This window comes from Alosa alosa, chromosome 14 (genome assembly GCF_017589495.1).
Source record: "Alosa alosa isolate M-15738 ecotype Scorff River chromosome 14, AALO_Geno_1.1, whole genome shotgun sequence".
Taxonomy (NCBI): Eukaryota; Metazoa; Chordata; class Actinopteri; order Clupeiformes; family Clupeidae; genus Alosa; species Alosa alosa.
In genome coordinates, this window is record NC_063202.1 from 31,184,977 (window position 1) to 31,256,026 (window position 71,050).

A 71,050-nucleotide genomic window follows, 5' to 3' on the forward strand; every position below is an offset into this window, starting at 1 on the left:
CCAGCGCAACTGACTTTGTATACTCGCGCTTTTGTCTTTCCTATTTTGCAGTCAGCGCATATTGGAATTTTCCTCCACAGGTACATAATGTACCACGGGCGTTTCAGCTTAAAAGAGGGCTGTTCGGTATAAACGGTCCCTGTTGATATTTTGCAGTTTCAGAAAAAAATTCCGCCACAGACCAGGAACCTCCTGGTCTAAAGTCAGTGGCGCAAATTCAGATGCTATTTTAAGGACGCATGCATGGCCACAGGCTTGCAGGAATGAATGCTATGCACACCGATCTACAGACACCCTGTGCACAGATGGAAACATTCAAAGCCTTGATAATACTTGTCCGTTTCCCGGTTTTGTTCGTGCATTGGTCAACTAAAATTTAGTGCATTGGTCAACAACAAAATTGAAGATTATGTGCTAAGTTTTGTTAACCAGCAACCATAGACAGTAAAAGAAAGCAGCCTTGGCTACAATGTTTTTCTGTAGTTGCTTAAATTGAAGATTATGTGCTGTTAACCAGCAACCATTCATTGTTATTCATTCTCCTACAAAAGTTGTGCGTGCATTAAGTTGATGATAACGTGTTTACAAACTCTACTTTACATAAAATATTGTAAATAGCCTACTGTCATGCAGTTAATGGGATACTGTGCAGAGTTGGAAAGTTAGGTCAACTTTAATATGCCAGTTCAACCTTATAGGTAAGCTTAGAACGCCATCTTTTCTTTAGTTTTCATGAGTTTATAAAATAAAAATTATCTTGGGTAATACTACTTAGAAAGTTCGTTTTGTTGAGCTATTGTTTATACCTAGTTATTGAAGACTTAAATGCTGAGTCATTTTGAGAAAAAGCACTTTTATTTTCGTTATTTTCGAGTGTAATGTGGCCACTAATACAGTGCTAAGCTATGTGTTACTGTGCTAGTTAGTTAGTGTTTTGGTATTCGTTAGCACTTGAATGTAATATGGGGATTCATTAACATGTGAATGTACAACTGAAGTGCATTAGGATTTTTTCATACTGGTTATAAATGAGAGTATATGCCATCAACCTTATAGATGCTGTCTATGAAGCCCAGTAAAAACGGTCTGCCACAATCGAACCCTTCTGTGTCCGTGTCTCCCTTCCTACCGGATGCACCCTCACGTTCACGATAATAACACAACGCAGAGTAGCAGTGGAGGTGCTGGAAGCCGGCGGCGTGCGCGGATGGAGAGCTAGAGGGCTACATCTTTGGTGCCGTGACCCGGATTGTGGCACTTCAAGACCCAAGCGGGCGAAAATTCTACAGCCAGGCCTGTGTTTTGAATGCTGAACTGTATCACCTTAAATGAGCGGACTGACATTCTCAACCAGATTTGTGATTCTGGGTATTACATTCATCATCGTCACTATATCCTTTACAGACTGTTTTGAATTTTGATTGTTTGACTGTTGCTATTGGAGGAATTTTCAATGATGTCAAATGTATTTGACTGTTAGTTAAGTGATATTAGGGAATATTTTTGAATAATAAGGTTTTGGTGATTTATGTGATTATTGTGCATCTAATTGATGTCTAGAGAAATACTCAGGTCGAAATTTAAGTTTGAACTGACATCCTTTTCAGTTATGTTTTTTTGCTAAACTGCATAATTCACTATACTGATTGCATTGAAGTACATGCTTTAAAACATTTAATATCTTACAGCTTGATATATACTCATAACCCACATATTACATTACACTGTCATTTAATTTACATGTCACATAGCAAACATAGCAAAATGTCACAGAGCTATGCAGACTCTCCCCTAAAGTTGCGGTGGCGCTCCGCTGGGGCGTCCAGCCTCCAACCACCCGCAGGGCCTGCAGAAGGCGACACCCTACCGCCCCTGGAACGACATACGCCACCACCCGCAATGCATGCCCCCGATGCTGACCAGTACTACACTCCAGCCCATGCAGCAAGACAGCCAGGCTCTCTGAGCTTCAGGGCAAGTACCACCACTTCGCTTTGACACTAGCCCAGACCTAAAACAAGGCTACCAGGCAAACAGGTTGGTGGACACCTCTGTTCCCAAACACGGTGGACATGGGCCTGTAGCTACCCTGCCTCAACAGAGCTCCCCACAACATGTCTTTATAGGAATGCCAGCTGTCCAGCAGCCTGCCATGACTTACCCAGTTACCACCCCCTATCCATCCCAGCCTTTTAGGCCTAGTCCCCAGGTCTATTCAAGCTATACACATTCCACCCCTGTCCCCCACATGCCCATACCAAATTTTCAGACACCACCAGCGGCAAACTTTACAAGTAGGCCCGCTGTTGCTGGGCAGACCCCCCAAGTGCATTTTTCTGATGACCCATTTCCCAGTGCTCAGGATCCAGGCTATAGTGGAGCCACATCAGTGCCTTTATCGGTTGCCAATGGAGTACCCCATACTACCGCAGACAGCCCTCACGTAGCGTTTCCTGATCCAGTTCCTGAATCACTGCATCCACAGACCTCAGTTCCAGGTCCTCACCTGAACAGGTATGCGGGTGTTCTTTCTCAAGCAGTCCCTCCACCCACCTCTTCTAGCCTGCATATGTACACCCACCCATGTGTGGCACAATCTCGGACTCCTGTTCGAGCCAGCCCAAGCCTTCCAATGACAGCCTATGGTGGTTTCATGCAAACTCATCAGGTAAAAAATGTTCAGGTCTTCACTGGAAATCCAGACTGTAAGATACTGGTGGAGGACTGGATTCGTGACATGCAGTACCTTCTCGAGGCTATAGAGCTCCCCACACACCTTCGTTTTTCCACGGTGGTGCGACACCTAAGTGGTGAAGCCAGAAAGCTGATCCTTAATCTACCTCCCCATGACCAGACCCCAGAGAAAGCATTCGAGGAATTAAGGTCAGAGTACAGCGACACACGGGGCTCCTTAGACCCATTAGCAGACTTTTACGAGCGGAGCCAGAATTCAGGAGAGTCCGCCTGCTCTTACGCTATAGCACTGGAGGCGAAATTGAGAGCGGTGGAGGAGAAACAAAGGGGAGGTAAGCCTTTCCTTGATCGAGATGGCAAACTTACCCGGCAGTTCATGAGGGGTCTTACCGATGAAGACGTGTATATGCGAATCGCACCAATGACACCCAGACTCTTGAGCTTCCGCGAGCTGCAGGCTGAACTACGAAACCTAGCTAGGGAAAACAAAAAGTTCCAGCCCCAAAACAAAGTGAAAAAAACATATGCACAGGTACATGTAACCTCAGAGGGTGGTGGAAATGTGAAAACAGAGAAGGCAAAGCACACATCTGAATTATCAGAGCTGACTGAGATGGTCAAGAGATTAGCCCTCAATCAGGAGGAACAAATGGCCAAGTTATCCCACCTAGAGTTGAGAATCACTGCTCCACCACTTATCTCCTCACCAACGGTCCAGCCATCACCGGGAAAGGCAAACCAGAGCTTTACCTGTTACCGGTGTGGAAAGTTAGGACACACAGCCCGAGTTTGCAGAGCACTGCTTCCAGTTCCCAGCCCAGCCGAAGCCTCCCAGACCCCAGCTGAGAGGCACACACCCCCTTCCGCTCAACCTTTAAACGCTTAAAGCCCATGGTAGCTGGGGCAACCATGGGCATGCAGCAAGGGCCCCACCCACCGGTAAATCAGATTAACACTGATGGAGATGAAACACCCCTAGTGGGTCCCAGGAATGAAGGAGTGGTGGAAGTCAATGGCAAGGAGTGCAGAGCTCTCATTGATTCTGGCTCCCAGATAACTAGTGTCACTCACAGCTACTGGCGAGGCCACCCTGTCCTGCACAAGCAGAAACTACGCTCTTCTAAAATACCCATTGAGGGTGCGGCAGGTCAGACCGTGCCCTATCACGGTGTCCTGCACGTGGACCTGAAAGTTCTTGGGAAAGAGTATAAGGCTGTGCCTACCTTCGTCGTTCCTGATTCTGACTATCGCTCCTCAGTCCCCCTGCTGGTGGGAACCAATGTCATTCGAGCCTCCCATTGCCATCTTCGAGAAGCATATGGCCAGCAGTTTCTGCATCAGGTCAAAAAGAATCATCCTGAATGGTATACGGTTTTACTGAAGGTGGGGAGCGCTGAGCAAAGTGAAATGCATGACGTTGTGGGTCCTGCTGTTTACACCGGCCGTAAGATACATATCCCTGGTGGAAAAGAGATGGATTTAAGGTGTAAAATTAAAGCTGGCCCTCGAAGGAAGACCTACACCGCCCTGATAGAAGGCCATGCCTCCTTGCAGCTCCCCCAGGATCTCTTGGTCGCCAAAGTCCTTGTGGATGTAAAAAGGGGCTGCACTCCAGTCAGGGTGATGAATCTTTCCCAACGTGGCATTACAATTAAACCACAGACATGTCTGGCCAATGCTGTTCTCGTTAACAATGTGGTGGAGTTCTCTGCCAAAAAGCAGGGTGAAGCAGGGAAGAAAGAGGCATGTCTCAGTCTGGACCAAGTGGTGGCTAGTTGTAGTGTTGACCTAAGTGCAGCGGCAGTGGAAGACGAGAACCAGCGTGCTCTTCTCAAGGAGCTGCTGGACAAGAACGCATGTGTGTTCTCTCAGACTCCCCTGGATTATGGTCACACAACAACCATACAGCATGAGATTCCTCTGGTCGACTCGAGGCCCTTTCGACTGCCATATCGCAAGATAGCCCCATCCCAGTGGCAAGACGTGAGGCAGTTGTTGACAGAGATGGAGGCAGCAGGAGTCATCCGCCCTAGTAAGAGTCCGTATGCCTCTCCAGTGGTCGTTGTGACCAAGAAAGATGGGTCACTAAGACTCTGCATTGACTACAGGAAACTGAACTCCTGCAGCACCAGAGATCGTTTCCCCTGCCGAGAATAGAGGAGGCACTAGAGGCTTTAGGGCAAGCAAAGTACTTCTCCACCCTCGACCTTACGTCTGGTTATTGGCAGGTGGAAGTCGCGGAACATGACAAGCACAATACAGCATTCAGTACCCCCATGGGGCTGTTTGAGGCCAACAGAATGCCTTTTGGGTTGCAGAATGCGCCCTCCACCTTTCAAAGGCTTATGACCTGCTGTTTTGGGGACTTGAATTTCACCCATCTCCTTATTTATCTGGACGATATCATTATTTTCTCTAAGTCCTTTAATGAACATTTAGAAAGGCTGCAACTGGTGTTTGACAGGCTTCGGGAACATGGCTTGAAGCTGAAGCCCTCCAAGTGCCAACTTGTGAGGAAGGAAGTCCAGTACTTGGGTCACTTGGTGTCTGCAGAGGGGATCAGGACGGACCCAGAGAAGATCAGCAGGGTTAAGGACTGGGTGAGGCCCACTAATCGGAAGGAAGTCCTTCAGTTTTTAGGATTCGCGGGCTATTATAGGCGGTATGTGAAAGGCTACTCCAGTATGGCTGCCCCTTTATACCGTCTTACCTCGGGTGACCCTAGAAAGAAGAAAAGAGGGGCCCAGAAAAGCCCAGGCCCTGACCAACTCTTTTTATGGACGACTGAATGCGAGGAGGCCTTTCAGTCGTTAAAAGAAAAGTTGGTAGATGCACCAGTGCTAGGCTATCCAGACTACAGTTTGCCTTTCTTGCTGCAGACCGATGCGTCAGGAGAGGGGCTCGGCGCTGTGTTGGCACAGATCCAAGGAGGAATGGAAAGGGTTATTGCATACGCCAGCAGAGGCTTGAGCCCACCTGAGACGAGGTATCCTGCACACAAGCTTGAGTTCCTCGCTCTCAAGTGGGCCGCCTGCGACAAGTTCCATGACCATCTCTATGGACGCAAGTTCTCTGTTCTGACGGACAATAATCCCTTAAAGTATGTGATGACCACAGCCAAACTCGACGCCACTGGCCAGCGGTGGGTTTCTCATCTGTCCATATTTGACTTTGACATCCAGTATCGGAGGGGACAGGACAATTCCAACGCCGATGCACTCTCACGCATGTCCAATCAGGAGGTGTCGGAGGCCCTACAAACCTGCCCTCAGCAAGTCAGAGAGAGTGGACAGATACAGGATGAGACGCAAACCACTCAGGAAGCCGAGGAGGCCTCAGGGGAGAGCACGGCTGTCATGGAGGAGTCTGAAAGTGGCCAGCTGCTGGTGACCAGCGACCCATATGGAGATGTGGGGATGGAGGCACTGCCTGCTATGACCACACAGGAGATTCGGGCAGGGCAAAAGGAAGACCCAGTCATCAGCCCCATCTTACACTACAGGAGCAGGAACCAAAAGCCGAGCCGTAGTGAGAGGATGGAAGTGGGCGTGAATGGGGGCCTTCTTTTAAAAGAGTGGAGGAGGTTAGTGGTGAGGAAAGGCATCATATACCGCCGTGTCAGAGACTGTCATAGAGGGTTGGTGGAGCAGTTAATACTGCCCGAGAGGTTTCGTGCAGCCATCAAAACAGCTCTCCATGACGATTCAGGGCATTTAGGATTTGAGCGAACACTGCAGCTGATAAGAGAGAGATTTTACTGGCCAAGAATGTTTCAGGAGATCAAAGCCTGGTGCGAACAGTGTGAGAGATGCTGCCTTAGAAAGACCCCCACAACCAATGTCAGGGCTCCCCTTGTCAGTATCCATACCAGTGCCCCCATGGAACTGGTTTGTGTGGACTTTTTGTCACTAGAAAAGTCAAAAGGTGGTATAGAGAATGTGCTCATTGTTACTGACCACTTTTCTCATTACGCACAGGCCTACCCCACCAAGGACCAAAAGGCGGGCACAGTGGCTCGGGTACTGTGGAAGAATTTCTTCTGTCGGTTTGGCTTCCCTGCCAAATTACATGCCGATCAAGGACGCAATTTTGAGAGTGCGATTGTAAAGGAATTGTGTAAGTGCATTGGCATCACTAAAACACACACAACGCCCTACCACCCCCAGGGTAACGGGACCACCGAAAGGTTCAACCGTACCCTGATGAACATGCTGGGAACACTACAGCCGCACTTGAAGCCCCGGTGGCATGAGCATGTTGATGCCATGACACATGCCTATAACTGCTCACGACATGACTCCACGGGATACAGCCCATACTACCTAATGTTCGGTAGACACCCCAGGCTCCCAGTGGACCTAGTCTTTGGGTTCCCTACCACCAGCGAGGCATGTGAATACAGTGAGTATGTTTAGACTTTGCATGACTCTCTGTCGCAGGCCTATGCCCTGGCTAATCAGACGTCTCAGCAGGCGAAGGAACAACAGAAAAAGTATTACGACCGAAAGGCCAGGAGTGAAGACTTTAGTGCGGGAGATAGAGTCTTAGTTAAAGTTTGTCATGTGGAGGGGAGGCAGAAACTGGGAGATCGATGGGAGGCACGCCCGTATGTAGTGGTGAAGAAGCAACCCAGTTTGCCTGTGTATGTTGTGCGACCAGAGGACGGAGGAGCAGAGAGAGTGGTTCACCGGAACCTCCTTACTCAGTGCATGTTTCTTCCGGTCGAGCAAGAGGCTGGAGTTGCCATGGAAGAGAGCCAGTCAGATAGCAAGATGGGTGAAGCAGATATTGAGTTGGGCACAGAAGAGGAAACCGAGGGTGAGAGTACCGAGGACATGGTGGAAAGAGTTATGCCTGAAACAGTAAATGGAGAAGAGGAACACGTGGGTACAGAGGAGGCTGGTGTGGGGACAGAAGACATGAATGGAAGAGAGGAAGTGCTTGTGACTGTTGGTGGTCCCACCTCCACTCAAGGGACTGACACTCAAAGGAGGAACCCAAGAAGGAATCGTCATCCCCCCGTAAAACTCACCTTCGAGTCCCATGTCATGGAGCTAGAAAATGACCAACAAAAGATAGAAAGAGGGAGAAAGTTGTGGCTTAGGGCCAAAGCAAAAAGAGCTGCAGGACATTTGTAGAGCCATAATGAATGCACCTTGATAACAGTCATCTGCACACACTTCATATCACACATGCATTCACAACATGTTTATTGTTTTCATTTTCTTAGATAATGCTGTAAAGGTGTTTTTAGGTAGATCTGATGGCTGGGACGCCATCAATTAAAGAAGGGGTGGATGTAAGGCAGTGTATGTGTAGCGCCACTAGGTGTCACTGCAGGACTATGTATTATTTATATTTTCGTTAGTTTAACTCTGATTGTTCCTTTTGATACACCGTAGGGTTGATGCGTGTTTAGCTTAGAACGCCATCTTTTCTTTAGTATTAACGTTTTTCATGTGACGTATTCTAGGTTCTATAGCTTTGTTTACATCCAGCTGGTAGGCAAGTTGAACCCATTGAACATCGTTGTCTGCAGCTGCCTCTCAGTAGGCTACATCTCTGTATTTCAGCAATGTCAACATTTCAGGCATCAATAAAGGTGATGATGAAACGTTATCCCATTGTTCAATATTTGATAGCCTGTCACAGGAACGTTGTTTCGCTAAAATCGCCCTGATTTGGTGCATTGATCTGTATCGATAACGTTATGGGAGAACCTGCATGTAGCCTAATGGTAGCCTAACTTTTTTTCTCTGTTCAAAACTCGGTTTACACAAAGACAATAGCCTTTCTTAGAAGCTGTGAAATTTGACCAGAAAGGAACATGTCTTCTGAGCCTTCTGAAAGCTGACACAAAATCAAACAATATTTGATCATTTAACTTCAACTGAACAGCGACAGGTCTTGGTAGGCAGTACAGCAGACGTTAAAACGGTAGCCTACTGTTATAGCCAGAGTCAGTCAGCATCATGTAACATTAATGGCGTTAGTCATGAATCCAGTAACATATTATATCATATAACAGCGATGGCTTATTCGAAGACGATCTGCATGGATATATAACCACCCAGAAAAACTCAGAATGTGAGTGATAAAGTTCATTAATTGTATGAAACTTTTTATTAGTTACCCATTGCAGCATCGCCTATATTAGGCTGTTATGCTAGCTCAGCCTTTAAATATGTTGTTATTTTGGTCATGTGGACTTGATTAAATGGATAAAGATAATTCATAAACTGCTTATTTCTTACATGACTGAAGCAGTAGCTTAGGTTCAACAGTGGTGTTTGAGGTTGCTGTGTTAAGTTGTTGTGTGTGATCGCTAAACAATTAGGATCAAATCAATTTATTTTGACATACGGGAGTTAGCCTGACCTGGAACGTTAGCCAAGCCTATTCTGTTTTCATTTATTAGCATTTGTTGTGATTATATAATCAAATGACACTCATGATAACTTGAAATAGAAGGACAGAAGATAGGTGATTGATGTCCACAAGCACGAATTTCACAAGACAAATTAGAACAAACTGTTCCGGTAAAAATAGTCTTGCCATGTTTAAAATGCTGCACTTTTTCCCTTCATAGCCTATCTCTGGCAATTCATTTTTGGATGACTGTAGATAGTAGTATTTTAGCCTACGTCTTCGTAGACAGTAGGCTACACCATTAGGCTATCTTGAGAATAAAAGACTTCACAGCTGCTAACGATTATCCTCCACAACCACGAGGATAGGTAGGCTAAACGGTCGTTCGTTGCCTTTTTGCTTCTTATTGTAAAACCAACTGTTAGGGCCTACACAAGTGGTCGGCATCCCGGTCAATATTTGATATTAAAATTTCAATTTTGAAGCTATTTGTAACTATGTGTAGCCTATGCAACCGACTGTTGTAGGCTTGCCTACCACTCTCTGCAGTGCCTTGCCTACCATTCTTGCCTACCACTCTAGTTGTAAACAAACGGTCACATGACATTATGACGTAGGTGCAAAACCTTAATATGCCATCAACCTTATAGGTAAGTCACGTTATTTTCATGAGTTTATAAAATAGAAATTATCTTGGGTAATACTACTTAGAAAGTTCGTTTTGTTGAGCTATTGTTTATACCTAGTTATTGAAGACTTAAATGCTGAGTCATTTTGAGAAAAAGCACTTTTTTTCTTATTTTCGAGTGTAATGTGGCCACTAATACAGTGCTAAGCTATGTGTTACTGTGCTAGTTAGTTAGTGTTTTGGTATTCGTTAGCACTTGAATGTAATATGGGGATTCATTAACATGTGAATGTACAACTGAAGTGCATTAGGATTTTTTCATACTGGTTATAAATGAGAGTATATGCCATCAACCTTATAGATGCTGTCTATGAAGCCCAGTAAAGTACGGTCTGCCACAATCCCGAACCCTTCTGTGTCCGTGTCTCCCTTCCTACCGGATGCACCCTCACGTTCACGATAATAACACAACGCAGAGTAGCAGTGGAGGTGCTGGAAGCCGGCGGCGTGCGCGGATGGAGAGCTAGAGGGCTACTATTACATTGCAAAAATATCACCATGCATTCATAACCTCGTGATTCAGTGAGAGTGATCCCAAAACATCGTAAAGTGACATTTCTGTATTACATTTTGTCAAGAGGAAACATCTATAGCAAACTGTTCCCAACTGACTATAGCGCTGTGAACCGTTCCTGGCTGCGCCTGACAAATCCGCCATCATAATAGCAATCCGCTACGGAACAAGCGTGCCTGTTGTTAAAGGGAATGTGAGATGACGCTCTGATTGGTTTATTGCACGTTACGCCCAAACCACACCCATGAGTAATGTAGCTACAGACCACCCCATTTTAGATTTGCGTCGAGAGTTTGAGATTTGCTCAAACTGAAACTATATTTCAATTCATACAGGTGGGTGTTCTGGCATTTCAATGCTTTCAGCCGAATTAAAAATGTTCATGAGCTACATGACTGAAAAGAAAATATTCATTTTCACAAGCAATATATTGAACTTAATTATGCATTGCATGCCTCTATAGAATATACTTTTATTCAGAGTTCAAGAGGGTTTAAGACACTACTTGATAGGGCGGAAGTGGAAGGCAAAAGGTTTACTGCTACTGTGCAGTGTGTAATGTGCCAGCTCAGAATTTACTGTTATGACAATGTTGTCATGAGCCATCTGAAGGTGACTGACATAATTATGGTCATATAACTAGTTCAGGTCCAATTTAATTATATATATATTTCATGCTCATAGAAATGTTAATTAGAGTAAATTACAGGTAGAATATTTTGTGGGCCAATTGTCTTTGTGTTCCCTAAGAACATCCAAAAAATACAGTGTGGTGAGATAGTAGTCAATTAGTCACATCCACACCATGAATGCCTGATATTTGTGAAAGAGTGAAGTATGAAGTAAAAGAAAAAGAAAATGCTTCAACAGTAGGATTCTGTCTGGTGGTGTCAAACTATAAATGAAGTTGTTTCTCTTCTCCCCAGCTCTCTGAATGGTCTCTCTGCAGCCAGTCCCAGCTGCAGGTGTGCTGACTTTCATTACAGCCAGATTGGACAGGTATGTGTGTGCAGCCACTTTCATTAATATGAGATTGGTTTCTCAGACGCACGTCTCACACACACACACACACACACACACACACACAGCATGGCTGAAGGTGGAAATGCATGTCTGTGGCTGTCCTAAAGATGTGACACGCTTTTCCATCTCAATTTCCCATGTGAAATAGAATCAGCTGCAGATCAACAAACACCTCTGTAGGCACAGAATGTCAGTCAGAGGAGAAAGCCAAAGCCACCCTGAACTAGGAGCTAGACAGAGAACGGCCCAAGCTTTGCATTAAACTCCCTAAAGTGAGTCTGCAGGGCATCCAGGCCACAGAAGAGTGGTGGAACCACTTTAGCAATGCCTGCATGCACAGGATGAGATCAGATAGTGTTTTTACAGAACTCAGATGCAGAGATGGATTTAGAATAGATTGAAGCCATTTTCTACAGCTATGAATATTTATGATTCCACATATTTAGACTGTACTTAATTATTTAGTGTAAGACATACAATTAGGATTGCTGTCCATCAGAGTCCTCCCGGGTGAACTGGGTGACATCAAATGTTTTTTTGGTCTTGGGTCATGTTGGGTCTCTCTCCATCTGAATGCAAATTAAAGTAATAACAAGACTTAAACACTTTTACATCCATACAATGAATTGGAAGCTTGTTGCAAGGCCATTCAAAACATGTTAAAAAGTAATCCATTATCTAACTATAGCAATAATTTAAACAGACAAAGTAATGTATTATTAATAGCCAAACAACTAAGAAAATGGCAAAAAAAAATTGTGTGTGTGTGTGTGTGTGTGTGTGTGTGTGCGTGCATGCGTGCGTGTTTTGTGTTTGTGTGTGTAGGGGAGCATTACAATAAACTGATGCTCAGATAGCTGCTGTGCTGGATCTTTCTATCGATCATGGAGTAAGATTTAAGCCCCAGGAGATCAAAAACAGTTGGAGGAAAAGTCTTAGTCTTTTTTTTTTCAAACGGACCCTCCACTGGGTTGATTAAGTGTCAATGGAGAATGAGGAAGATGAGAGTTGACGAGACGACAGAGATGTCAGAACAGAGACAGAGAGACAGGGAGCTAGACAATAAGATAAAGTCTGCTTCTCTCCAATCTCTCCATGAGGCTAGAGATGGCTAAAGGATACTTTCCTCCTATCTCATAACTATCAGTCATGTCTGACAGATGACCCAAAACCGAGTGCTTGTGGGACTAAAATGTCATCAACCTGCTGCCTTGAATCACAGACTTTATCCTTCATCTTTAAATCTGCAAGCCCCAGGCAAACAGATCAACTCCCTAGTGACACCCCCTTTCTTTTGGCACAAAGTGGGCATCTGCTTTCAGAAATGGCCCCCTGCAATCACAAAGTGCATTATCTGTATTTATCCCTTGAAAGCTTTCCATGACTTCTGCATGAAAAAAAAAATCATAGGCTACTTAAAAAGGATCAATCAAGGAGCTTATGGGATTGTGAGGAACACAAACATTTTGTGCCTTATCAGATTTTTGTATGCCTGTCATTCCGACCAGGCAGGCTGTTCCATCACTGGAACTTGGTGAAATGAGAAAGTCTTTATACACAACTAAATGAAACACAGGAACAACAATGCCTGATGCATCCAATCCACATATTAGGCCCATGCTAATTTAGAACAAACTGCTATCACAACAAACATGATTATTTCCAAACTAACCAATTAAAACAAATTGGTCACTTTGGAGAACCTTTCTTATTTTATGATTACTCAAATTGAAATTCATTTACAATTCACCTACTGTAACAAACCTCATCTGTATCCCCATCCCATGTCCTTCTTACAATGCTGTCTATAGTGGTAGTCCACAATCAGACAGTAAGATGGTCAGTTTTACAGCAGGATTTAAAGGTTGATCAGTTCTTTAGGCTAGGTGCCACATTATAGCCACATTAATTAAATGTTGAGGCCTATTTCAATAGTATGGATCTTTCTAGAATATCATCACTGATATTTGTCCTTGCGAAGTGAAAACATTGCACACATTAGGCTATCTGTCAATCACATTCAGGCCTTTGTGAAGTAATTCTTCTAATCCAGAAATTCAGAATCCAACAGCAGCTCGCTTAAAAGGGAAAGAGTAACAGGACCAGTGGTGGAATGTAACGAAGTACAAATACTTCGTTACTGTACTTCAGTAAATTTTCCACGTATTTGTACTTTACTTAAGTAAAATTTATAGTGCATACTTTTGACTTTTACTTCGTTACATTTTACAGCAATTATCTGTACTTTTACTCCGCTACATTTCTACAACACCATCGCTCCTTTTTAAGATACATTTTATAATCAGTTTTTTTTTTCTCTCTGACAAACACGTTTGTTTTACCGGGGGGTTGCTACCAAAGATTTTGGAGCGCTACGTGCATTCTTAGAAACATAAGCTTCTAGTCTATACCAGGCAAAGCGTGAGCTTGTAGCCATCTGCATTCGGTAGGCTATATTCACCAGACCCATGGCTACACTGTACATGCAACTGTGTGCTGTGCCTTTCTCTGTCTGTTATCTGCAGCGTTAGGGCCTCCTCTCCGATGAGATTGCTATCCGCGGATCAGCGAAGTTACAGGCTATGCCCATGCTTCTGTCACACGTCTGATCATTTGCGGCACAAATGAATGGTAGACTATTAATGAACCGGTGGCCGGAAAAAACGTAACATTTTCCAGATTAGGAAATATTCCTTAATTGTGTGTGATTAAATAAAGATGCATAGCCTACAATTGGGGGGTAGTAACGTGAGCGCCCATTCAATGTCTATGCGTCTGCGCAAGTGAAACTGAACTTAATCATAAAGACACCTTTCTCAGCAACTTTTCTGTTCAATCAGCATAATTTGGCATTACGATCCACCCGACGTTTCCCTTGTCTACCCCGTTAAACTTCAGGCTCTCGTGTTTTGCTGAATGATATTACTCAGATCACCCTAGTAGATAACCAGAATTACAGTCTCTAGAATTGTAGGTCAGAATGTAAACTGGGCCACAGATGGTAAGCACATGCATTAACTTAAAACTATCTAGTCGAGTATAACCTAAAACTAGCTTAATTAAAATGCCACAGCCCATACTGATTTTTCCTTTTAGAATATAGATATTAAGAGAATAAATCATTATGCAAATACTTTTACTTTTAATACTTAAAGTACATTTAAAACCAGGTACTTTTTACTTTTACTTATGTAGGGTTGTCATTGTGGTACTTTTACTTTTACTAAAGTAAATATTTCTCTGTGTATTTGTACTTTTACTTAAGTACTGAGTTTCAGTACTTCCTCCACCACTGAACAGGACGCAGTTGAGCCTAAATACTTTTGGGGGACATATAGCTTAAAGATCACATTGTCCAAGAATCCAATAGTTTTTTTTTGTTTTTGTTTTTTTGACAGGAAGAATGCAATAGTTTTTTTTGTTTGACAGGAAACTCTTGCTGCTGACACTTCAAGGTCAACTCCAGTGGAGACAACTCATTGAAAACACTGTTGGAAAAATCCAACCACTGACTCATCAATTAGACGTGTTTACACAGTGCACAGTAGGCCTGCAGTCCTATTTCAAGATAAAAGACCCAAAAACTCCAAAACTGCTGTTTTGGAGTTAACTGCGGTTCATATGCAGGAAATGCAACACTTTGGACATGAAAAAATCTTCATTGCACAAAAAAAACATTGGACACGAAAATATTATTGCAGACTGTAGCCACATTATAGGCTACGTCACAAAAACTGCAGTTTTGTTGTCCCGTAACTGCAGTTTTTAATTGTGGGGGTGGATCTGGAGGACATAATGCACACTAAGATTTTAGCATGTCTAACACAAAAATAAAATATAATATGCCATGTGCATGCACATTAGCCTACCTTCTAAACATGAATCCCATTATATTTTGTCTTGTTCAATTAACCAGTGTTGTAACCTAAACTTAATCACTGAATTGTGTGAAGCTAATTTATCTACATTCTGTAGTGAAGCTCGTGCCTCCACAGATAGTTTATTCAAGGAGGGATATGGACATCTGTTTTGCGACGGCTCAGAGTACCTCTAGTGGTGAGGCAGTAAATGGTAAATACGTTTAGTTTATCACACAGGAAGTATTTCTAGAGTCCCAGGAAGCGAATATTATTCTCACGGAAGTACATTCGCTGTTGCTTGATTTCGTGTGTGTTTTTCCCTGGTTTTTCCCCCCAAAATACATCTACCATGCTTAGGGAATAAGGAAGTAAATCGTTAGCAAAATGTCTAAACTTTATTTGGACAAATGTATTCGTCTTTATGAACGTTACCAACAATATGTCACTCAGAACCCTGCCGCCACTGCAAAACTGGAAAGTACAGTTCGAACACTGTCCTACCTGATTGCTGGTTAGTGAGAAGAAAGAAGTTTTGAAGTGAAAGTAACATTACGTTTCTGTTTACATTTACTTGTTGGCTTTGCGGATTTGTCTTTACAAAGAATGCTTTATTAGAGGACTACTTTATACCAGTGTATAATGGAAATATTTGCTCACAACTTGAAGCATCTTCAAGCAGTGTGGCCTAGCAAGAATGGGAAATAATTCAGTTTAGGGTTCAAAGTGTAGAGTTCTGGGTTCAGGAATGAATGATCTGTTTTTAAATCGGACTTTGTCATTGCAGGACGGTTTGCAGACTCACATGAGCTATCGGAGTTGGGTAAGATCACGATTTTCTGAATTGCATATTTGTCACATATAATGATGTAAGCTGGGGTATACTTGCATGTTATAATTCAAAGTTAGCCTAATTAATGCCACCCTATTTATTTTCCTGATCTTTCCAGTGTACTCAGCATCCAACCTGTTAGTTCTACTGAATGATGGAATTCTTAGAAAGGGACTCTGCCGAAATTTGCCTATGGTGAGTTAGTTGAAGTTAAACACTGCTAGTCTTATTACCTTGCTAATTTTAGGATATTACAAGTAATGTACAGTAGGACCCATATTTGGTGGTTTGGAAATAGATCAAATAAACACTCAATCTCATTCAGTCTAAGTGTGGAAACTTGTGAATTCTTTAAATTGCAGTGGTTACCAAAGTGGCACTGGCTGTTTTATATATTGAAACAGTTTCCATGATTCATCTTTATATTATATTATGTGATTCAAAGTAGTGAAATAAAGTATCAAGCCTAGTGAAGCATTAGGAAACAACATGTGAACTCTTTTTTCATATTTAATTTTACTATAGATGTTTGCCTAACAAATTTATCATACGGCTTCAGTCCCTGTCTCAGCAAAGGCTTCTGACGTGGCTATCAGTACTTGAGTATGTAGAGGTCTTCACTGAGATGGGGGCGTCCAAACTGTGGGGAGAAGGGGGCCGCTGGCTGGTCATTGTTCTCATTCAAATTGCCAAGTAAGGACACTTTGCAATGAAAGCAATACATCACAACAGTGTTTGTCTGTTGTGTAAAGCTAGGCCTACATATCTATTAATGTGTTCATGTCTGGTTTTACCTCCCTGTATTTCAGGTCTGTCTTACGCGTCCTGTTGTTGTTCTGGTATAAATCAGGAATACAGACGTCACCCCCTATTATTCCCTTGGACAGAGATTCAGACTTGTGCAAAAGAGGTCAGTAGGCTAACAGGATTATGTTTTTTGACTTAATTGGCTGCTATCTTTGAAAATACATTGTACTGCTACAGTGACAAATGTCATTAACATCCATTCATAGAAGAAGATAAAGAGGACTGCAGTAATGATCAATTCCACGTGGGTCAGCGGACTGGGAGGGTGATCCGAACACTAAGTACGAGTAAGACCTCACTCCCATTGAGTTTAACTACAGCATGAATTCCTTTTCCTTCACCAAAACATGTACACCTTCAGTTATTTCACTGCATCACTTTTCTCTGCCATTTAGTTTCTGGTGAAAAAAAAGTAATTGTTCCCTTTGCCTTCCCTACTCATCCCCTCAGCCCCGCCTATGCATGCTTGTGTATGGGGAGCTCCACAGAAAGAGTGGATGAACAACCAGGTGTCAGAGGACCTGCAGCCCAGTCCCACCCCTCTGGGTCTACAGGAGACTATAGCAGAGGCCCTGTACATCGGACGGCCACTAGTGCACTGTATCCTAACATAACTACCCAAGCAACTATCTGCTATCAATGAAAGTTGCTGTCTTGCTTCCCTTTGTGGCTGAGAGTGTGTTTTGGTCTTATGTGTCCTCTGTGTGTGATGTGTTGTGAGATTCTTGTTTGTCCTTAATGCTGTCTGTCTCAGTGCTTTGCCTGGGAGCATGCGGCAGACGCTCATGGAAACCATGGGTCGTCTCTGGAATTCTAGAAATAACCAGGTGAGGTACATTATTTGTCTGTTTTCCCCCCTGCATATCCTTTCTACCACTGGTTTTGTGCTAATGGCTGCACTGTCTGTACAGTTGTAGTTTATTAAATGAGATGAAGACATTAAACCGGAGGGAGCGGGCAGAGCTGAGAAGGAGAGCTTTTCTCCTGCTCTACTACCTACTGCGCTCACCATTCTATGACAAATACTCAGAGTAAGTACACATGTTGCACATCATAGATCATTTGTAAAATTGCCTGTGTTATTATATAGTTTCTTTCCCTTGTTCTGTAGACATGTCATGTAAATGCAAAAAGCTCTGTATACGTTGTATTATTATTACGAGTCCAACCAGGGAAGCTGCTGCATCCGTATTGTATTTATTCTTATTGTTGTTGTTCTTCTTAGTAAAAGTAGTAGTAGTAGTAGTGTATGATGAGCATTCTGTTATTTTACAGGACAAAGGTTTTATTTTTGCTGAGATTTCTGACAGATAATATTCCCGGAGTGGGCCTGATTGCACGTAAGTAAGACATAGCTCTGCAGAGATGTCACAGTTCCATGTGTACAGCTGCTTCTTAACTGTGTCTTGTTTTTCTTCCAAACAGGGCCTCTGATGGAATACCTCCCTGTTTGGCAGAAGATCTACTTCTACAACTGGGGCTGAAGTAGTGAAGATGAAGGCTCACTCGCATGTGGCCTGGGAATGCCCTGAGCAGATTGCTGCTGAGACACACAAGGTCTCGATCACCACACAGTACCTGTGCCAGATCATCGTTGATTTCATTCTCTGTGGACTCTCCAATGAGTGTAGGATGTAGGCGTTGGCTTTTTGAAAGCCCCTGTGTGGTGATAATTAAAGCATACACATTATTCTTTTATGTGTTTGTTTGGTCACATAGGGTGATAACATTTGCTTCTGATTTAATTTGTAATTAATGTTTTTTTTTAAAACTGTTAAACCAGTGCAAAATGTGAATGTATTTTGTAATTGTCCTGCAAGAGATTTATCTAGAAGAAATCACAATAATGGACAATGGATTAAAAATTCTGAATCATTACACAATAAAATAGCTCATTCTTACAAAATCTTGTCATTTTTAGTTAGCCTAGCTAATTATGTTCACCCTCCCTGGACTAATTTGGTTCACAACATCTCAGAAGTACCAAAATATGTATTTATTTGTATTGCTCTGAATGATGACCCCAGTATTCCACATGTATTCTTGCTTGTTCTCCCATGTAAATATGAAATAAATAGCCAAGCACTATCACAACGTGGGGAGGGAAGTGTATGTGAAATTAAGTAAAGGCAATCTGGGAGATTTATTTACTGAAATAATGCAAAACCACATAATGAACCTCATGGTCAACGAACCAGATATTCTGTAAACAAAAGGACACATTTCAACATTATAAATATTATTTAGCCTCCAGAAACGTAGGAGGCATCTGCGACTTTATATTCCACTGTAGGCTATGGTCAACGTCCAGTCAGTTCCGTTAGAACAATGACGATCAGTGCTAAAAATGCCTGACTTTGGTTTACATGCAATCATAGGAATTGTCACCGAAGTGGTGTGTACCTTTAAGGTTTTTTTATTCTCAAACAGGTCAGCCATTTTTCTACGCGAATGTTGTCATAACCGACATGCTTCAAGTGTTTGTTCAAACTGTGGTGAATAACCAACAATTCTGAGGTTTGAATTTTGCTACTCTTAATGCTATTATAGATAATGCATGCTTGTTGTATGCTAATTTGCTACATATATTGAAAATATGAATTCGAATACTTTTCACTTGTTAAAGTTCAATTTAACGGAAATATGGCACAACTTTATTGCGCTCCTTTATGCGCCCTGCCTCCCTTCAGACATGTTTTGCTAGTTGGTTATTCGCGAATTTCTGTAACATATTTTTTTTATTTTTCGTTTTTATTTATTGGAACTGGATCTGCATTCGGTGATGGATAAAAAGAGTGCATTAGTCGAAAGTGTAGTTAGTTTGTATCTTTATATCTCCTCTGTAAAAGTAACAAGTTTCCGAAACAAATTTCCGTTGTTCCGTTGTACTAAAACAATTTAGCCTATGCGTAGTGCATGTATAAGTCCAATAAACAGCAGTTAGAATACCCTGGTTTAGGTCTCCATTATCACAGTTTGTTTTAGTTTATCAGAAAATCAGAACTATAAATTCCGTATTGCCATGTAACAAAGTCCTGTTTTATGCATTATAGCATACGTTCATTTAGCAGACGCGTTTAACCTAAGCATTTTTTTTAACAATAACAATGACATGTATTATGTAGGCCCCATTATAGAGTGAAGATGAGTGAAGATGTATTTGAAGTTCCAGAAGGGAATGAGTATCGTTATTTGGTACAGGAAGAGGGAGAAGAGGAGATCCAATACTGCAGAAGGCACTATGTCAGCCCTTTCCTTGTAGTCTCACGAAGATGCATGTTCCTGATCATACTTGGTGTTGGCGGTCTGCTGACTTTGGCTGGCTACCTAGCTTATGTGGCCCAGACCCTACCCCAGGGCCTGGTGGAGGTGACTACAGAGTGCGGATGTCTGCGTGGACGCTGGAAGGATGAGGTGTACTCTTTTAAAGGCATCCCATATGCAGCACCACCAACTGGCAAAAGGCGCTGGCAACCGCCGGCTGATCTCAAAGAGGAGGGCCTGTGTTGGAGTGGGGTCAGAGATGCCACACGTTTCCGTAGTATGTGTGCACAGGTGAGGCCTCTTATCAAGACAGGTAAGGTGATGGGCCAAGAGGACTGCCTCCACTTGAGTGTGTGGACGCCCAGCCTCATGCCACCTGCCCCTCTGCCTGTCATGGTGTGGATTCACGGTGGATACCTGCACATGTTAAGTGGGCAGGAGAAAGGCTACTCTCCCACAGAGGAGCTGGCCGCCAGGACGCAAGCCGTTTATGTGAGTCTGAACTACAGACTCAATGCATTTGGCTTCATGGCCCTTAAGATGCTCAGAGATGGCTCCCCCTACAACACTTCAGGTTAGTCACTTGTCATGCCTCTCCACAACCATCCGAGTTGCAGACTGTAATCGAATAAACTCACACAAAAATTCTTATCACTGAGCTTCTTTGGAAGAGTCTACATCTAAGTGAAAGTGTCCTCTAGCCTTTTCATTCATGCTCCTATCTAATAAAGATCATTTCAGCCTGTACAGACTTGAAACAACTGTCAATCACTAAATAGTGAAATATCAAGACAATCTGACAGAAAATGTATATAGATCTGATAAGGGCTTCTTTTAGTCTTCCCAGACACTCTCTTTTTTATCAGCATCTCATGTTTCTGACAACGTCTTTGTGTGCTCTGACAGTGCTTTCTTCCTGGTGTTTCAGGGAACTACGGCTTCATGGATCAGATTGCAGCACTGAAGTGGGTTCAAAGAAACATTCATGTATTTGGAGGAGACCCAGGGAAAGTCACCATATTTGGCCAAAGCTCAGGTGAAAAAATACAGATTTGTGACGTGTTTTTTGAGACAATATACAAACGGCAAAATAATACACTGAACAATTACACTGCATGCATGGCATTGAAAGTAATGGAAATCTGGCGTGTTTCTTGTGACTTATAATAATAATAATAATAATAATAATAGTGACAAATCTCTTACCATCCTGGCTGTTCTGTTGCCATGGTGATAGGTGGTACATCTGTATGGGCTCTCATGGTGTCTCCGTTGGCGAAGGGACTCTTCCATCGTGCCATTGACATGAGTGGCTCATACGTGTTTAATGCCTCACTGGAGTCAGCAGAACAGGACAATCTGGAGTTCCTGAGGAGGACAGGATGCAAAGACACCGGCTGTCTGAGAGGATTAGCAATAAGTGAGGTTCTCAAGGTATGGAGGTTCACAATTGAAAGATGACATAGAATGGATGGACAGAGTATTACACCTTGTTTTCTGATGTTAACATAGAAGGAATGCAACTTTGGTCTGTCAAAAACATGCTCAGATGCTATTTCATGCCATGCAATAACTCTCCGTATTCAACAAAGCTATAGAAAACACGGTTTTCCATTATGTGTCTTGCTTTAAAGCAGCCCCTCACAAATATGTATCTGGTTAGAGTGACTTGGGAACTTAAAATCTCAGATCCTTTTTCAAGAAATGAAATGCTGTGGTCAAATAAGAATATTTGTCAGAGTTTGTCCAGAATAACCCCTCTTCTGCTAAGCAGATCTCACTTAAAGTTCTAGGCACTTGTGGCAGCTTGCAATTAGTATCTCACATTTTCCACTAGGTGGTATGTTTATTTTGTTATCAAGTGTTCCAAAGTCTGAAGTATGTACACATGACATATTAGAAACACAATTGAAATAATATCAGTCAACATCTGAGCTAAGGGGTCAAAAAAACGTTGGGGCCATGCATAAGAAATCTGCATCTGAGCACAGCCTGTGGAAAAATGTACTATTTTTTTATAATATTAATGTATTATCTATTTATTAAGAGAAAACATGGTAGGGTAAATGGGATAATAGATAGATCATAGATAATGATGATGCACCTCATTATCAATGTGAGTTGAAGAAAATAGCCTCTTGTAACCTTTTCGTGTAGGCTATTCCATGGCAGGAGTACCCTTCTTGGGCAGCTGATGAGCTAGTAGATCTTCCAGTCAAAGGACATTTCGTTGGTCCAGTGGCAGTTGTGGATGGTCATGTCATTACTGCCCCTCCCTTCAAGATTTGGGAGAGTGGCAGTGGCTTCAGTGATGTTCCATTTTTGGTTGGAACTACAGAGCAGGAGACAGATTTTTGGTATGTTTGCAGTAACTTCTTTCATTTACAGTTTACTGACAGGCTTTTCTGAAAGATGCTGATAACACTGTTGTCTCATCCAACACAGTCCTGCCTATCAGAACATGAGTGTGTGGACTTGGGGAGATTACAGGTGGCATGTGACTCGTAAGTGCTCTACTGCCTACACTGTGCTGTGCACACTGATCTTCATTATACTGGGACCTTCCAGTTTTATGCACTCCTCATTGACATGAATGATTGTAAGGTTTTTCAAAGCTCAAATCAAAATTCATTCAGTACCCAAGAATCCATGCCTGTGTGTGTGTGTGTGTGTGTGTGTGTTTGTTTGTTTGTGCTGATGTTTCTATAGAGAAACTGAGCCCATTTGGAGCCAATGTCACTGCCCAGGCCCTGGGTCTGTACCCCAGCTCTGCCCCCTGCCCCACCTCACACCGCTGTCCTGAGAGGCTCTACAACACCATGGTGTCAGACATGAGGGTCACCTGTCCTAATAATGACCTTGCCAAGAGAGCTGCAGGTAAGTGGAGCAGTCAGTGACCACAAAATGGATGCCAAATGATTGTTAAGATGTTGATTCAAATAGTGATTGACAGAAATTGATGTTACTAAGTTAAAATATATGCCATACATGCCTAAAAAGATCAAGAACAGAAAATGAGCATATCTCAGTTTATTAATCTATAATTCTTTGGGTTTACAGACGCACTGAAAAGTCCTGTGTATCGCTACCTGGTGACCTACACACCATCAAAACAAGCCAACATTTCTGGCGTTCCCTTCCACCCTCGCTTCTCTTTTCACCTGTTAGATAGTTTTGCATTTTTTGGAGGACTGAAAGATGCCCTTGGAGTCCTGGCTCCATCAGACATAGCCTTCCAAGAAATGGTTATTAAGTACTTCCTTCATTTTGCCAGAGAAGGTAAGCCAGACATCATGGTAAAATATGTTCATTTAATTATTTGGGACAATCTAAACATTATACTGTCATCATATAACCTTTTTTAATAATGAAAAGAAAAACGCACACAGGCCTGAAGGAGATATTTATAGCATAGAAGTTATTTTAAACCCTCCCTATCTCAATACTTAGGGAAGATGCCCGAAGAGTGGACAAAGTATCCCTTAGGCATGGCTCTGCTGGACCGAAACTTCTCTGTGGCTCAGAATCCTTCTGCTGACCACTGCAAATTTTGGGAGCAGAATGGCTTCTATCCTTACGCCTGGATCAACTGATTGGATCCACATTTCTGAAGGACGGTCAATTTTTTTTTCACCACTGTAATATGCTGTGAGAAAGTCACTTAGGAAGTTATAATGAATGTGTTTGAGCACATTTTGGGGTATGGCAATTGTTTGTTTGCACTTGGAAGGAAATTGAGAAAGTATGTGTTGGAACATTAATATATAGAGACAGATCATGAAGGGATTATTCGCACTGAGTATCTTTATGTCTGGGGTTATAGATGTTTAAGGAACCCCCGATTGTGTCAGACTAAGTGTCAGTCAGATTTATGTGAAATTCTGAAATGTCTTGTAAATATGTTTATGGTGATGCCTTGTTTGCTATGCACTTTGTATACCAGCTGATGAAAAGGACTCACTCTCTTGGAGTAGAATGCAACCAAAGCGCCGAGCCTCCCGCTGTGACCCCACTCACCAACACTCCAGTCTCCTCTCAGGGCTGCCCTCTTACTTATTCTGTATATTAAAGGGGAAATGAAGACAAGTAAAGTAGCTCTGGCCTCCCTTTCAGCAAGAAAGAGGGAGGATGAAAGGTTTCCACTGAAGAGTAGAGAGGCATGAAAGAGTTGACTTGGTATTAGCATTTAGTTGACTTTCAAATCAAAGTAGCTCCTATTTTTGTCCATTCTTCTTCTCAATGGTGAAGAGGTCAGAGCTGGCTTAGCTTAACTGACCGTTGAATAGCATTACCACTTTTATATCCTGCTCATTATTTTTCATTCAGTGCTTTGTATTTTATATCACTTTGTTGTGTTAAGCCACCATGGATTTGCCATCACTCACATGTTTAATGCTTACTCAGGTTACCAAGAAATATGTGAAATTCTGTGGAGAAGGATTTTAAACTTTATTGACACAAATTTTGTTATCTGTGTTTTGAGTGCTTACAATAAATATTTAAAATCTTTAAAGGGCAGTCTGGAATTGTCACTTTGTTTTTAATCTGGGGGGGGTAAACACAGACAGGCAGGTCTGTCTGGAACATTTGGGAGAAATTTAAAATATAAACACTTTACTTCCTTCCCCGTGACAGTCAGGCAGAATCCAAAAGAAAAATATATATTAGTTGAACGCAAAGAATAAAAACATCTTTCATTTTGAAAGCAGAAATCATTTTACATGCATAAAATGATCAGAGGACTTTTTCGCCACATGGTTTGGTATTCTTCTATTAAAACCATTTTGTAAAATGTGTGTGCTTGCTTGATGCAGAAAATGTTAATAACTCGGAGCCTTGCACTAGTTAGTCATTCAGTCTGCGTTACTCTTTCACTCGTCTTTAAAACCTTTTTGGGTTTGAGTGCGTACAGAAGAGGAGTTGCTCCAAGAAACAGAATTACAGTTGCATGAATAAAAATGCAAAGTGTTGTGGTCCAGGCAGAATGAGTGTGTTTGCCATGACAATGCAGATTATCTCCAGGACACGAGCTCTCCATCAGACTACGGTCACATGTCTTTCACCCCACTTATGTCCGCAGTGAGAGCGGACTCCCTCTGGACCAACAGCACAATACCTGCCTTACTAAGAGGGGGTGGGGGGAGACAAACACTAAGTACATTTTCAAAAAGAAAATAAGAGTCAGCACTAGCAGATTCTCCCCAGACCTTCTCCATTCAATGACAATCGCTCCAGCCATCCATCAGGAAGATGTCATATTGCATATAAACTACTGACCTCCTACCGATGTAGATCACTGTAAATCCATCATTGCAACTGATCACTTACCAAGATCACCCATGTACTATTTAATATTCAGGCATTTTAGTCAGTTGTATTACTAAAATGGCAAACTGACAAACAGAAAATACAGTGGAAAACCTATAAATTATGTTTAAAAAAACAAAAGTGGATTGCAGTTCCCTTTCCTAGTGAGGCATACTGTAGCACTGCTCTGTCCATTAACAACATGATACGGTTTTAAACCCATGAGAACATGGCTCTGCTAAACAAAGGGCTTGGATATACCTTTCTTACAGAATACATAAGAAAAAAAGAGAAAAAAAACCAATGTTTGAAATAGAGACCAAAAATAAGAGACGTGGGGCGTATAAGCCTTAACGAGAAGAAAACGAGAAGTTCCCCACCCTCAGTGCTTCCTGCTGAAAAATAAAAGTCTCTGAGTGAGAAAAAAAATACTGTCTGAATGTCTGTTAATGTCTACAGAGGTCAGGACAGGCAGACTGGGGGAGTCGATATAGTCATCATCCCGTGCCTAGTGCTCTTTAATGTCTCTTGCTCTTGCGCCCTCTGTCTGAATGAACACATGAGATCTGGCAGTCAGCATTGTGGGGCTTTCAGCAGAAGCTTTCTCTCTCCTTTCAGTAGGATCCGTAACGATCCTGTAATTAAAAAACAAACAAAATAAAAACAGAAGTTTTAAGGCTTGAACACCAGGTGTGTGGCATTTCACAAGTGGCTCCTTCTTTGTCCATTACAGGTGTCAGCTTTAATAAAGAACCCTTACCAGAAGAAAACAGAATAATAACTTTAAAAGCAACTCCTATTTGACAAACTCACGAAGATCCACGATGGTCTCACCTGTATGGTGTTCATGACTCCATTGGCCAGAACAGCCATCTTTCCAGCAACTGTTTTCACACCCTGTTTAAACTGAGCGATGTCAGGTCCAGAGGGGAGCACACTGTCAAAGCCTGCTGCACCTGCTGACCACACACACACACACACACACCACACACACACACATTAGTCCTGTGGGAATCATTGTGCTACATAGAAGGCTATGCGAAGCCCATGAATCTCAAAGTTTGTCACATATGCTCACCGGGTGGGTGGCTACTCCCGTCCCCAAACAGCTCAGCCGAGCTGATGGATGTGCTTGCGGACATGCCCTCCAGCCGTGTCTTCACTTCATACTGAGAGACAGTTCACACATTAGGAAAATTAAACCAACTTCAACTCTCAGAAGGGCTGAGGTAGATGGTTTCTTAACGACAAATGTGTTGGACAAACCTCGGCATTGGCCTCCCGTCCGAAGAACATGTCAGAGGAAATGGCCTTGGCGTTGGCGAACTTCTGCCGGGCCTCACTGGACTCTGCCACTGGGGCCGCTGCCTCAGGCTTTCGTCGACTGGGCAACCTGGGAACGAGGCCAAATGCTAGATATTAAGATCTCTCAAGCTTTCAAGTCACAAACTTTACTGTATTATGGTGCACGCCACAACAAGGTCTGCTCTCCCCCACACACAGATCACTAAATCTACCCTTGCCATACGAAGCAGAGGATCAAAGTGTGAATGAATATCTGTAATGTGAACATCATGGACAAACCTCTCTCCAATAGGTTGGATGCTAGATATGGTGACTTCACTCTCCTTGGGTTCCTCCTTCTCCAGAGCCCAGGAGGAGGTGAAGGATGAGGAGCCTGTATCAGAGTCCCAGCGTGAGGAGAATGCATCGCCCGCAGTGAACGGGTTGTCTTTGTATCTATAACAGGGCACAAAATAATGAATTACTCTAGCACAGCGGTTCCCAAACTTTTTTTCCCACGGACCACCTTCTACATCCTGACTCAGCTCGCAGACCCCCACCATCCGACACATAAAAAAGCAACACATTCTATTGACGTATTCTAGACATCATGTTTAACTAGCCGCCTTACAAGAAAACAAATAACAAAATCAAAATGTGCAATTGGTCTATGAGCGCTCACAATAATAAAACAGTGTGGAGAACATTAGACTGGTTAGATAGCATGCAAACCACGCACTGGGGCTTTGGGCAGTCTGTCTCTCCAATCCAGGTAAAGCCTAGGCCTAGATATGAATCATCATACTTTCTTTTTTTCTGTGTCTTTTCTTTTATCCCCCTGCGCTCCACTGCCTTAATCATTCTGCCCCATCCCATCGTTACCTGTTTCCTGTTCTGTTTCTCTCGCTTCTCCTCTTCGATTGCTTTAATTAGGCCTTTTGGACAGTGTCCCTGTTTTTAGCCAGTTTTCCATGTTTGCGTAGCCTTCTACCTAGCCTTTACTTTCACAGAACTACATCACGCCATTTATTCTGGCTGCCCGAAGTAAATCATGTGCATTGTGGGTAACTTATTTTTAAACGAAAACATAACCTACTATAGAGTTTTCAAATGATTTTCCTATAATTATATGTTTCCATATCATTATAACCCGATTAAAAAATATATATTATTTATGAATTAATTAGATTATTAATTAATAAATATATTTTAACACCTTTCCGACATTGCCCTTTTCATCTCGCGTAACCCCTAGTGGCAGCTTGCGTACCACCGGTGGTACCACAGTTTGGGAATCCCTGCTCTAGCATATTAACTAATTGTGAATGGCTTGTTGCTCTGAATATCTGTTGTGTTTATTAATACAAGTCAATACGTACTTGGGAGGTCCAGATGTGAACCCTGGCTCTTCGAACATGTCCAGCTTAGATCGTGGAGAGGACTTGGCTCCGACTGGGGTCTCCTGCTCAATCACCTGCATGTCCGACATCACAGAATGGGACACCGCGCTGGCCAACACAAAAAGGTTTTTTTTAGTAATGCAGATTCTGATAGAAATCAGATGGTTTGGGCTTATTGTGGAAAGACCCGTCAGCTGTTACCTCCTTTGGCCGAAGCCCATGCCCAGTCTTTCAGCCTGCTCTTTCTTCTTTCCTTCCAGGTTTTGGATTTTCTTCTCCTCTATTTTCCTGTCAATCTCCAGCTCCTTGTACGCCAAGCGCATGGAGGCCACACTGCAGGGATGAACGTGGACGAGTCAGAACATTAATCAAAGTGCACATGGCTCATCAAATTATATATTAAAAACTTAATTGAGGTTAGACATGTCATTTTCATGGTTAAATTCCTTCATCTAAAATCACTGAAAAGGGAAACCGTTCCAGGTAAAGTGATTGAGTGCTGCCATTTTCTGTTGTAAAAAAGCGTAATTATCAAAGTCAAACTCAGAACAACTTGAAGTGGCGAGAAACACTGAAGGCTGGTAGTTTTATTTGCAATCTGGACTGCATCTGAAGATTGGTCCATGAGGCAACCCACATTTCACGTGTTCTCTACTATTTTTATATGGATCCCATAGGGACACATCCACAAGTTTTTGTGAACTTAATTTAGAATTTAGACCCTTCACCCACCTCTTTCTCCAATCTAGAGCCAGTAACCAAACTAGGTAATATTAGGCCACCATCCTGTTTTACTGGTCCTAAAACAGGGCTCTACACTAACATTTTTTGAAACAAAAAATGTTTTTGTTTCAAAAAATTTGGGCGCACAGTCAGTTCTGTACTTAACTTAAACATAATCTAACATTACACTGCAGCTAACACTTAAACATGCCAGTGCACCAATTGCGAATATTAAGAATGACACAACATTTAGGCTACAGGAAATAGGATTTTAAAGATCAGTGCCTACTTTATTTTCAGTCCGTTCTATTTTCCTACATTTTGTTAATGTAAAATAGTATAATACATTGCCATATTTGCATTTAGCCTGTATATCAAGTATCCTGCCAAATGTAGGCTAATTTATTTATTTGTAAATCCATCTGTACTGTAGCTAATCCAAATATGCTCATGGTGACCTATCTGACTGCATACTGCCTAATACTACTACTAAAACAGTCCATTTTCTCTTCCACAAAACCCAACATAGGCTAATCAAGGATATATATATTTTTTATACTCTTACTTTTTATTTGAAATATCTGCATTGATGGGGGCAGTAGGCAAACGTTAGGCCTACTTTCGTTTTGCACTTCAGCTTGTAGCCTATTCGGTGTTTAAACAAGCATGCGTGGAAAGCGTGGAGTTGTCAGTAGCGTTCTACCCTTGAATAAAATGGGAGTATTACGGGAAGCTACTTTTGTGCCTGTTCGCTACAGCTATAATTTTGCATATTGCAGCAAATACGTCAACTGGGCTAAAAGGCATGTTAGGTTACCTTTCCTTCCCTCACTGCATTCTCAGAATCTCATCCTGTTCCTCCGATATCCGATGAATTCGGTGGATAGAAGAACTAATTTCTTCAATCTTTGCATCTTGGCTGGCAAGTCTAACTTTCCACTTTTTCTGCGTGCTCTTGGATTTAATAGAAGCGACTACTAGCAAGTCACAACGCGAAACTGCTAACGTTGATGGGAGGTGTAGTTTTTATGCTGCATTCCTGACGTGATTCTATGGTTTGCACCAGTAATGTTTCTTGATGTTGCGGTGTATTTTGTAGACAAACATTGACATGGTTAGAAGTCATTCGCACCAGTGCGCCTAAATATTTTTTTGCACTCACACGCCATCATTTTTACTCGCATGTGCAAGTGAAATGGGCCCACTGTAGAGCCCTGTAAGACCCTTTGCATTGCTGAGACACCTAAACTGCTGGTGGCGCCTCCCTAGGTTTTAAGAAAGGACCTGCTATGTACTTAGCCTATAGCTATTTTAGTTTCATGTATGTTAACCTTTACTGAAAACAACAGGTTGTGTCATGGCCTCTACACGGTCCAGGTCTTCTTCATGGTGTATTGATAAAGATGCTACATTCAACCAAGGTATCTTAAGGCCAATTTCCAACTATATCTGCATAGTTAGACATTACAAAGCTGGTCTAGATGACAATCAAATCAATAATGTAGCTCCCATATTTTGACAGAGCACCATTGGCTTAACCTGACTCGCCAGATGAATTTCATTCCGGCTAGCTCCACTCACATCCATCATCATCAGAGAACGGCTCTGAAGGCTTTTGTTGATGAAAACGATAAAGATGACGGACAAGTGGCTTATCCAATCATATGCAAGGATTTTTGATAAGGCCCAGCCTTCTGAAACACCTCTCCAATGGAGCGATCCCAGATGGATGAGTTGAGCTAGGTGGAACGAAATTCATCTGGCGCGAGTCAGGTTATCATTGGCTAACATAGCCTTATTAAACAAAATAATTGTCTCATTACACTAACATCACAGGCCATGTTAAACACTGAAATAAATCATTTGCTCAGTACTTCTGTTAGCTAGCACTGTTCCCTATGTAAATTAACCTGTTTTACCAGCACTAAAGATGGAAAAAAACTCGCTCCATGCATTGGTATGTGCTGGCACAATCCAGCACAATATGGTTGTGAGATCCGTTTGGCCTAGCAGCCAATTAAAACCAAAGCTACAATTGGAGGCATCCTGTAGATCAACCTTTTGTTGCTAATTGCAACAAAAGGTTGTTCTACAAAATTTAGTAGTGTATCATGTAAGCATATAAAACACCTGACGATGACTGCTTTACTTACATGGACTCGTCGGCCTGCTTCTTAGCCTCGGCCTGCTGCTCCTCTCGGAGCTTCTCCGCCACCTGGGCTTGTTTCTCCACCTCTGTGAAGCTCTTACTGCTCACCTTCTGGGCCCCCAGGCCCTTCCTGGTTCCAAGCTGGAAGAAAAAAAATATTATTGACCTTAGGAAATTATCATGAACAATTCATAAGCACAGACTGGTGTACATAAGCATTAGTCTGCAGTGAACACTCTTACTCTTATAACTGATGAATACAGATAAGGCTCACAAGCTATTCTGAAACTAATATGAAGTTAGTGTGACCTCAATTGGCCAAAAGACAGCACAGTGCCAGAGTGGCTTTATTCAGACAAGAAACATATTGTGGCATACCCCTTTCTTTGTTGTTGTAGGCTTCTTCTTTCCAATGAGTGATGATTTCACATCTAGAAAATAAAATGCAATGCTTGTCAGCTTGCAACACTAAAACTCACTACACTTGAACTTAAGTGAACAGCGATTGCAGCAGACACCTGTTAGGGGCTCAAAGGAGTGTTAAATGAGAAAAGTGAGAAGAGTGAGACAATTAATGAAAAGCATACAGAACCATTTTCATTTCATTTGATGAGCTGCTTAACATAAGATTAAAGGGTTCCCACTCTTAAGTCAAAGGTAAAATTCTTTCCCTCACTTCCACAGCCTCAAAAGCTGAATTTCCATGCCCTTTAGTGTAGGAAAAAACAGTTTGCCTTTGTGCTGAGCAGAAAAATAACAGCCACAATATTAGGGGAAGCATATGAATTAACTCAAGAAGGAAAAATACGGCATGGATATTATTTTTGATAAATGCCAACTTAATTTTTGAACATGCTAAAAACAAATTCCCTGATATTCAATGACATTCCTTTTTTTTTTTAATTCCATGATATAAAAAAAAAAAAAATCCATAACCCGTGGGAACCCTAATAAGAGTTTTTTTTTTTTTTTCTGGACTTTTGTTTGCAAAAGCCCTCTGTAATTATGTGCCTCACTAAACCAAGAGGTCATCATGCTGCTCTTCAAAATGCCTGGAGAGAAACTTTGTTGGAAATGTTCGCAATGCTGTGGATTGTGCTAAATCCCACAGCAGTGAGCACGTCACATAACTCCTCATGGCAGGATGTCAAAAACAAGTCAAACAGGTCACATCAAAGCAAATCACGTAAAGATGACAAACCATCTTCTGATCAATCACGTACATACACAACAGAACAGACACACAGCTGAGGCACAGCGCACAATGAACTTGACCTAAGCATGTTTTGAGATCCAGGTGTAGTTACAGGCCTGTAATTCAAAGTAATCGCCACACAATACGGTGTCTACAACAAAGGACGACAAATTGAACCTATATCGACATCAAGCATTTTGATTAGGCCTATATGCAAGGACGTGTTTTAGTACAGGCCAGGGACGGACTGTGGGTTGGATCAAAGCAGGCAGGTAGCGCTCAGGTGAAGTGTCAGTCAAGAGCGGAGCCATGCCACTGACATCTGGTCAGCCAACGAGCTGCAATAACAGGCTCAGATATTTCAATCACCTTTGGACTGGTGTGGCTCATCAGACGCCAAACGCATTGAGTCATCTACATGGCAAAACAAGACAACCAATCATGTGTGAGCTACACATGGGAATCTGTGTTAAGGATACTCAGTCAATTTAAGTGAGCTACACAAGGGAATCTGTGTGTTAAGGATACTCAGTCAATTTAAGGTGTCGAAATTATCTTGCATCAGTCAGTAAGTATTGAATGTGGATGTAAGTGACCAGTTTGAAGACAACACAAGTGATTATATCACGTGAGCAAATCACATAAAGCCTAGAATTCTGCCATGATTGGGAAAAATTAGTCTACAATTCCTTATGGTCTTTCTGGAGACTGGGGTCATACAACTGAGAACATTCTTCTTAGAATCACCAATCACCTGCATCTTACATTCTGAAAGTCAAAGTATTATTCATCAATCAGCTGTTTGAAATCCTTATTAACTTGTATCCTGCAGCTCTGAATGAAAGTGGGCAAGACTTCACACTTCCCTATACTGTATCTATACATAAGGTGTTTGCCATACATCTGCAGTTGGCATTCAAAAACATCCACAATTGATAATTCAGTGATTAGGCAATATCGTGAAAGACTTTTCTTTTGTTCAAGTCATAACCTTCTAACCTTTTGATTGATTTCTTGCTTCCCCACAACACATATACCAAAGCCTAGCAAATCACACCACTTACCAATGCTTGCTTTGGGATCAATGGCGAGACCTTCAATGCTTGGACCAACGTCTGGTTCTTTAAAAGAGAAGTGAAATCATGCTCACCACTGCACTGAATTTATATTTGGATGCTTCTCTATATTGTAATACATTATTCTGAGGTACTAGACGTACGGGTATTGGCTCTTTCTGGGTCTTTAGGGCCCTCTTGCTCCAGTACATGACTGACTGCCGTGTCCGCTCCATTCTGTTCTGACAAAGCAGGAGAAGCCATCTCCCAGGAATTGGTGGGCTGCAACACACAAACACAAGCTTACAGATTGGCTTTACCTCAAAGAACACAAACCTAGGAATTACTATTATTAGTCATTGCTCTGAAGTGACCACTGGAGTGCTTATGACAGTTTTTTTTTTAGCATTGTGAACTGTAATACTAGACATTAATTTCAGTAAGAGTACCTGAGAATGCTCTTCAAAGAAATCAGCCTCTTTCTTTTCAGGTGCTGGAGTCTGTGTGTTTGCTGATGCATCAATCCACAGCTACACAAAAATAAAAACACAGGAATAGAATGTTACACATACACAGTGTTTCCCATACATTGACTAATGTGTGGCGGCCCACCACAATATCAACATTGACCACCACACAATGATTTTCCAGGTTGTACTAAATTGTGCTAAAATCTGGTTAGCATCATATCCACAATGTGCTAATTTGTTAAAAACTGTTGCATTCAAGTTAATTCTGCAAACCAACCACATACATACATACATACATACATACACAGATTACGCAACCCATTATCATCTGTGTGTCAATCAATATATATATATATGTGTATAATGTATATATATATATATATATATATATATATATATATATTACACACACAGATTACGCAACCCATTATCACTCAAAGAGCCGTCATCACGTACCACAGACATGTGAAGTTTGTCCCTTGGCAACAACATAAGGTCAAAATTTATCCAACCAAACAGCCCTGACATGGGGCATATCTAAATGGTTTAGTGGTGTGCAGAGGTATCATTTAAATAACTGACAGTTATTTTGTTTGTTAGTCAGAATTTGCGCTACCAACACTTATTTTTAGGGCTCTTTATCAAGAGCATAAGATTCAAGATTAAAGATTCAAAAAGCTTTATTGCCTTACATGCTGCCATGATAGACAATGTTCTTTAATTAAAGGCCATGCCTGTTCTGTCCTAATTATGCAGTGTTTCCCCTAGATTTTTTTCCAGCAGCGGTGCTGTTGATCGTAGGAAGGCTATCTCGCTGGTGTGTTTAATTTGGTTCCTTGGTTAACATACTGTAGCCTACGTTTTTTTTGCACAAAATTGCATCTGCTAATAAACTTAAACATAAACACAAACAAGCGTGATCTCCTGTGGAATCCCTGACTGCGCCTTCAACGTTAGCCTACTATTATTTGTTGACATGAAACCTGAACGAACGGCAGCTGTTCCTGAAGTTCACTTGAGTCTATTTTTTTTTTTATTAGGCTTTTTTGCAGTGGCGCTTGAATTCCAGGAGCGGCGCGGTGTGTGATGTTTCTGTAAGATGCATGTTGTGTGTGTATTGCACTGTGCATTGTGTAAGCTAAACACTCATAGTGCACCACAACCACTGCTATATTGTGCTTGCAACATCCTAACTTAAAGGTGCCCTAAGCGATGTTCAGCGGTTTCTAAGCTAAAACATTTGTCACATACAGCAAACATCACCTCTCCAGGACCATAAAAACATATCATATATGTTCGATCCAATCACCGATGAGACGTTTAGGAGAGTTTCAATTGCAAGGGAGGGAGGGGAAGGAAGTAGCAAGCTAGCTATCTGTTTTGTTTGAACGTCAACAGAGGTGACATTACCCAACATCGCTTACCACCTTCGCGAGCACCTTCAATTGACAGCAACATGGTAGCAGAAATTATGCTATAGTAGCCGAAATTCTATGCTGTGTAACCATGGTAGCACAGCTACCATGAGTCCATGTGTTATAGAATAACTGAATAGGGTTATCAATACTTGTGTTGTAGCCTATCTAGAATGGTTAATCGATTATTTGATTATCTGTGCACAAACCCTAGTATGATTGGGAACATACAACATTGCATGCAACCACTTTGCTTGGCCAGTCGATTCTAAATCGTGGATTTCCAGGCCGAGGAAAAACTGAGCAAGCAAAAAAGCCTGCATGTTAATACTACCACGATACTATTTTAATTCAAGTACATTTGGTAGGAACATGCTGGGATCAAAATCCTTACCTCACTCCCATATTTTGAAAGAGCAGCATTGGCCTGCTGACGAATCTTCTCCCGATACATCTGTGCAGCGCGACTGTTGTACTTCGCATTGGTGTCATTTGTGGTGCATCCATGTTGCCGGAAAAATGCCATCTGTAGCCATGAACATTAACAGAATCAAAAGTGTTCTGAGTGACAACTGAGTGTGCAAACAGCAATGGCCCAGTACCTTACAAAAGTGCAAAGGGGTCAACACAGGAAGGAGACAAAGACTTGTGAACACTCACAGCATTGGCATTTCCTCCAACCTGCATACATCGCAGCTGAAACCAGTTCCAGTTGGAGTCCAGTTCAGTGGATCTGAAATTCACAATAGGCCTACTTTTGAGGAAACTGAGGTTTTGTCTTTGAAATTTGGACTTTTCCCCTTGCTTTTTTCATTCCAAGCAAACATTTAATTTCAATACTTAAATACCTTGAAATTAAATGAATAAATGCAAACCTTTAAACTTAAAGTAGATATATATAAAGTTCAAAAAGGGAAGCCGTACCTTATGAAGCTAAGATGGACCCCTAATGAGCGGTGGATCCCAGAGCAGTCAATGCAAAGAAAGACTCCATATGGAATACTTGCCCAACTTGGGTTTTTAGCAGCACAGTCAAAACAAGCCTAAGCACAATCACAAAAACACAGACAACTTAGACTCTAACAAAAAAGACCACTGCGCCGTGTCAACGTTGCACTAGCTAGCTTACATAACATCTGAGGCTGTGCAACTTAGCTAATGGTTAGCTGTAATGCAATATCATGATTTGTTTATGTAGCCAGCTAACATCTATACGTGACCACAAACCAGTGCGGAAAGCACAGTTAAGATATTCAATAGATTTGTGACATGCTGTTAGTTTATTCAGAACAGAGACAAAATAACCCAAGCAGCGATAAGAACCTTACATTTAATATTAAACAAGGCATTGTCATTTTAGTGTCAAGGCTAACGTTAGCTAACGTTCCCACACAGGCACTAAGCATTTTATGTTTTGTGTTTACGGGTCAAGATAATTAGCTATATTTACATTAAACCTAAAGTGTCTGCTGTCCAGTATTAACTTTAAAATGTGTTCTTTAACACGGGAATGTAACATAACATAACATAACATCCATAGGCATACGGATAACTTAACTAGCATTACTTTTTTATTTTTTTATTTTTTTAGAAAGACATACAATGACATACAAACTTCACACCACTTGATTCATATGTGATTACTACTTTGTCTAAATCTTCTCCAAGTGACGATTAACGTTAATGTTACTGACACATGAACAAAAAACATATGGTGGTTGATAGCGTTAGATGAAGTGGATCTTTGCTATGTACAAACGCTGGTAGCCTGCTCTGGCTAATTAGGTAGCTGCTAACGTGGTCGTAAAGTGGTAACATGTTATTCATATTATGGACGTTAATTTAAAACGTTGACATATTGTGACATTTCGATGAATGTGTTTTTAGGAAACATACATCACTGCCTAGCTAGGTTAAATTAGTGTTACCATAACGTTAGATCATTATTATGCCTAGCTTAAGTCAGCGAGGAAACGTTACCGATGGCTAACATTATGGGCTTATTTTACGGAAAGCATACGTGGCTGTAGCATAGCATAGCAAGCTAGCTACCGCAAGTATCGTTATTTGCCCTAAAATCAACGTAAATCAGTTAGCCAACTGGCTATTCCTAAGCCAACATCCAAAGACCAAGGCCCAGTTACACAGTGTAGCTATCAGCTAGCTACCGGCTTGTTAAACTACGTTCGCCTTATACAAATAATAAAACAATCAATTTCCAAGTCTATAGACGGACATTATATTAAACAGGAAACACACAACGTTGACATACAAACACAGTCTGATACCTTATTTGTTGCAACTGATCTCAGCCTTTTAAAAATGGTGAGAATTTCGGTCTTAATAGGCTCCGCCGCCATCTTGCCACCTCTCTACTACAGGAAAGTGGACTACGGAAGCCTGTGTACATCAATGTATTTGTCGTCTCTAGTAGGGGGGGCAAATTCTCACTATATTTTTCTGAAAGCTACAAATCTCTGGAGTATAAAATGGTATGATGGCAAGTTGGATCTTGTAGCTTTGTGGCTGTACAGGCCTTCAAAGTTGACCTCTGATTTGAAAAAAGGAAATTCCGCCTGATTTGTTAAACCACTAAGAGCACATAAAATAATCCAAACCTCATTATTACTGATGCATATGTGGTGTTTGATGTTGGCATACATATTTTGAATCATTATGTGATTTTGCCCTTCATTTTGGTTGATAAATTTCAAGATGTATGTGTAATAATGAGCAAATCTACGTTTTCAGAGACTAATTGAAATGCCCACTACCTCATTAATCAATGTATTTATACCTTCCTACTTCCCAGCAGATTTTTGAAATACAAATGATTACATACGTCTGCATTGCTATGCTATTTACTATTTGTAAATGTACTATTCGGAAACACCCCAAAATTCAGTAAATTAGTATTTTATTAAAACTACCCATAAGAGATATTCCAAGAGATCAAAACATCATGATTACCAATCACATATTAAGCCTACCTTTACATTTACCTTTACACATAAGCCTACCTTTACAAGGAATACCATATGAAAATTGTTCACATCACCACATGTACCCAGCTTAACATAAATATTATAATTTTATAATGTCCAGGGCACATGAAATACATACAGTAATTTCCTGTGTATTAGCCGTATTGTGTATAAGCCACAGGACAGTGTTTTATGCAAGTTACAAAACCATATACCATATTAACTGCCCCCGTGTATTAACCTCATAGCTGAAGAAATTTTGCAAAATCATTGTATAAGCTGCAGCTAATAGTTGGGAAATTATGGTAATTGCATCACAGGTGCTAAAATGATCTACATTATACATTTCAGTTGTACTTTTGAGCAGTAAGAATGTGGGAATGAGATGTAAATGAACTGGTTAGTGAAAATATTCATATTTTACACATTGTTATCATTATGTACAATTATTATTATTATTATTATTATTATTATTATTATTATTATTATTATCATCATCATACTTAAAATTGTCTTTCATCTGATGTTAAAATAATTTCCATTGAAAAGAAATAATAACTATTTTCCAAGACTTGATCTACAAGTACATACATTGTACCATTTTCAGAGGAACATGAGTTAATTTGCATATCTACAGCAGGCAAAGCAACACAAGAGGTTAGGGATAATCTGATTCATGCTCATACTACAGGCAAACATTAATGACATAGTGGCTGGAGTCAGATACACCTAAGCACAAATTCCATGATACATTGACAAAGCAAAAATTTAAGAACATTAAATTACATTTAAGAGCATAAGTCAAAAAAGAAAACACAGGCACATGGCAAGACCATCATGTTAAAGACTTGACATGAGAGAAGTCTTTTGTCACCCTTTGGACTTTAACCATGGTCATTGGCGACACCTGAGGGGACCCCAAGGAAAACCTCTAAAACAGCACTTGCAAAGCATTTGCAGAAACTTGCATCACTATCAGATAATCTTCCAGATGAATATAATACAGCAACAATCATTGATGGAATGTCTCTGCTCCAGAAGGTTAATAACAATGTCTCAATTTATGCAGACATTGCTGCTGCTATTCATAGCATGATCCGTAAAGAGGCAAAGCAGAGGCAGATCATTTTTTAGATTAAATTAGATTAGATTTAACTTTATTGTCATTGTGCAGAGAACAAGTACAGAGACAACGAAATGCAGTTTGTGCAAAAAATCAGAAAAGTACAATGTGATATACACAGTACTGTATAGGCAGGTGGTGCATAGACAGGACAAGAAATATAGTGCAGTGTAGACAGTAGTTGTTTTGCAGAAGGTGGTTTAGAGTAGCATAAATTAAATATAAATATGTGCAGTGTATTAGTTACCTTATAAGAGCAGAATAAATATGGCTATGTACTGTAATATGAACAATGTATGAACAACATGTACAGGTATGTGCAATGTAGTGGCGGTACCATTATAGTAGTAGTAAGAACAATATAGATATATTCAATTTCAATTTATTGTGCTTATATAGCGCCAAAACATTACACATGTATCATGGCGCTTTACAGAATGTAGGCAATCAGAGAAAAGAAAAGAGGGAGAAAAGAAAAGGGAGAAAGAAAGAAGGAAGGAAGGAAGGCCCATGGGTAACAGGGGCGAGGAAAAACTCCCTAGAATTGGAGATACATATAGGAAGAAACCTCGAGCAGATCCACGACTCAAGGGCCTGACCCATCTGCCTAGGGTCAATACGGATAGTAAGGTCTATAAACAATGACAAATGCATATGACAGTCAGGTGTGGAGAGAAGGACATGGTGTTTAAAGCACCGGAGGTGAAGGTTACAGAAGGTGGGATGATTACGTGTCCGGTATGATAAAGCATAATCATGATTTAGTGAGAGAAAGTGCAATAGTCCGGTGTCGGAATTGTCCAGGAAAGAAAGTTGTGATGGGGCCAGTGGTGGGTCAGCAGACAGGCCAGAACCCGGGCAGAGTTGTCATAGGCAGGTGATGGGGCTGTACAGGCCAGGGATCCAGGTAGGGGGACAGTAATACAGCAGTCAAGGATGGGACTTTAGGTGGGATGGGTAAGAGGAGGGCCAGGCACACGGATGGTTGATGACTGGTGATGATATACCTCACAAGTGAGGTACAGTAAGGGAGAAGAAAGAGAAATGTAGAATGGGTTAGTATTACTTGAAATCAATGTGGTTAATGTCAAGAAGTGATCAGTAGTGCTATATATTGTTACAGTAAATCATAGTGAGAATGGGCAAGAGAGGGAGAGTTAAGAGAAAGAGGGTAGGAGAGAGAGGAGAGGGGAGGGGGTTGTACGGCATGGCACATGAGAAGTCCATGACAGCACTATGCTATAGCAGCATAACTAAGGCAAGGTGAGGGGTAGTCAACACCAGCGCAGGTATGGTCAGTGACCACCATCTCATGCGCGACTGGGGTGCCAGTCACACGAGGACTCAGCAGGGTGGTCCATTCCAAAATCCCCGAGATGGGTGAAGTTCCACACCGCACCATACCTAACTATGGGAGACAGTAAAGAGGTATGTTTTAAGTCTAGACTTAAAAATAGGGAGGGTGTCTGCTAATCGAATTGAGGAGGGTAGATTATTCCAGAGGAGGGGTGCGCGATAGCTAAAAGCTCTGCCACCTACTGTCGTTTTTGAGATTCTTGGAATTACAAGAAGGCCAGTATTCTGTGATCGTAACGGTCTGGGTGGGTTATATGAGACTAGGAGATCTTTAATATATTCTGGTGCCTGGCCATTAATGGCTTTGTACGTTAGAAGTAATACTTTGAAGTCAAAGCGACTTTTAACAGGCAGCCAATGTAGAGATGCCAGGATAGGGAAAATATGTTCATATTTTTTAGTTCTAGTGAGTGCGCGAGCAGCTGCATTTTGGATAAGCTGTAAGCTCTTTAGATAGGTGTTATTGCAGCCATCATACAAAGCGTTGCAATAATCAATTTGTAACCTTGAGGTTACAAAAGCATGGATTAATCTTTCAGCGTCTGGTAAGGATAAGGACTTCCTTATCTTTGAAATGTTCCTTAAGTTATAGAATGAAGTTTTGGTAATCTGTTTTATGTGATTACTTAGTGATAGGTCTTGGTCAATTGTAACTCCTAAATGTTTAACACTTGTGGATAAGGATAGTCGAAGATCAGTAAATGTAGTCTGTGATGAGGATGTCCCTCATCTTTTTAGGACCTACAACCATGACTTCTGTTTTATCGGAGTTCAAAAGCAGGAAATTATTTGTCATCCATGTCTTTATATCTCTTATACATGTGTCAAGTTTGGCTAACGGAGTTAATTTGTCAGGTTTTACGGAAAGGTATAGTTGTGTATCGTCTGCATAAGAATGACATTTAATGCCATGTTTCCTAATTTCAGAGCCTAGGGGAAGCATATAGAGAGAAAATAACAGGGGCCCTAGTACTGAGCCTTGAGGCACCTCATATTTTACTATAGTCTGGATAGACGGTTTATTGTGGACTTGTACAAATTGTCTGCGGTTAGAAAGGTATGATCTAAACCAAGCGAGTGCTGAGTCTTTGATGCCTATGTTCAAGCCTGTGAAGTAGTATGTCATGGTCTATGGTGTCGAAGGCAGCACTGAGGTCCAGGAGGACTAAAATTGATATATGTCCATTATCGGCAGCAATGAGGACGCCATTAAAAACTTTAACTAAGGCTGATTCAGTACTGTGGTGAGCTCTGAAACCAGACTGATATAATTCTTCGATTTTATTCATATGTAAAAAGGCACTAATTTGTTTGGACACTATTTTTTCTAGTATTTTCGACAGAAAAGGGAGATTAGATATAGGCCTATAGTTGGCCAGGCCGTTAGGGTCAAGGGTAGGTTTTTTGAGGGATAGCTTAATAACAGATAACTTAAACGACTGTGGTACATGCCCTGACAGCAGTGAGTTATTTATGATCTGGAGCAAAGCATTGTCCAAGAAAGGGAGAGCAGATTTCAGAAGATGAGTAGGGATAGGATCTAGTAGACTAGTTGTAGATTTTGATGAGGAAATTGTGGAAGTGAGGTCTAATATGTCGATCGGTGTAAATGAATTCAAAGTTGTTCGTCTCATCTGTGATTCAATTATGTTTTCGCTACCGTTCAGCAATGGAGTACGAATATCTGGTGAGACTGATTGGTTTTTAATCTTATCTCTAATTGTTTCAATTTTGTCATTGAAAAAATTCATGAAGTCGTTACTGTTTAGGCATATAGGGATAGATTCGGTTACTTCAGTGTGGCTCTTCGTCAGGCGGGAAATTGTGGTAAAGAGAAAATTTGTATTATTTTTGTTTTCTTCGATCAGCAAGGAATAGTAGGTTGACTTAGCCTCGTTGAGTGCTTTTTTGTAGGTGATAAGGCTATCTTTCCATGCTTGGCGGAAGACTTCCAATTTAGTAATCGCCATTTTGTTCAAGTTTTTCGCGACTGCTTGTTTGAGGGGTTTTGTCTGTGTGGTGTACCATGGAGCACGCCTTACTTGTTTCCTTACTCTCTTTTTTAGTGGTGCTACTGAATCAAGGGTTGAGCGTAATGAGTTCATTACATCATCAGTTAACAAGTCGACCTCGGCTGGATTAAGGAAAGGGCCTTCTGATACCACATGGGTCCAGAAGGGGGCAAACGTAAACGAGACTTTTTCTAGAAAGTCTGCATTCGTTTTTTCAGATAGGCCGCGGCTGTAGTATGCAGTGTATTAACAAAATATATTACAGAAAAACTGAATAAATATGGATTTTTAGTATGAACCATATAGACAGATATGTACAGTATGTACAACTATGTGCAGTGTGGTAAGAGTACCATTGTAGTGCAGAAACAGTAACATTACAATAGTATTAATAATAAGTGAATGTGCAGGATGAAAAGCAGTGGACTATGGCTATGTACAGTATACCGGTAAGTGTAATTACAGTATGTACATTTGTAAATAAATAAATGGATGGGATAGATGGGTGGGAGTACCCTAGTAGTGCAGTTGTGGGGGGGCTAGGGGATGTCCGGCTCCTTGTTGTCCCTGTCAAGGTTGCCATGGTCATGGACAACTCAACAGGCACAGGCAAGGAGGCATCAGGCGGGGGCGGGGAAGGGGGTGATGGGGGCTTAGTTAGTTGGATGTCACCGCAGGAAAGAAGCTTCCTCTGAACCTGCTGGTTCGGATGCGGAGAGACCTGTAACGCCTCCCGGAGGGGAGTGGAGTGAACAGTCTGTGGTTGGGTCATGGGCAGAGCAGTTGCCATACCAAACTATGATACAGTTGGTGAGGATGCTCTCAATGTTGCAGCGGTAGACGTTCACCAGGATCTGAGGAGACAGATGGACCTCAGAAAGAAGAGACGCTGGTAAGCCTTTTTGATCAGGGTAGAGGTGTTGAGGGACCAAGAGAGGTCCTCAGAGATGTGGACACCCAGAAACTTGAAGCTGGTGACATGCTCCACCTCAGTCCTGTTGATGAGAATGGGTGTGTGTGTGCTAGCTTTAGACTTCCTGAAGTCCACAATGAGCTCTTTGGTCTTCTTGGTGTTGAGAGCCAGGTTGTTATCAGTGCACCACGATGTTAGGTGCTGGACCTCCTCCCTGTAGGCCGTCTCATCGTTATTGCTGATGAGCCCAATCACCGTAGTGTCATCTGCAAACTTGACAATGGTGTTAGAGCCATGTACAGGTGTGCAGTCGTAGGTGAAGAGGGAGTAGAGGAGAGGGCTCAGCACACATCCCTGTGGTACACTGGTGTTCAGGGTGATGGTTGAGGAGGTGCGATTATCTAACCTAACAGACTGAGGTCTGTTGGTTAGGAAGTCCAGAATCCATAAGTTTGGTTTTTCTTTTATCACATACACATATATTGGTAGATGTTTTTTCTTTACCTTGACATGTTTCGACGTATACTTCCGTCTTCATCAGAGGGTCACACGGTGGAGTAGTGTGACACATTTTTATCAGCTGATGTTGTTACGGAGGTGTGATTCACCTGTCAGTTTTTTGACAGGTGGACAACACCTCCTGCATGCCAGAGTCATTAAGCAGGAGAACAACCGATACCACCGCTGGATAAAGGAGGCGATTGAAATAAGAAAGCGGAGCCCAAAGACGATGAACAGAGATGAGGGAGCATATATGCTCTCCCATACCTGGAGTGCCGTCCTGGGGGGCGGCTGACTGACAGGAGGTGTGGTCCAACAAAAACAGGTGGATCACACCTCTGTAACAACATCAGCTGATAAAAACGTGTCACACTACTCCACCGTGTGACCTTCTGATGAAGATGGAAGTATCCGTCGAAACATGTCAAGGTAAAGAAAAAACATCTACCAATATATGTGTATGTGATAAAAGAAAAAACAAACTTATTTATCTCAAGTGTAGACACAATGAATGCAATACAAGTAGTCCAGAATCCAGTTACAGAGGGAGGTATTGATGCCCAGTTCACTGAGTTTGGTGATCAGTTTGGAGGGGATGATGGTGTTGAACGCTGGTGTTGGTGTTATTAGGGGCAGCCGTGGCCCACTGGTTAGCACTCTGGACTTGTAATCGGAGAGTTGCCGGTTCGAGCCCCGACCAGTGGGCTGCGGCTGAAGTGCCCTTGAGCAAGGCACCTAACTCCTCACTGCTCCCCGAGCGCCGCCGTTGTAACAGGCAGCTCACTGCGCCAGGATTAGTGTGTGCTTCACCTCACTGTGTGTTTACTGTGTGCTGTTTGTGTTTCACTAATTCTCCGATTGGGTTAAATGCAGAGACCAAATTTCCCTCACGGGATCAAAAAAGTATATATACTTATACTTAACGCTGAGCTGAAGTCAATGAGCAGCATTCTTACATAGGTGTTGCTATTGTCAAGGTGGGACAGGGCAGAAGTGCTCCTGTTCTGACAATGAATAGATAAAAGATCCTTTGTACTCATTTCAGCTCCAATTTAAAAAACATTTGTACTGCAGACCTATGTATGTCATCATTTAAAATGAATTTCAACTCACAATTGAAAGTAAGGAAGGTAGAATAGTAATGATCAATAAGGTCTGCATTCAGGTATTGCCATAACATGTTGCTAATTTGAAAACTCAAATTAGCTTTTTTTTGCACATAAATCTTGAATTTTATCAACCAAATTGAAGAGCAAAATCCCATAATGAGTCAAAATATGTATGGCAACATCAAACACCACATATGCATCAGTAATAATAAGATTTGGATTATTTTCTTATGAGTGTTTTAACAAAAAAAGCCAATAGGCAGAATTTCCTTTTTTTTCAAATCAGAGGTCAACTTTGAAGGCCTGTACAGCCACAAAGCTACAAGATCCAACTTGCTATCATACCATTTTATACTCCAGAGATATGTAGCTTTCAGAAAAATATAGTGAGAATTTGCCCCCCCAAGTGGTAGTGACGACCCCCTGTGGCTCATGGACTAGTTAATCATCATGGAATTTACGTCACCATGGAAATCCCATAGAACAGGGGTCCCCAACCTTTTATGTAGCCTACCATGGACCGGTTTGATTCCTATTTTTTTTTTTTTCACGGACCGGCAAAGGGGGTTCGGGGTTTCCATGTTCCATATGTGTTGTGCATGCATTACTTGAAAAGAACTAGCTCCAGTTATGTATGAACAGTGAAGGTAACGATATCTTAAACATGTGAAAAACGTGAACTTGAAGAAGTGAAAATTTAACAATATGAACTATGAATATTGAACAACTTGAAGCTACATAAGTGTGAACATGCTTAACAAAATATGGGAACAAAACATGGGAACTAAACGTGCATTACGAATATAATCAGTGGGAGCCAGGCTCATATAATCCAGGTTTGGGCCAAATCAGTGTTTTGTATTCTAAACGCATCTCCTGACTTCCAGTTGAGTTGCAGAAATCGGACCTGGGACAAATCTGTAAACCGGTGATAAAACAGAGTTGCTAGCAGAGCTGAAACCTCTATCAGGTGCAGATCTGGCCCACAGTCAGATACCGTATGTCCGCTACAGGCGGATCTAAAGGCTTTTATGGGATCCGGCCCAAAGGACATTGTTATCTGGGATAGCTGACATACAGTAGGCTAGCCTATGTAAGTGACTCAAGAAGTGTCTGCTAAATGTAATGTACATTTTGCAAGAACCATTTTCACGGTCGCCACAAAATCCAAGATACATAACATGGGTGTCCACCAAGTATGAAATTGTGGAGTGTCTGGATGGAACTGGCACACATATAAGATCAGGCCGTGGGGAAGAGGGCCCCCTTAAGACCATGCATCGCTCCGAGCTTGAACCTGTTCCCACCAGTCAAGATTCATCCAGCCCACCAGCACTGGCTGCTCCACAGCCTCATGGGGGTTTCGGGAGGGAGCCAGGCCTCAGTAACCCTGCAGTTGGAGACCCGTTGAGGGTAGCCATAGTCCACACCAGGACTAGTGGTTAGCATCACAGTGGCCAAGATGGTGTTAACTTTAGCCTTGACCAACTGTCCCAGGCTCATTTGGAGGGCGTACCAGATTAAAGAGAGCAAATGCACATGGTTTAGTGTCTGACCAATGTTTTCCCTTCAGTTATTTGTTTTTTGTATTAGCCTAGTTCAGGCTGTGAGAGGGCCATCCGTGGTTTGTCTGTCTGTTTGTTTGTTTGTAACTTATATCCATGGTTTGTCTGTTTGTTTGTACCTTATACTCTTTTGTTTGTTAATTTTGCCTACTGCTACTTAACTACAGCAAAGTCCTTTTAGGCAAATCCCTCCGCTCGGCGGCCATATACCAACGTTTTATGGGCGCTCATCGGGCACAGGCTTTGGGTCGACCTGCGCGTGTGCAAGGCTTCACGACACCAATCTTGCTCCAGCAGCGAGATCACAACACATGATTGGCACGATGTCTCCACAACACACCATATGATTGGCTCAATATATTCACATCACACCACATGATTGGCTCAATGTATTCACATGTCGACATTTTGCAGAGGAAGGGGTGGGATATGTGTAGACAACGGCCATATTGGCGTGACAAACTAGCCCCATGCATTTCTATGGAGTATTTTTTTGAGTGCTGTGTCTCCACATTAGAAAGTCTCTGACTACGGTGACCGTGATTTGTTCAAGTAAGAGTTGTTCCTGGACCAACATTCTAAAGACGGTCCTGGACCAACAACTCTTTAACCAATCACAGCCTTGTGATGTCATCAATGTGAGTCATCTGCTTCTCCCATTGCCATTTTGAAATTTCCCTCCAGAAACAACCAGTGGATCACCAACTTGTATCTCAATAAAGGTAGGTCCTTGCATATTTGTGTGTAAAATAGTTGTAAAATAAATTAATTCCGAGTGGAATCTGTGATGGACCTGGACCAACTTCCTTATGATGGACCTTGACCAACTTGCCTGTGATGTACAGGGACAAACTTCCCTATAATGGGCCTGGAATAAACAAAGCAGACAAAAATATTTTGCAGCTTATTGTATAAAGGTTTAAAATGGCAAGTTTCTCAGAAATGTAGCAAAAAAGAATAACAGTCTAACAACAACTGACAGATTTGTATTGCCTATTAACAAGCTATTTTTTGTATTTTACCTAGCCTAGCAGCTAACATTAGCACTAATTACCATGGCAACAAGATTGCTAAATGAGCTTCAAAGCTATATCAACTATTGGGTCTCTTCTTGGTAATAGGCTAAAGCAGTCACTTTTGTTTGTTGTAGATCTTCCAAGAGTGACCACCATTTTGGTCCAGGACCGTCTTTACAATGTTGGTCCAGGATCAACATGGCGATGTTGGTCCAGGATTAACATTGTAAAAACGGTCCTGGACCAACATTGTAAAGACAACATTGTAAAGTTGGTCCTGGACCAACATTGTAATGACGGTCCTGGACAAACATGACAATATCGGTCCTGGACCAACATTGTAATGAAGGTCCTGGACAAACATGACAATGTGGGTCCTGGACCAACATTGTAAAGATGGTCCTGGACAAACATGACAATGTGGGTCCTGGACCAACATTGTAAAGCCGGTCCTGGACCAACATTGTAATAACGGTCCTGGACAAACATGACAATGACAGGTCCAATAGGCTGACACCAGACATAATTTCACTGCATTTCTTACTTCCAGTAACTATATGCATGTGACAATAAACTTCCTTGTATCCTTGTATCCTTGTATCCTTGTAACATGACATTGTAGTAAAGACGGTCCAAGACCATGTACAAACAAAAGCTACTGCTTTAGCCTATTACCAAGCTACATTAGTAGTCCAAAAGTGTGCTCCTTAGCAAGTGAACTAACATAACACCAGCTTGGCACTTCACATAGTTGCATGCTGCACCTACCTATTAGCAAGCTAATTTGGTAGCATAAATTTATGTTCCATAGCCCAGCCTCTAAGATAATAACAGCGGCACCAAGATTGCTAAATGAATCACAGTGAAGCTGGTCCAGGCCCATCAAAGAGAAGTTGCTTCATGTCCATCACAGGGAAGTTGGTCCAGGTCCATCATAAGGAAGTTGACCCAGGTCCATCACAGGGATGTTGGTCCAGGCTCATCATAAAAAAATTGGTCCAGGTCCATGACAGGGAAGCTGGCCCAGGTCCTTCATCACTGTTTCAATTTAATTTTCTCCTCATTAATCTGTTTATACTATAATTAAAGGGGGTGGGACAGTTTAAGAAAGAGGGGCAGTTTAAGAAAGATGTTTAGTAGGGGATTGACTTTTACCATGTTAAGCTATGGAGACTGACTGAGTGTGGGTCGTTAAGGGCACTTATTTGGAAAAATATATTGAAATATATTTTAAGTGTCAAAATTGTTTTTTTTCCCTGTCAATTTTGAATATGTACATATATTTCAAAATATATTGTGAAAATATTTGTTAAATATTTTTTTGTGTATAGGGAACATTATATTAATGTGAACACGAACTGTTACAGCTATAAAAATGGCAAAGAGTTGTCATTGTTATGTGCTTTGTCCATCAGACAACGCAGCTTTCTGCGGCAAGACACGCATGCTGCTTGACTTGGTTCCACTTCCTATATACCACATAACGATAATACTGGAAATTTAAATGAAGGACCTATAAGACGTCACTCGTCAGGACCAATGAGGGAACTGGGAGTGGTCGAAGGAAAACGTGAAGCTGTCCGCGCGCTGATGGAAATAACAATTGATTATAGAACCCCTGTTAACCTAATGATTCTGACCCCGCTAGATATGGAGAAGTTTCGGTCAAAATAATATTACTATCCATAGTAGGCCGATGTGGGCCTACCCACAATGCTGTTACAAGAATGCCTTCTAGCTATTTAATTAGACGCATCTTCCCCAAGAATAGTGTGCGAGGCCCTCCTCGGCCAATTAATTCGGGAGGCGCCTTCACTTGAGTAATGATCCTAGTGTGAAAGTCGGTCAGAGGCTATAGTGCTGGCCTGGACCACTATGCTCATCTGGACAGAACACCTTACCGAAGCTACAGAGAGTTCAGGGTGTGCTAAGGTTAGCTGTCTAATTCCAGACTACTAATAAAATCAGTGACCCACCACAGTACAATACGATGGCCAGTTCTCCTGGTAGCATGCCTACACTTTCACTGATTTAGCCCCCACGGCCTCCTGGCCCATCTTAAACTTGAGGGATATCTAAAGAAACTCTAGAAAACTATGCGGGTCAAAGCATAACAATTTATTTGTCAGGTACAAGCTATTCATCCAATACATTATAGAAGGTACATCTAAATGAATAATGTGAAAGTTACGAAAACAGGTTAAAGGAACATTTAGGAAACCATATGAAGCAATCAGAGAATGAACATACCAGCTCAGAGGATGATACTGTAGCTACACACCAGAGTGGTGCGGGAGATTCTGACTACAGAATGGCTCCTAGAATGCTCTGTAAACTTCACTTAAATAGGCTACCTAGTTTGTAGTTGGTTACATTGATATGGATCACATGATTGGAGGTCAGCTGATTTGGGATCACATGGTTGGAGGTCGTCTGATTTGAGAGTACTTTGATGAGACTTGAGACCATTGTTGTAGTGAGAGTGAATCAATCAAGACATGACAAGGTATACATTTGATTACATTTCCTATCCCTATAGTTAACTGCTCCTGTGGACATGTGACAGTAGGTCCACAATAGGCCCACACTTAGTAGTTGATCAAGAGTCAATATATGACTGAAAAGATTATCATCAGCCTGGTAATTAGGATCCTTACAGATCAATATTCGGTTTTCCTTTATTTAATTTTAAAATATTCGGTCCTTGGTCGTTTTTTATATTTTATAATATTTTATAACATATCATTAATGGCACTTCCAAAAGTTTTTATTAGATAGATTGGTGCTGGGTAATAAGTCTTAGTGAATTTCTGATAACAACTCTTTGGTGTCATTGTGAAGCGTGTAGCCCACCTCAAACATGGGACTGCCATGTGGCTCACACTGTCCATTCACTTCCCCCTATCGATGGACAGCGTACAGTACTACACGGCATCAAGCCGGATTCATACCAGCGATGCTACTGGCACAATTCTTCATGTGCTCCGAACAGTGACGTCTTCTCGTTAGTGCTACAGAAGCGCTGCTTAACGTAGTGCTCGGTGTTATGTACATTATTAGAGTCTCGTGACGCTGGCTATTGCGTGTAGGTCATATTTAGTAAAATTGATTTTTATTTCTCTGGCTGTTGCAATTGATATCAATGATTCGTATGAATGCCTTCAGTAAACAGCACACCAAACAGAAAGCAAACAGCTGCAAACAGCCAGGCACTTGGCTTCATAAGAGATTGTGCGTGCCAGCCCACACGCACGCACGGATTCGCGACTGCTGGAGAGTAAAATTTACGGGTGACAGCTACGCATACGGCATCATGCCGGATTCGAACCGGCGATGCTACTGGACCAATCCTTCAAGTAGCCATGGCTTGTCAATTGAGCTACGGAAGCGCTTCTCAACGCAGTGCTCCGTGTTATGTACATTAATAGAGTCTCGTGACGCTGGCCATTGCGTGTAGCCTATAGGTCATATTTGGTAAAATTGATTTTTATTTCTCTGGCTGTTGCAATTGATATCACTGATTAGTATGAATGCCTTCAGTAAACAGCACACCAAACAGAAAGCAAACACCTGCAAACAGCCAGGCACTTGTCTTCATAAGAGATCGTGCGTGCCAGCCCGCAAGCATGCGCCGCGCGACGGACTACCGCGATGAGCAGTACGGACAGCTGTTTTATGTCACCAAACAGTAAACAGCAAACAGAAAGCAAACAGTTACAAACAGGCACTTGGCTTCATAAGAGATTGTGCGTGCCAGCCCGCACGCACGCACGGATTCGCGATCGCGATGACCGCTGGAGCGTAAAATTAACGGGTGACAGCTGTGCACACGGCATCATGCCGGATTCGAACCGGCGATGCTACTAATTGATTTTTATTTCTCTGGCTGTTGCAATTGATATCACTGATTAGTATGAATGCCTTCAGTAAACAGCACACCAAACAGAAAGCAAACACCTGCAAACAGCCAGGCACTTGTCTTCATAAGAGATCGTGCGTGCCAGCCCGCAAGCAAGCACGCACGCACGCACGGACTCACGATCACGATGAGCACCGGACATCGGACAGCTGTTTTTATTTCTCTGGCTGTTGAAATTGATAGCAATGATTATTAATATGAATGCACTCAGTAAACAGCACCCCAAACAGAAAGCAAACAGTTACAAACAGGCACTTGGCTTCATAAGAGATCGCACCTGCCAGCCAATACACCCCGGTCCACTCGTCGTCCCCACAAATCAAGCTTGGCTTTAAATGCAGCGACTTTATCTGCCAGTTTAAAGACAGTCGTCATTCTCCCCTGGAGTGACAGTTTGAGGTCATTAAGCAACCCGAATATGTCACACAGGTAAGCGAGTTTTGACACCCAGTCCTCATCACTAAAATGTGCAGCTAACGGTGACTTTTTTCTGTAAGAAATCTCTGCAGCGGCTCTCGCAACTCAAACACTCTGGCCAGTGACCTGCTAAAGATGCTTGTTTTTTGTTGCTCATTCTAGCAGTTTAGCTAACTTCGTGTGACACTACCGTTCGCCAAGAAGTGAGCTGACCTGAGGCTGCGCAGCGCTGAAGGCAATATGTAAAAGTGTTGACGGCGGGACAGACAGACGTAAGAAAATAGACCTGGCAAAATGCAAACATGCGTGCAATCAAACAACTGCATATAGGCCTATGCCATGTAAAAACGTGACATTATTGCGAATTAAATTTAGTTTAGTTTGCATGCATTTTTTTTTTAACTCATGTCGTAGGCTGCGGCCCGCTTAGGAATGTCCCGCGATCCCGGTGGTTGGGGACCGCTGCAGAATGTCTAGGTCGAGTCTGAAAACATGAACAGCGAGGCAACTTGAACTAGGTGTCAACCAATGCAAACACAGCAAACACAGTTCATTCTAAAGCTGAAACAACAGATGGGGCAGTGAGAACTCATTGGTCAGTGAGTCTCCAATATCGAGTGAGGAAATTGCTGAGTCTGAGTGTTCCTATTTTTAAACTGAGAAATGTAAAGTAATTTAAAAGTGTATAAGAAAGAATGGTCTTTTTTGCATTACAATTTAAGTTATATGTAGGCCTATTTTATGTATTTCTATGTTGAGTAATCACAAATAGAGTTAAGGGGATGAAAATTCATTGTTGAAATTGATTATTTAAGTAGCCTGGGCTACAGTATAGGTCATCCTTCCTAGGGCTCTGTGGTCCTCTGTGGGCCTTTCTTGTTGTTATACCTCACATCCTGGCTTGTTGATTGGATGTATAGTAAGTAGTATAAGTATAAGAATATATACTCTTTGAAATTTGGTCTCTGCATTTATCCCAATCTGTGAATTAGTGAAACACACTCAGCACACAGTGAGGTGAAGCACACACTAATCCTGGCGTAGTGAGCTGCCTGCAACAACAGCGGCACTCAGGAAGCAGTGAGGAGTTAGGTGCCTTGCTCAAGGGCACTTTAGCTGTGCCTACTGGTCGGGGTTTGAACCGGCAACCTTCCGGTAACAAGTCCAAGGCGCTAACCAGTAGGCCACGGCTGCCTCATGTGGCAGCATATGTTGTACTGTGCCTTCATGGATTCCAGAAATAACATAAGCATAGGTATAAGCAGCTGTTTGCAACTGACACAAGCCAAATACATTGTCGTTGTATCTTGCGTCATGCTGTGCAGTGTGAAATAGTCTTGGTGGTTTATTGCCACTTTGGGAAATCTCCTACATGCTTGATGAATTGAACACCGTTCCCGTGTATGTGGGAATGCATATACTGCAATGCATATACAATGGAAAAATAATTTTAAAATCTATTTTAAAAATAATGATACACAACTGGGTATAGAGTACAACGCTTTGTTGGACAGTATTGTGGCTGACACCTTGTTTTGTGGCACATACATTTTATTTTTAGTAAACATAGTTTTCACTAACCCAAAAAACTTTAGTGTGGTTTATTGCACGTAAATAAATTTGTGTTGAACTGCTCACCCTGTCCCTGTCCCTTTGAAAAGCAATTTACCAAAAATCTTGTCAGGCCTGTTGAAGAGACCCGCCTACACCTCCAATTCTATAAGTGCAAAGATCTGTGATACAGGTAACCAGTCATCATGGCACACCTGTCGGAATTGGTGCTGTTTGGGTTAGTTATTACCCAAATTAAAGCCAGTGGGTTCTTAGGGGGCTCTTTGAGTTTCTCTCTTAGAACGGAGAAGCCTGATGGATCCTTTGAGGTACGTGTAATATGCTGTTTATTAACCTATGTTGTTTGATCTAAATACTAAAAGCACATTTAACTAGAATGCAAACCTGACATCAAGGTGTGCTACAAACCATGCAATGTTGTATTCTGTGTAGAAAGAAAGTGTGTTTGATCTTTGTTATTTTTCATTGTTTTTAACTATGTAATAACACTGTTGTTAATGTGGTGGCATACTGGTAGGTGGACTTTTATTACAGGGAGTACAAACAAACCTGTGACGATCAGCTCAGCTGGCAATGCCAGAGTGGCGACTGTGGTACCCTGATTAAGTCAGAGGTTCTCATCCTTGAAGCCAACTCAAGTGCTGCGGCTTCGTGCCAGTCTGAGGGTCATATGACAAGGAATGTGCCTACGAATTCACCTTTCATTTTAAGGTACATTTTAATATTACTGTAACTATGCTGACATGATGTGTCACCTGTCTTTCTTGAGGCCTCTGATTAGGTTCAAATTTGTTTCAAAGTAGTTTGAAATTTACCATTCACTGTGTTATGACTGCATTTGAAAGAGAGGGTTCATTCAATTGATACCATAAATATGTACAAAAATCTCCTTGTCTGTTTATTTAGTTTTGGTTTATTTGTATATTTCATAAGCCTACAACTATTGTGTACCATTTTATTTATTTTCTATTATGATTGTAATCTCGGCATTGTTGGAAATGAGGGCTAACCTCCATGAATTAAGCGAAGGTGATGGTGATGATACATAGAGCAACTGTTTGAGGAATGCTGCTGGTCAACCAAATAACTGGTTCCATGTATTCTTATTGGATGATGCAGATCATTTGTCTATAAGAGTTCTCCAGAAAAATATTGGTCGCCCATTATTAGTTTATTTGTTTATGTGCATAACAAGATGCTGATCACTGACCTAAATTTGTGTCAGTTATGTAATTTAGGGGACTGGATGGGGATCTTCAGTTTTTCAGTTTTTCTTCAGTGCTTGTGAGAAAAGTATCAGAACTCGAGAGAAAAGAAATGAAGTCAAACTGGTTGACTGTAGGTGTCAGGTCAAAGATTCAGTAGTTGAAAGTAACTGACTAACTAACTAACTAACTAAATTCAGTAGTTAGCTTTCAATAGGAAAACCTTTCCGTAAAATGTATTACCTTCTTACTTTTTGAAAACTGTTTGTGATCATTGTATAGCAATATTAGAGCAATAAGGTCCCATTTCACAGATTACATTTCTAAAAAGAAGAAGAAGGGGGGTGGGGTGAAAAATGAAGTCAGTCTGGTTTAACAAAAGCCCAAAACCATACACTGCTGGTCCAGCTCAGTTGATGCTGGAGGCAATCTCACATTTGGCCTCCTCTCTCAGTTTAAAATGTGAGGTTGTACGTTTACATTGTTGAAGCATGTGTTGTGTGTGTTGCGTATGTCACAAGCACAAATTGCATGTGAGTCCTATCTTGCGCTTAGAGCCCTATATGTTATTGAGTTATTTTTGGATGTTTAAACTAAAGAAAATGCTCATTGTTGGCACATTGCTATCCTGAGGCAGCTAAGTGATTGTGCTATTGACCATAAAAAACTAATATTTCACTATTATTTTAAGGACATATTATTTAGAAAGCTATCTAGTCCATGAGTCAATGCAATGCAAAGACTGCTAAGTGCTATATTACCTATAGTGTGCTTAGCTGAATGTCCTTGTAATCATTGTCGATCAGTACTGTAAAAAATGACTTAATCTAAAACTTTGCATGATGGAGCTTATGAGCTCAAGTCATGCCTACATAGGCACGTGCAGAAAGTGTGTATACTCTGCTTGCTACACCATGGTTCATCAACTAGCCTAACTTTTCTAGAGAATCTGGCACACCTGACAATGCGAGCATTGGTGGAATGCGATTATTGATTAGATACATTCACTTGGTCAATCTTCTTCACTATAAGGTGCAAGCTCACCTGGTTTGGCACTGATTAATGAAGAAATGTAACCTTTTTGAACCACGCGCCTGGGGCCCAACCAATTTTTCTGCTGTTAAAATTGGATTTGGGTACACCCTAAATGCACTTGCACCATGTTTCAGAATGTGCACAAAGATCGTTAAGTTAGGGCCCATGATTTTACAGCACAAATACAATATTACATAAGAAATATTATAGAATTATTTACAATTGATTAAGAAATATGAGTGTGTTGCTAAATACTGAAAAAGTATAGATCAGATGTAACTTTAGGTAAGCTGTATTGCTGTAACTGGAATTGAAATAGAATGTATTGTGAATGACATATACAGTACCGTCCAGAATTATTGGCACCTCTGCTAAAGTTGACTAAAAACTGATACAAAAAATAATCTGTTGGTGATTTATTGTAATCTCACAATAAAAATCCAACCTTGAAGGGAAGCACATTTATTTTGAGAAAAAGGAAAATCTCATCAAGAAATAAATATTTTCTGACTTACAAATGTCAACACACTTTTTTTAATTAAATTAAGTGTATTCGCTTGTTTTTCCGATGTTGAAAAATGACTAGAGGATTTAGCCTCTGTGTGACTTTATTTTCATACCAGAGTGAAAAAGAAAGTCTACTACTTCTGAAAGTTCACAGACACTGATTAACTTAAATAAATTGAAATTAGATAGGAAAATGCTTCTGTTAGGTTTTGTATATGGTATATATATTATATATAAGATTTTTCAGGGGTGGCAATAATTGTTTTAGTTAAAAAATACCAACATCTAACCAACATGTTTTAGTTAAAAAATATTTATTATTTTATGAGATTTCCCTTTTTTTTTTCAAAATAAATTTGCTTCACTTCAAGGTTGGATTTTTCCTAATGTTTTGTTCTGTTGTCATTGTGACATTTCAATAAATCACTAACAGATTGTTTTTATACCGGTTTTTAGTCAACTTTAGCAGAGGTGCCAAACCTCCAGAATTACACCTGTGCTAAAGTTGAGTAAAAAGAGGAATATAAAATCATCTTTTGGAAATTGATCTTAATGCCTTAAATAAAAACAAATTAGGAAATATCCAACCTTTAAGGACACCAATTTTCTTTGTGAATGAAAAATGTATTATAATTAAATACATGTTCTTCCTTAAAATACAGGGGTCATAAGTATTGGCATCCCTATGTTAAATTCCCATAGAGGCAGGCAGATTTTTATTTTTAAAGGCCAGTTATTTCATGGATCCAGGATACTAAAGTTTCCTTGGCACAACATCACATACACTTAACCATACCTAGAGAATAAAACATAACATAAAAATAAAACGTGGCCGCGGCTATATTTCCATATTTCCATTGTGCACACAGTGCTTGGTCTATCTCCACACCGATTAGTCTTGGTGGTATATCTCACAAACACCTTGATCAAAACATAGCAAACCATATATCGAAATAAACAGCTGACCTTACCGAACGAGGATATGAAGCATTCCTCTGTACAGTAAGCGGATCCCGAGTTTTGAAATTGCAACAAAAATTCTACATGTTATTCTACTTTGGGCTGAAATTCTAATATGTTCTATAGCAGCCCAAAATAATGAACTTGCTTTCTGAATCATAGAATCAAAAGTTGGTCATGGCTTGCACAGATCAACTGTGATTTTTAATAGATATTTCTACAGGCATGCTTCAGGTGACATGGATGCAGACACAAAGTATTTTTCCCTAATATAAAGGCTGACCTAAGATGCAAGCACGATCACATCATACCATATGGGTAGCCTAGAGAGACTGCCTTGAAAACAATATAGCCAAGAGCTCTTTTCCAAAATGCTATAAATCCATTTTTGTAAACATTAATTGTGTTTTTCAGGTAATATCAATAAAACTGCAGTTGTGTTGTTTTGGTTGAATAAATAACAATTACCCAATTACAGTTTGGAGCCAAACTCTTCTTATGTGTCCTAATATATTATGTGTTATATTACTATTAATTTAAATACCCCCCTCCCATTTTGCCGTGCCACCTCAAGATTTGCAATGCCCTCCCCTGGCAACTCCTGTCAGCTACTTTCGATTTTGAAACTATAGCATCATCCCCCTCATCGCTGATTGCCCTGACCTTTTTAGGATGGAAACATTAGTGGATAATGGTGTTCCAGACTACCTCCCTGAAAGGACATTTAGGTGGGTGTGGCCTAGCTAATATATACCAGCATTTGAACATTTTCTTCATGTGGTTGGTTTTAAAAGGGATTCAGGATGCTGTTGGAATTCTAATGTACATGGGGCACGTGATTGGTCACTGACCACACTGGTTGATGTGGGAACACGGACAGACACAAACAGGCCAAACAGATCACCTGTCTCTGCAACAGTGCCAAGGCTACGGTATGTCCTGTTTGATAGTTATGTGGATGTGTTATATCAAGTCACTTTGCCAAGCTGTTGGTCCATGACCCAGATGATTTCGGTGGCTAGAAATGCCTTCCAACATCGGTCAGGTAAGTCATGCCTGTGTACAAGTGTGCAAGTGTGCAAGTGGAGTAGTGCAGGCGGCCATTGTGGGTCCAATGTCCAGGATGTTATGTAGCTGAGGGTACTAATGGTTTCCTTCTGCATGATTGTGGCAAAATATTAATCCATGTTTACAATTTACACATATCTACATGTATCTCTTCTGTGTGGCAAATAAGGAAATAAAACTATTTGGAGCCAACAGTGTTTTGTCTTCACAACAACTTCTTTTTGACCTGCAAAGGTTACAAAGTATATGACAGCTAAATATCTGAAATGAATACTGATCTTTAGAATGCTATAGAATTTTTTATTGATTCAGAAAAGCTATTGCAATGTTCTGAAATCCAATATGTAAGGGATAATGTATAGAACACCGGTCATTATTGGGAAAATAAGTCCCGACAGGGCGAACCGGGCCCCGACGCGGTGGAGGTGTGGTTATAGTGGTGGTTGCTAGGTTGTTGCTAGGATAATTCACATGGTTGCTAGGTTGTTGCTAGGCAACATATGGTGGTTGGAATGCAAAATAAATCAGATGCTATGATGGTTACTAGGGTAATCATGTTGGTTGCTTGGTTGACATTATAGTGGTGGCTGCTATGTTATTGCTAGGGTAATTAAGATGTTGCTAGGGTAGTCGTGGTGGTTGCTATGGTAACTCAAGTGGTTGCTAGGCTGGTTGCTAGGGTAATCGTTTTGGTTGCCATGTTGCTTGCTAGGTATTGTGGAAGTGGTTGATAGGTTGTTGCTCGGTTAGTTGTGGTTGTTGCTATGCTGGTTGCTAGGTTAAAGGAATTATCCAGAGTAAAATGCACTTTAGATCAATTATACGGATGATTGGGAGTACATACGTTGAGTTGACATCAAAATCATGTCATTCGGATGTGTTTTGGGAAAGTTCGATTTTACCGTTTTTAGTCAAAACACTGGAAGTGACCAGGGCAAGTAATTTTGCCGCTACAAAACGCTATTTTTATACCTCTTCTACAGTTCCAAACAACATTACACTTACGTGGTAGTGAGTAGAGGGTCCCATTCTCATCGTTTGCTATATTAGTTGCTAGGTTGCAACTGTGGAAGTGGTTGTTAGGCTGTTGCTAGGGTAATTATGGTGGTTGCTATGTTGGTTGCTAGGTTGTCATCTTGGAAATGGTTGATAGGTTGTTGCTAGTGTACTTGAGGTAGTTGGTAGGCTGATGCTAGGTTAATCATGTTGCAATACATCGTACTTTCATAAAATCATGCAACATATTCTACCTTGTCTGTGGACATTGTTATTTGCAAAGCTGGTGCTGGATAAACAAATAGTGCGTGCGACAGAGGAAAAGTTCTGTGGTGTTTCTTTAATATTGTTGGCTGGAGGCATAGTTGATGATAACTGACAGTTGGAATAGCTGAACAGTTAAATTGTTGAGTAGTTTAATGGCTAGATTATTTAAAAGTGAATTATTTTAGTGAGGACTTTTATTTTGAAATAGCTGTGGGCAGGGCAAGCAGTGGAACACTGGCCACCTGGCCCAGGATTCTAATTGCTTAATGGCCCTATTTGCCTTATTCACCCATGGGCCATTACGAGGCTGAAGGGTACACTTGTCATTACACCTCTGTCCAGCAGATGGTAATGCACTCCGTTTTCAAATGCCAAATACACTGTCGTTGAATCTTGCATCATGCTGTGCAGTGTGAAATAGGCTTGCTTGCTGATTGCCACTTCGGAAAATCTCCTACCTCCTATTAAATTCAACACCTTTCATGTATGTCTGAAAATGGGAATGCATATACTATGGAAAGGATCCAAAATATTTTTAAAAACTATTTTAAAATAATGATACACAACTGGGTATAGAGTACAAAGCTTTGTTGGACAGTATTTTGGCTGACACATTGTTTTGTGGCCCATACATTTTATTTTTAGAAAACAGTTTTCAATAACCCTAAAAAGACAAACAGTGTGGTTTATTGCATATGAATAAATTTGTTTGGAGCCGCTCACCCTGTAATCTTTGTCCCTGAATGCAATTTACCAAAAATCTTGTCAGACCTGTTGAAGAGACCCGCCTACACCTCCAATTCTATGCAGTGCAAAGATCTGTGATACAGGTAACCAGTAATCATGGCACACCTGTTGGTATTGGTGCTGTTTGGGTTAGTTGTTTCCCAAATTAAAGCCAGTGGGTTCTTAGGGGGCTCTTTGAGTTTCTCTCTTGGAACGGAGAAGCCTGATGGATCCTTTGAGGTACGTGTAATATGCTGTTTATTAACCTATGTTGTTTGATCTAAATACTAAAAGCACATTTAACTAGAATGCAAACCTGACATCAAGGTGTGCTATAAACCATGCAATGTTGCATTCTGTGTGGAAAGAAAGTGTGTTTGATCTTTGTCATTATTCACTGTTTTTAACTAAAAATGTTAATTGTTAAAAATGTTAATGTGGTGGCATTCTGGTAGGTGGACTTTTATTACAGGGAGTACAAACAAACCTGTGACGATCAGCTCAGCTGGCAGTGCCAGAGTGGCGACTGTGGTACCCTGATTAAGTCAGAGGTTCTCATCCTTGAAGCCAACTCAAGTGCTGTGGCTTCGTGCCAGTCTGAGGGTCATATGACAAGTAATGTGCCTACGAATTCACCTTTCATTTTAAGGTACATTTTTATATTACTGTAACTATGCTGAAATTACTAACATGATGTGTCACCTGTCTTTATAGGTTCAAATATCATGAGACCCATTTGGATGTTGTTTGAAGTGTATGGTTTGAAATTTACCATTTTCTGTGTTATGACTGTGTATTTGAGAAGATTAGACAAAAGAGAGGGTTAATTAAATTGGTACCATACATACAGTTAAAAACAAAATTATTTATACCCCTGGCAAATATTGATTTAATGTTGATTTTGTCTTAAACCAATATGTTTGTTCTGACTGAAAATGACACTGCCACATGCCAATAGGTTGTAAGACAATGTGGTAGAAACATGGAATCAATTTTTTTTTGATTCCATCTTTTTTAACATTTTTATGAAAAATGGCGTGTCCACAATTATTATAATAATAATTATAATACCCTCTTAAAATAATAACTGGAAACATCTTTATTTGCAATCAAAGCTCTCAAAATGGCTCTTATAATACGTATCAAGCCGCTCCATGTCTTCAAAATGATTGTAGACCGCACCTTATAGCTGCAATCCAGGTTTTGAGGCAGGAACGATTATTTGCCATCACTCTGGCCTTGTACTCACTTTTTTGACGGAATGAGGTCTGGACTCTGGCTGGGTCACTCTAAAATATGTCATTGTTCTCTGTTAACCATTTCTTTTTTTTTTTTTTTTTTTTTTTTTTGATCAATTGTTTTTTTTATTTTATTATGATGCACATATTCCCAATCAATAACAAATACAGAGGTATAACAATTTCCAACCTCCCTCCCCCCACCCTCCACCCCCACCCAGTAGTAAAGTACATTGGTATACAATTATAAAGAAAGAAAATAACATATTTTCCAGTAAAAAAAAAGTTAAATTATTTTAAAGAAAAGAAAAACAAAAAGGGATTTCAAAACAACAGTACACAGCACCTTAGACATGACCATCAGCAATAAAGGTTTTGACTTCCTCAAAAGCATGGTTCCACCTCATTAGAGTTTGTGATCTGGCCCCATGTATACGGGCTGTTGAGATTTCCATAGATATAATATCCCAATATAGAGCCCATAGACGTCTACACATAACATGTGGGAAGTTCCATCGGCTGACTAACATTTTTTTGGCTGCAGTAGACTGCTCTGGAAAAGTGTCAATGAGAGGTTGGAATAATCATTTGTTAACCATTTCTTGACTTGTTTGGCTGTATGTTTTGGATCATTGTATGGTTTAATGGTCCAATGATGCCTATTGGGGCAGGTCTCTTTGCACACTGCCTGATCTTTTCCTCCAGAATCTCAGTGTAGCCTCTTGCTTTAGTGTTACTGTTTACTTTGAGGTTTCACCAGGTTGAAAAACATCCCAAAAGAATACTTTTCTAACCTCCACAATTGAAATGGACATTTAATGCTGCCAAAAGATGAAAATTCTTCTTTTTTGATTCCATGTTTACAACCTTTTGACATGTGGTTGTATCATTTTCAGTCAGAACAAACATATTGATAAAGAGAAAATCAACATTGAAAATATTTTCCAGGGGTATGAATCATTTTGTTCTTAACTGTAAAAAATTTCCTCTTGTCTGTTTATTCTGTTATAGTTTATTTGTAGGCTATATTTCACTTGCCTACAACTATTGTGTGCTATTGGATGATGCAAATCAATTGCCTGTAAGAGTTCTCCAGAAAAACATTGGTCGCCCAATATCATTGTTTATGTGCCCGAACAACAATACTCCTGAGATCGTTGCCTAGTGTATCATCAGCTCCAGCCATCTACAGCTAACCTTTCCCATGCTTTAAGATTGAGATGTTCAACTTTTCATCTCAACTCTCAAGCTTTTCTATGTGTGGCAAGATGCTGATCCCTGATCTAAATTTGTGTCAAGAATCAATTATGTAATTTAAGGGACTGAATGGCGATGAAATTATGATGAACAATGAAGCCAGTCTGGTTTAACAAAAGCTCAAAACCATACACTGGTGGTGCAGCTCAGTTTATGATTGAGGCAATCTCACATTTGGCCACCCCTCTCAGTTTAAAATGTGAGGTTGTATATTTACATTGTTGAAGCAGGAGAGTTCCTCTGTTTTACAAATGGCATGTGAGCAGGGGAGAATTGTATTTTTTTATTATCACATGATCCACACTTAGAGTCCTATCTTGCGATTAGAGCCATATGTCTGAGTCATTTTTGGATGCTTTAAAAAAGGTCACCAATATACCATATAAATTTGCACTCATCTGTGCACCCATGGGTGTGTTGGTCAAAAATGAGGTATGATCAGGCTTATTGTTGGCAGATTGCCATCCTGAGGCAGCTGAAAGTGATTGTGCTATTGTGCTATTGACCACAACAAATAATAATCTTGAAGAAAAGTTACAGAATATTTCCCTATTTTTTAGAACATATTATTTAGAAAGCTATCTAGTCCATGAGTCAATGCAATGCAAAGACTGCTGAGTGTTTATTACCTAGTGTGCTTAGCTAAATGTCCTTGTCGATATACTGTGAAAATGACTTAATCTAAAACTTTGCATTATGGAGCCTATGAGCTCAAGTCATATGCCTACATAGGCAGGTGCAGAAAGTGTGTATACTCTGCTTGTTACACCATGGTTCATCAACTAGCCTAACTGTTCTAGAGAATCTTTCTTACAGGGACACCTGTTTTGACAATGCGAGCATTGGTGGAATGCTATTGTTGATAAGATGATCACACATGAGCCGATGTGTTCCCTCTGCAGAGATGCATTCACTTGGTCAAACGTCTTTACAATAGCAGTGAAGCATGGTGCAAGCTAGAATAGATCGAATTGTTTCTTAGATTGATTCTAAAATACTAAAATGCTTTTGTTGGTGTATTTTGCTGTAACTGAAATTGAAATGACATACACACACACACACTCAAACTTTACAAACTGACAATAAAGACCATCGGCAGTCAGGAAACAATGTGTGTAGGCCTACCTTTACTGTACATAAATTACCACATTCTTCTGAAAGCAATTTTTGATGTTTGCAGGCGTTGTTTACCACAGCCACTTTCGATTTCGAAACTATAGCATCATCCCCCTCTTTGCTGATTGCCCTGACCTTTTTGGGATCCGATGGAAACATTAGTGGATAATGGTGTCCCTCCCTGAAAGGACGTCTAGGTGGGTGTGGCCTAGCTAATATATACCAGAATTTGAACATTTTCTTCATGTGGTTGGTTTTAAAAGGGATTCAGGATGCTGTTGGGATTCTAATGTAAATGGGGCACGTGACTGGTCACTGACCACACTGGTTGATGTGGGAACACGGACAGACACAAACAGGCCAAACAGATCACCTGTCTCTGCAACAGTACCAAGGCTACGGTATGTTCTGCTTGATAGTTATGTGGATGTGTTATATCATGTCACTGGGTTTGCCACAGTGCTGAAATCTGTCTCTATCATTTCTTTGAAAAACAAATCAAATGAAGAATCCCCCAGAATTGCCCCCTAAACATTGAGCTGTTGGTCCATGACCCAGATGATGATGAGGTGCGATGCAAATTTTCTGCAGAGGCAGGGGGGAACTCATCATGCTCATCATGTCACTCTCATCCAAGTATCAACCTAAACCAGGTCTGATTTGCACTTTTGTTTTTCAGTTTTCAGTAATTAATTGTGTGCAGGCAGATAAAGATACATTTTCTAATGGTATGTCATACCAAAAAATATGAAAAAGTATACTTATAGAAGTATAGAAGAAAAATATAGACATATAGAAGTTTACACTGGTTGCTATGTGAATTTGTTTTAACTTGAAGAGAAGTGGAGCAAAAGACGAAAGTGACTGTAGTTGATCATAAACAACAGCATATTCAAATATCTGCATATTGATATTGATTCTAAAAACAGATACCATCTATTACTGGAGGTTAGCAACCAAATAATAACATGTATAATATATTCACAGGAGCGTTGTGTTCTAAATGGCAATGGCTCGTTGTCTGTTGGAACACATGTGTTTGAGATGATCTTGGAGGATTACCCAAAAGAAGACATTACAATCACGTACACAGATGGGACATCTTCCGTCAAGCATCATCTCAACAAGACTGCAATGCTAAATCCATCACCGATAAGCCAGATCCCCTTGCAGTTTACAGTGGAGGGTAAGGGTGTCTTTGTGACCAGTACCGCATCATAAGGATGTAAGATGTGACTGAATGTGTGCCAGTCACAATTTAAAGGATAGGGGTGGTGTGTGTGTGTGTGTGTGTGTGTGTGTGTGTGTGCAGAAATGAAGGTGTATACACTTCTGAGAGTGTTTTTTGTGCCTCAGTTCTTTCTCCCACGGAAGGCTGCTTAACTGGGAAGACAAGGCCACAGTTCCTGACTCCAACACCTTGGCATGAAGACATTAATATGGCAGCTGTTGGACATGGATTCCAGCTGGAACTCCGAGCACAATCCACAGAAACCAGGTTAAACTGTGCTGTTGTGTTGTGTGTTGGCCTGAAAATGTGATTGCAGAATGTTTCGAAGTTCGAAGGTGCAATTCTGAAATTAGGGCAGGGCAGCCTACAGCCTGTCATGTTTCCTGTTGGGTTTTTTTCTGGAGCCATTCACTGTCTTTTGACTTTAAAAAAAATGAACACCACATTCTGTTTGATGTTATTTCTTTATGAACAATGCACACAGTTGCAGAAATGCTGCTAACTATACAGTCCTCTTCACAGAATCATAGACTTCCAGATCAGTGGGCCTCAGAATATGTCCAAATCACTGACCAGTGAGAGCAATGGGATTGCTGTGGCAACGCTGGAATGGACACCACAGCAGAGTGATCTCCATCGCTCTGTTCCAGTGTGTTTCACCGCAGACACAGCGACAAGGTGAGGATGTGAATGTGTCCAGTCATCAGCCCTGATCATTTATCTCTCTTACTGTCATACTTTAAACAGTTTTAAAAACTCACCTAGCCATTATCTTTGCAGCCAATCAGAGATGAGATGTGTTGTGGTGATGGTAGGACAGTCGTTGCCACTGACAGGTAAGATTTCACTTGTCCATGTAACTGCCAATTGAACAAATTTCAAACTTGGAATACTGTATGTAGAACTACATGTGCGCACTGCGTGTTTTCAGGTAATGGGGAGGTTTCTTGCAAGGAGAACATCATGACCATTACTGTGAATAAAACATCCATACCGGGCATAAATGATACATGGCTTCATATGATCGACCCTTCTTGCTCGCTCACCTCCAATGACACACATGTCATGGGCACAATATCAATTAACACTTGTGGGACACAGATGGAGGTATGTTTACTTTATTCTTCTAGTTTACTTGCTTATTCTGTAAACATATAACCAATCACATAAATCTCCTTCCTTCCTTCAGGAAGAAGGTGATTACATTATTTTCAAAAATGTCATCACCTCATTTGATGAACCTGGCAAAATCATTACTAGGAGGGGCCATGTCACAATTGGGTTCTCATGTCAGTACCCTAAGGTTATGAATATCAATAGCCACTATCTGAACAAAAAATCAGACTACGTTTTCACTGAGGCCAGCTTTGGAAGCTTCAGCTACACATTTGAAGTGTTTACGGACGCCAGCTTCACCACTGCAATGGCCCCTGCATCATTCCCCTTAGAGTACGAACTGCTGGACATGATCTTTATGGGCATCAAATCTCACTCCGCACTTCCAAACACAAGGATGTTTGTGGAGTCCTGCAGAGCCACACCTACAGTTAACCCAAGGGGCCCTGTCTACTATGACTTAATCAGTAATGGGTAAGACTTCTTATCCTGTTCTATTTTTAACTGTCTTACTTTCATGATCACACGATTTCATGATTCTCCTAGAAAACTGTTCAGCATATGCTTTAATGTCATGATGTTATTGTTGTGTCAAATGAGAGGCCCAACATATGTTCCTTTCACAAAAAAACATATCTACCTGAAGGTGCTCTGTTGATGATACCATGGTTGAATTTCCACACGGTCCAATGAATTATAACTTTGAGATCCAAGCATTTAAGTTCACAGGAGAGTTTGATGAGGTATGTTTACAAATGTAATAATTTAAAAATATCTCCTTTAATGTATTGTGTCCTGTGTTCACTAGCACATGATCTCTGTGTGGCTTTGTTTGTTGTCTGGACAGGTGTTTATTAGCTGCTCAGTGATCCTGTGTGAGGCAGGCAACCCAAACTCCAGGTGTGCTCAGGGCTGCGTGAAAGATGCCTCTCGCAGGCGTAAGCGAGGGACCGGACTCGAGACAGCTAGCCATTTCCTCACTATGGGTCCATTTCGGGTGGCTAGAGATGCTCAACATCGGTCAGGTAAGTCACGCCAGCACACATTTAACTGGACTTCTGAAAGATGTGTCACATAAAGAAGGCTCTTCATGTAACCATCTGCTTTTTACAGGTCAACAGCAAGCATCCAGCAAAGATGGCTCTAGTTTCTATGAGCAGACAAATACCACTACTTTTGTTCTTGCTGCTCTTCTCATGGCTTCACTTGTGCTGCTGGTGGGAGTCCTACTTTACCGAATCGCAGATACCGAACCCTCAGCCAACAGAGCCTCTTGTTTTAAGATCTTTATATCCTTGCCTTATAAGCCACATAATAATAATTACAGGATATGTCCACATGCTGTAATACACATTCTGTATATAATTTGATGACCAAACTAAAACTGTCAAATACTCTCTGACAAAATATTAAGATGATTTCATTAACCTAACCCTAACCCTAACTCTCTGACAAAATATTAAAATGATTTCATTAAATGAGGGCTAACCCGCAATAATTTCTCGAGCTTAAATAAATTCACTAAGGTGGGAAAAAGGCAGGCAATAAAAGGTAAACTTTATAGGGCTGATTCTAGGTAATGCAAAAAATTAAGACTGCAGTTTCTGGAATGTCTTAAAATAAATCAATTGTGTCTTTCATACTCAGGGACATTAAAGGAACTAATGCTAGCGTGGGTATTTTTTTAATAATCTCACAAGCATGCATACTTAAACTTCCCAGTGATGCTGGTGGTGGTTTACTGTAGTCATAATGGTTTACTTCTGCAACTTGATTGTGGCAAAATATTAATCCATGTTTACAATTTACACATATCTACATGTATCTCTTCTGTGTGGCAAATAAGGAAATAAAACTATTTGGAGCCAACAGTGTTTTGTCTTCACAACAATTTATTTTTGATCTGCAAAGGTTACAAAGTATATGACAGCTAAATATATGAAATTAATACTGATCTTCAGAATGCTATAGAATTTTCATTGATTGAAGCTTTTGCAATGTTCTGAAATCTGATATGTAAAGGATAATAAATAGTCTGCTGGTCATTCTTAGACAATACATCCTGACAGACTGAAAAAGAATCCAAAGTGCAGTGGAGTTTTGTGCTGTGGATTTTCCACTTCTGATTCACATTTTTCAAATCATCCTAAGAAGTCCATTCACCTACATCATAACAGAAATTCGTGGAGAGAGGAATTTTGTGCAATGGATTTTAAAGTTCTATTTGTGTTACCTATTTGTGTTATTTTGTGTAACTTTCTCATTGCAACATTTTGAAGAAATACATTTTATTTTTTTAGCGACTAACCGTTTAATGAGCTGGGAAATGTGGATTCCTCCTGTTCAACATGAAGTTTCATTCCTTCATTGCCTTTAGGCGGGGATCACATCTGCCCGCGGCAAGAGGCAGCCACAAACGTAAGGCAACTCTCAGACCATAATAAGTTTTATATTGTTCATAAGCAACACAGACGGTTTGTCAATTGAATACGCTCGCGTTGCGCTTTGAAAGTTGAACCAAGTTCAACGCTCAGCTTGTTCAACGATAGCGTTACGCCAGCATTGCCACTGTTCCTCTGCCGAACCATAGAGAACAATAGGAAACCTGCCGCTTGCCGCTGGCTAATGTGATCCCCGCCTAATGGTAAGGTCGTAATCGTAACATACCTTGAGGGGGACATAACCCCACCCCCAATATTCAATGCTCAAAATGTCTCCCCCCAGTATTGCTACCATGGCTTTGCTGGATTTGTGAACATCCCTGCCTGCATCCATCAACTAAACGTACTTAAAACTTCTTAAAATCAATTTAAACAGTGAATTCTTGGTTTAATTGTTTTCTTTGAACTAGGATGCTTTGGTTCAAATTCACATCATGGCACAGACCATGCAGTGCAGCAAAACGAAAGGGATTTACGCTTGGCACAGATACCAATCACAGGTGTGGCATGTTTTTGACAATAGATTTAAATCAAAAGATATATTAGTAAGCCTACTGGATATTAGGCGTCTGCAATGGCTTTCATGCTTACATTGTTTTTTTACCATACTTCATAGGCAAGAGTGAACCTTTTGAGAGTGAACTGGCATATATCCAGTGCAGTAATAACACCACCCCTTCCAGAGGGAGATTTACTAAAACTTGGTGAAGAGAGGCATCATCAGCTTGGGTTAGATGGGCCTCCAGTAAGCCGCGTGTTACTGTTACTGAGGAACATTTGTTTAGTTGTAGTACTTTGAGATGTTCCTGAAGTCATGCTGTCTCTCAGCGTTGGCAAATTGACAGTAGGCCTACGGCCTTTTCCATTTTGACTGTGGCTAGTCCTAGCATTTTTAAAATCCTACCCCCAGAGTGTAGCTGCTTTGCTACTGTGGCAAGTGGTATAGATTTTATACAATAGCTGACTACGCCACGATGGGACTTGCACCCAAAGATATAATTCAGAGATCAGTATCCTTAACCCAGTAAGGCACTCAGGTTCGTAGAACTGACAGAGACATGGTTCCATAAAAAAATAATTTATGTTTACACTGTAAATTCACATTCACATAACACAGGAAGAGGGCTGAGGCTTACCGGTGGGAGGGCAGTGGCTAATAATGAGTATCTGAAGGAGGCACCCCAATCACACATGCTTGGTCACACACACACACGGCAATGATACACTTAGTGAGAGACAAATGTCACAGCACACAAAGATGGGAACCCATCACCACCAGGAACTGCTCCCACTTTCGGCTCTCAGCACCTAAACAGAAGGGGCGGACAAGGATTACAGATGACACATCTAAAGTGTAACAAAGTAAATCAAACAAACAACCAATGAAACAAACTGTCACACTAAGGATCCGCAGCTTCACAGCCTCCCCTTAGTGAGGACAACACAAATTAACATAGATTAGTGCAAACAGAAAGACAAATCACAAAACCAAGGTCAACACTTTGGCGATCATCAACAGCACTAGGGAAAAAGGCCTCCAGTCAAGTGTATAAGTAACAGACAGACAAACATAGGCTACAAACAACACAGACAATAACACGATACAACGCAGAACAGAGTAGAACAATCAATAAAGTGGGGTCCGTTCGTTAAACACCCATTCCTTCATAACGAGCGCTATAGCACCCGAATGAGTTCCAGCGGCCTTCTAGCCCAAGGCCTAATCCCACTAGCGTAGGCTACGACAAGCTAGCTGCAGGCCACGTTAACTGTGGGACCAGTGGTGCTGATTAGACGGACACGTGAAGAAGTCGTAGACAAAGCGGCAGAGTTCTTATCTATGTAGCCAATTGACAGCCGCACCCCTGCTACATAGTGATCCCTGGAACACACAAACTACTCACTTAAAACAGGAACTACTTGAGTACCGTAAAACTTCAAATAATCGCCGAGTCCCTAAGAGACGCCTGTCTCTTTTAAACGCCTGGCGTGGCTACAGGTTTGGATTAAAGGCCGCTCTTCAGTAGAGGCCTGGTCTGGTTTTTTTTTTAGTTTCTGGTTGTATTTAATCTTCTAAAACCCGTCAGATCGTCTGTTTAAAGATTCGTAATGACACGAAACCGTTACAGAAAGGAGGTTACAGCAGTGTGAATTAGAGGTTGCACGTCGTTACAAGCCGTCGCAAAGCATTCACATGTCTGGTCACAGTTGCAAGGTTTTAGAATGTTGCATGAAGTTGCTGCTCATCTCGTTGCGAATCTTGGGTGAGATTTGGGCTTATGTATGGCGCAGACTGCGCACGTTATGATTAGATGGCATTAAAAGACTGCGGTCGGGAAAAGCTAGAGTTCCAA

The 71,050-nt window shown here is 41.1% G+C and overlaps 4 protein-coding genes across 11 annotated transcripts; 3 read left to right on the forward strand and 1 right to left on the reverse strand.

The window, feature by feature from the left end:
* The first annotated feature begins 15,424 nt into the window (after nt 1-15,424).
* On the forward strand, nt 15,425-18,876 carry pex16 (peroxisomal biogenesis factor 16). 4 transcript variants are annotated; one of them, XM_048263035.1, is made up of 11 exons: nt 15,425-15,659; nt 15,933-15,968; nt 16,096-16,172; nt 16,537-16,670; nt 16,787-16,887; nt 16,994-17,071; nt 17,235-17,384; nt 17,539-17,611; nt 17,696-17,815; nt 18,060-18,124; nt 18,210-18,876. In XM_048263035.1, exons 1-11 carry the CDS (start codon nt 15,533-15,535, stop codon nt 18,266-18,268), a joined length of 1,020 nt encoding a protein of 339 aa, XP_048118992.1. In that variant the 5' UTR covers nt 15,425-15,532; the 3' UTR covers nt 18,269-18,876. The 4 variants fall into 4 exon arrangements, with proteins under 4 accessions (XP_048118992.1, XP_048118994.1, XP_048118990.1 ...); XM_048263037.1 differs by having other exon boundaries at nt 16,994-17,065; XM_048263033.1 differs by having other exon boundaries at nt 16,991-17,071; nt 18,210-18,875.
* A 344-nt stretch (nt 18,877-19,220) lies between these two features.
* Nucleotides 19,221-24,566, forward strand: si:ch211-71n6.4 (para-nitrobenzyl esterase). The gene is made up of 9 exons (XM_048262972.1): nt 19,221-19,301; nt 19,910-20,622; nt 20,977-21,084; nt 21,286-21,482; nt 22,206-22,405; nt 22,494-22,552; nt 22,758-22,925; nt 23,109-23,327; nt 23,499-24,566. The coding sequence occupies exons 2-9, from the start codon at nt 19,929-19,931 to the stop codon at nt 23,639-23,641; spliced, it is 1,788 nt and encodes a 595-aa protein (XP_048118929.1). The 5' UTR covers nt 19,221-19,301; nt 19,910-19,928; the 3' UTR covers nt 23,642-24,566.
* On the reverse strand, nt 24,479-37,431 carry arfgap2 (ADP-ribosylation factor GTPase activating protein 2). Of its 4 annotated transcripts, none has more exons than XM_048262975.1 (17): nt 37,335-37,431; nt 35,971-36,089; nt 35,707-35,779; nt 35,441-35,572; nt 33,611-33,691; nt 33,326-33,443; nt 33,171-33,227; nt 32,476-32,520; nt 31,290-31,342; nt 30,916-31,052; nt 28,241-28,372; nt 28,019-28,147; nt 26,940-27,095; nt 26,622-26,748; nt 26,434-26,524; nt 26,190-26,311; nt 24,479-25,990 (listed from the first exon to the last, which is right to left on the reverse strand). In XM_048262975.1, the coding sequence occupies exons 1-17, from the start codon at nt 37,404-37,406 to the stop codon at nt 25,970-25,972; spliced, it is 1,665 nt and encodes a 554-aa protein (XP_048118932.1). In that variant the 5' UTR covers nt 37,407-37,431; the 3' UTR covers nt 24,479-25,969. The 4 variants fall into 4 exon arrangements, with proteins under 4 accessions (XP_048118932.1, XP_048118931.1, XP_048118934.1 ...); XM_048262974.1 differs by having other exon boundaries at nt 26,190-26,314; XM_048262977.1 differs by lacking the exon at nt 32,476-32,520.
* A 16,304-nt stretch (nt 37,432-53,735) lies between these two features.
* On the forward strand, nt 53,736-68,124 carry LOC125306805. Of its 2 annotated transcripts, none has more exons than XM_048262359.1 (13): nt 53,736-53,841; nt 54,051-54,244; nt 64,172-64,309; nt 64,417-64,561; nt 64,896-65,094; nt 65,265-65,406; nt 65,662-65,817; nt 65,920-65,975; nt 66,071-66,246; nt 66,329-66,729; nt 66,902-66,998; nt 67,103-67,280; nt 67,369-68,124. In XM_048262359.1, the coding sequence occupies exons 2-13, from the start codon at nt 54,204-54,206 to the stop codon at nt 67,623-67,625; spliced, it is 1,986 nt and encodes a 661-aa protein (XP_048118316.1). In that variant the 5' UTR covers nt 53,736-53,841; nt 54,051-54,203; the 3' UTR covers nt 67,626-68,124. The 2 variants fall into 2 exon arrangements, with proteins under 2 accessions (XP_048118316.1, XP_048118315.1); XM_048262358.1 differs by lacking the exons at nt 53,736-53,841; nt 54,051-54,244 and adding exons at nt 60,398-60,537; nt 60,753-60,946.
* The last annotated feature ends 2,926 nt before the right edge of the window (nt 68,125-71,050 follow it).

What these genes read in the sequence shown, in the direction of transcription:
- arfgap2 (XM_048262974.1), bottom strand. Translation starts at nt 37,406, where the DNA reads ATGGCGGCGGAGCCTATTAAGACCGAAATTCTCACCATTTTTAAAAGG. An exon ending in GTCCATCTTAGCTTCATAAG is followed by an intron (nt 35,780 to 35,970) that starts GTACGGCTTCCC and finishes TGTGAATTTCAG; the next exon opens with ATCCACTGAACTGGACTCCA. An exon ending in CGGGAGTAGCCACCCACCCG is followed by an intron (nt 26,315 to 26,433) that starts GTGAGCATATGT and finishes GTGTGTGGTCAG; the next exon opens with CAGGTGCAGCAGGCTTTGAC.
- LOC125306805 (XM_048262358.1), top strand. Translation starts at nt 60,415, where the DNA reads ATGGCACACCTGTTGGTATTGGTGCTGTTTGGGTTAGTTGTTTCCCAA. An exon ending in AATTCACCTTTCATTTTAAG is followed by an intron (nt 60,947 to 64,171) that starts GTACATTTTTAT and finishes TGGTTTTAAAAG; the next exon opens with GGATTCAGGATGCTGTTGGG. An exon ending in TATGACTTAATCAGTAATGG is followed by an intron (nt 66,730 to 66,901) that starts GTAAGACTTCTT and finishes ATCTACCTGAAG; the next exon opens with GTGCTCTGTTGATGATACCA.
- pex16 (XM_048263033.1), top strand. Translation starts at nt 15,533, where the DNA reads ATGTCTAAACTTTATTTGGACAAATGTATTCGTCTTTATGAACGTTAC. An exon ending in ACATGAGCTATCGGAGTTGG is followed by an intron (nt 15,969 to 16,095) that starts GTAAGATCACGA and finishes TGATCTTTCCAG; the next exon opens with TGTACTCAGCATCCAACCTG. An exon ending in GATCCGAACACTAAGTACGA is followed by an intron (nt 17,072 to 17,234) that starts GTAAGACCTCAC and finishes TCATCCCCTCAG; the next exon opens with CCCCGCCTATGCATGCTTGT.
- si:ch211-71n6.4 (XM_048262972.1), top strand. Translation starts at nt 19,929, where the DNA reads ATGAGTGAAGATGTATTTGAAGTTCCAGAAGGGAATGAGTATCGTTAT. An exon ending in CTCCCCCTACAACACTTCAG is followed by an intron (nt 20,623 to 20,976) that starts GTTAGTCACTTG and finishes CTGGTGTTTCAG; the next exon opens with GGAACTACGGCTTCATGGAT. An exon ending in CCTTCATTTTGCCAGAGAAG is followed by an intron (nt 23,328 to 23,498) that starts GTAAGCCAGACA and finishes CTCAATACTTAG; the next exon opens with GGAAGATGCCCGAAGAGTGG.